This window comes from Miscanthus floridulus, chromosome 5 (genome assembly GCF_019320115.1).
Source record: "Miscanthus floridulus cultivar M001 chromosome 5, ASM1932011v1, whole genome shotgun sequence".
In the NCBI taxonomy this organism is placed as follows: domain Eukaryota; kingdom Viridiplantae; phylum Streptophyta; class Magnoliopsida; order Poales; family Poaceae; genus Miscanthus; species Miscanthus floridulus.
The window spans coordinates 100085908-100157059 of NC_089584.1; the positions used below are offsets into that span (position 1 = coordinate 100085908).

General features: G+C 45.9%; 5 protein-coding genes and 2 pseudogenes across 5 annotated transcripts; 4 read left to right on the forward strand and 3 right to left on the reverse strand.

Annotated features, from left to right (window-relative positions):
- Positions 1 to 10713: 10713 nt before the first annotated feature.
- LOC136455003 (uncharacterized) lies at positions 10714 to 11379 on the reverse strand. Its single transcript, XM_066455210.1, has one exon. The coding sequence runs from the start codon at positions 11353 to 11355 to the stop codon at positions 10714 to 10716; it is 642 nt and encodes a 213-aa protein (XP_066311307.1). The 5' UTR covers positions 11356 to 11379.
- A 3836-nt stretch (positions 11380 to 15215) lies between these two features.
- Positions 15216 to 22652, forward strand: LOC136450323 (ABC transporter B family member 9-like). The gene is made up of 12 exons (XM_066450722.1): positions 15216 to 15594; positions 17476 to 17530; positions 18011 to 18186; positions 18294 to 18515; positions 18609 to 18847; positions 18936 to 19461; positions 19548 to 19821; positions 19925 to 20561; positions 20658 to 20886; positions 21078 to 21344; positions 21430 to 21693; positions 21776 to 22652. The coding sequence occupies exons 1-12, from the start codon at positions 15310 to 15312 to the stop codon at positions 22418 to 22420; spliced, it is 3819 nt and encodes a 1272-aa protein (XP_066306819.1). The 5' UTR covers positions 15216 to 15309; the 3' UTR covers positions 22421 to 22652.
- An 11430-nt stretch (positions 22653 to 34082) lies between these two features.
- Positions 34083 to 37849, forward strand: LOC136455004 (uncharacterized; annotated as a pseudogene).
- Positions 37850 to 38067: 218 nt separating this feature from the next.
- On the forward strand, positions 38068 to 39412 carry LOC136450327 (protein kinase PINOID-like). The gene is made up of 2 exons (XM_066450725.1): positions 38068 to 38791; positions 38887 to 39412. Exons 1-2 carry the CDS (start codon positions 38112 to 38114, stop codon positions 39119 to 39121), a joined length of 915 nt encoding a protein of 304 aa, XP_066306822.1. The 5' UTR covers positions 38068 to 38111; the 3' UTR covers positions 39122 to 39412.
- A 3481-nt stretch (positions 39413 to 42893) lies between these two features.
- LOC136455005 (uncharacterized) lies at positions 42894 to 45661 on the forward strand (annotated as a pseudogene).
- A 4016-nt stretch (positions 45662 to 49677) lies between these two features.
- Positions 49678 to 53898, reverse strand: LOC136450326 (nuclear pore complex protein NUP50B-like). The gene is made up of 2 exons (XM_066450724.1): positions 53533 to 53898; positions 49678 to 51353 (listed from the first exon to the last, which is right to left on the reverse strand). The coding sequence occupies exon 2, from the start codon at positions 51333 to 51335 to the stop codon at positions 49908 to 49910; it is 1428 nt and encodes a 475-aa protein (XP_066306821.1). The 5' UTR covers positions 51336 to 51353; positions 53533 to 53898; the 3' UTR covers positions 49678 to 49907.
- Positions 53588 to 53959, reverse strand: LOC136455006 (uncharacterized). The gene has a single exon (XM_066455211.1). It carries the CDS (start codon positions 53957 to 53959, stop codon positions 53588 to 53590), a length of 372 nt encoding a protein of 123 aa, XP_066311308.1.
- Between the last annotated feature and the right edge of the window lie 17193 nt (positions 53960 to 71152).

Below are 71152 nucleotides of genomic sequence, written 5' to 3' on the forward strand. Positions count from 1 at the left end.
CGAAGAACAGTTAACAAAAGACCTCGCAGAAGAACTCAGATGCCAAGCAGTCAACAATGTTTGCTTATACCAAGCTAAAAATGTCCAGTGGCGAGACAAGAAAGTGAAGCCCCACCAAATTAACACAGGAGATATGGTGCTAGTCAGAAAACAAAACGCAAAGATGGCGGGCAAGCTCCAACCAAAATGGGTAGGCCCATACTTGGCTACTCAAGCAAGCAGACCCGGAGCATATAATCTCCAAGACAGCGAGGGTAACCAACTACCTCACACTTGGAACATAGACGATCTTTGAAAATACTATCCCTAGCGGTGCCTTAGCATGCGCTCGCACAATATAATTTTCCTTTTTTTCATTCAACAATGTAAAAACTCAGCGCTGCACTCTTTTTCCTTGCGAAGGGGCGCAAGATTTTTTAATGAGGCAGACGCTCTACCCTCTAATGTAATATTTATTCCCCAAAACTCCAACCTCCGCCGAAATGGGTGAGTCAAGGCCAACCCACCTTCATCGACGAAAAAGCACAGGTAAAAATTTGTACCAAGCAGGGTCTCCAATCTATCAACCCCCGCTCGGTACAAAACATTCCTCCAAACCTCACAAAAGCAAACCCCACCCAACCTTAAGATAAAGACAGACGTGGAGGTCAAAAAAGTGAGCACCCTCATAAAGCGCCAGGGGCACACAAAAGCAAACCCCACCCGACCTTAAGATAAGGACGGACGTGGAGGTCAAAACAAGTGAGCACCCTCGCAAAGCATCAGGGGCTCACAAAAGCAAACCCTACCCGACCTTAAGATAAGGACGGACATGGAGGTCAAAACAAGTGAGCACCCTCGTAAAACGCCAGGGGCTCACAAAAGCAAACCCCACCCAACCTTAAGATAAGGACGGACATGGAGGTCAAAATAAGTGAGCACCCTCAAAAAGCACTAGGGGCTCACAAAAAGCAAACCCCACCCACCCTTTAGATAAGGACGGATGCGGAGGTAAAAACAATTCAGCACCCTCACAAAAATGCTAAGGGCTCACAACGTAGACCCCCACATCCCCAAGACACAAAGACGGACATAGTGTCACCCATCCTCAAAACAAAAGGACGGAAACGAGGGTCAAAGCGCGTGAACACCCTCATAAAGCAAAACAACCCTAACCGGAGAGCATCCTCGTACCGCCAACTCAAAATCCAACAACACAAAAATAAAAGGGGGCCCACAAGAACACTAAATCATTCGTCAAAATTCAAAAACAAGTCCAATCATCTCAAACGACGCATTCACTCCACACACCAACCTCACCAACAAAACATATATCTCTCATAAACCAGCCACATTCACCACTACATCGAGAAACAAATCGACTAGGATTAAATGCTCCACCCACCCAATCAACATTAAAAACAAACCACCACACCAAAATCCAACAGTCGGTTCACCCTATAAATACCACCCCAATCCACCCAATGGGTCGATCAGCAACCACAACAACATATACAATCCTCAACCTCCCCACACTAAAAAATGTCTCTCAAACCCCCAAACCCTCACAAGAGAAAAGCCCCGCCTAAAAAACCACCAGACCCCTCCCTCGACAATACAAATGACGGTACCACAAGAACAAACGTAACACTAGGGATATCTGGAATAATCTCATCCATGAGCCTAATCAACCTAGTCCCAAAGCCTAGAGCACTCGGGGGATACCGCAAGAAAAAATGTAACATCCCCCTGAGTGTTCCCTCGCCGCCAATCTCGAGCCCCGAAGCGAAGGGATCGTCAACACCTCCTATTGGAAGCTGGTGCATGCCAGCCAACACCTCCGCTCAATTATGCGAGCCTCAAGGATCGCATATATCTTGCAACCCTCGAGCAAAGGTTCAGTGGAAGCAAAGTTGACAAGGACTACGGCGCCGTCCACCAATAATTCAAGAGGAGGGGTTTCAATCCTACCCTCCTACAAGTGGGCAATCAGCCGCACGCCAAAGAAGCTTCGCTAAGAACATGAACATGAAGGCGCTCTAGGAGAAACTTGTGCTTAGAGCGGCGTGGAGCCTCGCGGGGTCCAAGCTCCACAAGAAGGAAACCTATGACCCCCGCGGCCAACCAAAAATAGCAAGCCTCGCCTAAAAGAAAAAGGGGACATCGTTGCGCGTCAAGTTTAAAAAAACAAAAATAGCGAGCCTCGCCTAAAAGAAAAGGGGGCGTCGCTGGGCGTCAGTTTAAAAAAAAACAAAAAACAGCGAGCCTCGCCTAAAAGAAAAGGGGGCGTCGTTGCGCGTCAAGTTTTAGAATACGAAAAACAGCGAACCTCGCTAAAAAGGAGGCGTCGTCGTGAACCAAAGCGACAAGAAAGTCACACCATATCCTGACCCGTTAGTTAAACAACACCAAATAATATTTACAACAACTGGAACCCTCGACGGGGCTCCCAACAGCACGTCAAAATTACAACAACAACCATTACATCGAGAAAAAACAGACTTCAAGTCGACCCCCGGCGCCGAAACTCCCAGACATCGGGAGCATCCTCTTCAAAACACACCTCATATGCCACCTCCCTCGCCATCTCCATAACTGTATTTTCAAGCACACACTCAACCAGTTCATCTGCTACACCCTCCACAAACTCAGCTACATCATCCACAACCACCTGCAAACCCTCAACCCCACCCGACCCCTCAACCTTTACAATTGGCACCCAAAGAATGGGTGCCGTAGGAACTAAAGGCAAATCACCTTCCAAAACCCTCGCGCGGTACATACGCCGATTGTCACGCTCATCAAGCTCCAACGGCTCTGGCTTTGGAACCTTCAACACTCCCTCGGCATCTAGACTCAGGCGCCCTCGCCCAAAAATAAAGTCTATAGCATCCTCATCATCAACATCATCCAACACCCACAAAGTAGACCTTGAACCAAAAAGCAAGCACTCGGACTAACGATTCGTAAGGTCCACGTTCCGCCAAAACCTACTCGTCTCCTGATTTTTCATATCATATAAAGCAAGCTTCACCCACCAAAAATGATCGAACAAAAACGAGGAAAACTTAGACTTAGCACGCGCCCGTGATGCGCTAGAAATAAATGTATCCTGACGATTTAACATTAGGGGCAAAACATCCAACACTTCACGCGTAGGCCCCATAGGAACCTACGCAATGAAGGCAACCGTTAATCACCAACCAAAAATAGACCCCCGTAGGGAGGCACACCAAATGTTTTCCAAAAGGTAATGCCATCCTTACTATGACGCACATGCGCATCAAACCTTCCATGTAGTATCGACATACAAGGCTTCTGTAGCTGGCGCTCCATCAACTCGTGCTTCCTCAGTCCCAAGGCCTGCTTCAACCCCTTCGTGACCAACCCCAACAGCAATCTCGCTGGCGGATGCCTCGCCAATAGTAGATGCCGCGACCCTCGTGCTTGTTGAAGAGGTCCCTACCTTGCCAGTTCTAGCAGTAGAGGTCAGAGCATCCTAGGGCTGCGTCAGCTAACAAAATAAACAAAATCATAAGAAACATAAAAAAGGAGGGAAAGGAAGAAAAAACAACAATAAAGCCCCAACGTACCTCGTGAGTGCTAGCCACTGCCTCGTCAAAGGCCAGAGCCTGACCCTCGCCCTCTATCCAAAACTTTGTCATGAAGCGCGCAACAACATTCTTGCAAAGCCAGTCATTAGCAGCACCCCACACATCGTCTAGACTGGGAAAGTTATTGTTAACCTGCCCAAGCCTCTTCAAATGATCGCATCCAGCGGCCTGAAAAGACCTCACAATGGCGAGGGTAGCCCCATAAGCCCCAAAATCAGCAACATTTTTCAACAGTTGAGAAAATTGTCCAAGCTCCGCCTGAAGCCACGATGAAAACGCAGTAGGATCAGCTTTGGGTAACACCCCGCTTTACTCCATGCCGCCCATAACAAAAATGGTATTGCCAGCAACCTTTGCCTCCTACATATAGGCAAGCAAAGCGGCACATGAGTCTTCCAACTTTTTAGTGTTCTCCTTCGCCAACTCCTCATCCTTTCTCAGATCCTCGTCCTTTCTTTTTAGCTCCACATTAAGATCAACATTACGACTCAAACATGCCTCCACATCTTCAACCAAAGCTTTATTCCTCGCAATCGAGGCCTCAAGTGACCCAACTTGCCTAGACAGCTCCTTGTTTCTAGCCTTCAGGTCAGCCTTCACCTTCTCCAATGACGCAACTCGCTCTTTCAGCTTAGTCTCAACATGACCATGGTGCCAACGCGTAGCTTGAGCAAGCATAATGGCTCTATCCCCAGCCACCTCGACGTCCTCAGTCAAATGATCCACTGACTCATAGGACATCAAAAACTCTACCTCCGGCAAGCAAATCCGGAGATAGGTCCCCGCCAAGAACCGATGCTCTTCTTCAGTCCTAATAAGATGGCAATCACAGAGGTTAGGGCTGGTGAAAAGGTCAATCTTAGGCTCATCAACACCATAGGAGATAGTGAAATGCCTCAAACCACTGTGGCTAGCCTCGCCAAGAGCATGCTTGCCCGTACCAGCTCCATACTCATCCTCGTCGGAAGCAACATCACGTCCCTCACGCATAATATGCACACGGTGACGGTGAGGCATCGTCCTAGATCCGATCGGGCTAGACTCAACTTTCCTCCCCTCATTAGCTCTGCCACCCTGAAACCCGAGCTCCTTAGAACCAATAGTCTGAGGGTTACCCGATTCGTCGTGCCCCTCATCGTCTTCATCATCAGAATCACCACTTGCGCCAGACTCACTGCTGTTGCTAGAGGAACTAGACCCATCAATCTTCACCTTCTTAGAGCCCTCGCTCCCCTCTTTCTCCTCACCATCATCACCATTGTCATCCGAGATCACTTGCAAAATAGGTAGATAGGAAATACTTGGCATTTTACGGCCAGGTAGAGCCCCCCCAACCACGCTCGGCCGTGGCGCCAGCAAAACCATAGCCACCGGCCTCGTTGTCACCACAGACGAGACAGTGGACGAAGCAGCAACCTTCACCGCGGCAACACGATCAACCTTAGATCCCCCAATGCGCCCATGACCACGCCCACCTCACTTAGACGTACTCGTGATATTGTCACCGGCCCCAGCTCGCTTTCTTCTCTTGCCAACCCCAGCATCTTTCAACTCCATAGACGGCCAATCCGGGTAAATCAACCCAAACAAGTCAAAACACCGATTAACACGATGACGATTAGCCAAGGCAATCTTTATCACCTTATTCTTAGCAGTCCCAAGAGCCCCGATGAGTTCCTCCATAGCCTCCACAACCTTCTTATACACGACCTTAACCACAGCAGCTAGGGTGTCACTCTTCCGCAGCACCTTTGACCAAGCCTGCTTGACATCCAAGCCAAGACCCTTCAAACCACGCGTCCGATACTTCTCATCATCCTTTATCACAAACCATGATTGATTAGCCCTCAAAGGCAAAACCTTCATGCAAACAAACTTCTCAACCATGTCGCGCGCACACTAATGACGCAATAAAGGCATCCACAGTGGTGGCACAACCATCAAACATGATACCCTTTGCAGTCACACTGTCAAGACTCAATAGCTTCCCACAAAGGCTAGGCTCGCCTTCCATCTAATATAGAATGAATTTTTAGTCCATGGCGAAGCCCACTTGTTTTTCTGAGCCTAGATAGGAACCTCCACACCATGACAATAGACGAACGTATAAACACCAAACTGCAAATGCATAGGCTTACCATCAATAGTCACCTTCCGAGGCTGAGGATGGACCCGGTGAAATCGGACAAAGCCCTCAAGATCTGGCTCAACACCTTGAGATTTATAGCCCCAAACATAGATAGTGAGCTTCACCAAACTAGAGGGGTTCAACTGATGAAACTTAAGGTTAAACCTTTTCAGCACGCCAACAACAAGAGGGTGTGACGAAAACCTCAAACCGGCCAAGAATTCCTTATAAACAACAACCTCGTCATCATGAGGATCAGGAATAACCTCTCCCTCATACGGCCTCGCAAGATCTCCTGCGAACCAACCAGCCTTCGCAAACTCATCCAAGTCGCTCGAAGTAACCCTCGATAGACCAAACTTGAAGCTCACTACAGCATCCGAAGCAGAATCAGTGACCTCTGAACTATCAATAGGCTTCGCAGTCTTCTTCACACGAGCCATCAATCTACAAAATGCGCCAGCAGACTCTTCAGTATAAAGAAAACTCAAAAGACAACAAGTACAAGCGACCAAGCAAGTACCTCAATAAGAGCGACGAGGCAGATGAAGCTAGCAAAAGCATGAACCCTCGAAAAAAGAACAACCCTCGCAACAATCGAACCTTCGCTCAGCAAGCTCAGCAGCAGCAACCAGCCAGCAAATAGAGGGCACAATAATGAAAAACCCTAACCTACCGCAACTATTTATAGGCACCAAGCACCCACACCTAAGGAAAGAAACTGGCGCACATCTCGGAGATTCATGAACCACTCCTCGAGAAAAACGTGAACAGAAAACACCCAACAATCCCGCGTCCCATCCAACTCCACACTGGGCCCATTCACCCAATTCAATCAAACGCCCAGCTCTGGTCGAGCACGATAGGGATGTCGCTGGACCAGGGCCGCAAGCTAGGTACCCACGCGTGCCTCCCTCCCCAAGTTTTAACGTTGCTCTGACCCATCACGTTGGGCCCGACCCTTGAGGGGATGCTATTGGGGGGAGGTACCCCGGCACTACTCCTCCCCTAACCCTCGACCTGGCACTGGCTCGACTAACCCGCCCTCGTCCAGGGCACCACCGCCGCGACGAGGGTGCCCTCGATCGGTTTTTTTTCATCTGTGTGTTCAGGGGACACGATCGAAGGTCAGTTGCGCTAGAGGAGCGTGGCGAGAAGGTCGTAAGACGGTGACGGCGAACAAACCCTCGCTGGGGGCGCGCGAAGGTCGTCACCTGCTGCGAAAAGGAACCGTCCCGTCAGCAATTGGACCCGGGAGTGGTTGGTTGAGGAAATGAGATTACCGCCGTACCCCTGGCTCTTGTATAGCGTTTACCGGCTAAGGTCTGACCCTAATGTAATTTCACCGCGTCTCCGTGTATGTCCTATAAATGCCTGGAGTGCTCGTGTAAGAAGAGGTCTGAACTTGGCATTTAATCCGCTATTTTTCATCTCCTCGGTATCATGTACCCTCGCCCATCCCTTTACGTCAATCTAGTCACTCACCTGTGGGAAACCCTCGGCCTCTCCCCCCTGTCTTTCAGCGAGGGCGAGAGCCTAGGAGTGACCCCACAGTTAGGTCAACCCTCGTGCCTATTGACGTGTGTCACGTCATGTAAGATTTTTTCTGTTGCAACTCTGCAAATAAATGTAGACCAGACCCGGAAGCAACATGCTAGCGATCGACCCAACGACTTTTGCAGCCTGTTCGCTTGGTCGTAAACGATCGTAAATTTTCAACCAGAATAGTATTTTTCTCTCACACCAAACCAGCCAGCAGTAATAATCCACGATCGCATACGATCGTATCAGAACCAGCCTGATCGTAAAGTGGTCTTAGTCGTGAGTGGTCTTAGTCGTGATCAGTGGAGAAGATCTAACAAGTACTGGTACCAAGTACAGTACCCTACTACGATTTGGACCGGCAACGAACAGAATGGTAAGCGAACTGAAATCACGCCGATCGATCGTCTGATATGCCATAACCCCGCAGCGTGCGGTTTTGACATGGCAAATTAGTAACGAGGTGGAACGCATTATTTCACACCACGCATGCGACCAGATTATTATATTCCATCGACATTTTCATTTGCTGAATTCTACTGCATTAGTTTCCCCCATTCCCTTTTACGAGTAATTGTCTACTGCACCTTCTTGGTGGTTTCTGCTACCGTGCTACGCGCGCAAGTATAGGCCCCCTTTGCTAGAGGCGTGAGCGCGGTAAGAAACAACACGCTTTTTCTATAAAGAAATGCACAAACGAAGGAAAAGCACAGTTAAAATAAATTACTCTGACCTAGCTTATGCGTTTTAGTACAGAAAGATTCATAGGGAGAAACATGGCCTGAAAAAACTACCAAAACCATACCATTTGGCTTCTAGTTTTAACTTATTATTTATTTGAGCCATAAATAACTTATGGAATGCAGGGCTGGGATGCACTTTTTCTCTTCTAGAAGTTGCTTGATATACGAGAAATTAAGCATCTTTAATATTTTTCTCCCTTTTTTCCCCGTCGACTGACATAAAGTCAAACCCGTATAGTCCACAAACAAAGTATACTGTCAAATTTGGCATGGCAACTAATAGCTAGCAATTCAAATTATTGACCTTCGCGGGCAAGCGGGCCTTGTTCTAACTAAGTCTATTCCATATACTGATATACAGCGATCGTCATGTGTGCCCTGTCACCCATGCATGCATGCTGTTGGACTACATGCTTGCTTACTCCTAATTAATTAGCATATAATCTCATTCCCTTTTCTTCTGTTTTTGCGTAACGTGCTCGGTGGTCGCTTTTCCTTGCGTCCCAAGCACCTCGAGCGTCTTGATGCTGTATGATTAATTGTAGTATTGTTTATTTATCAAATTTAAAACTGGCGGACGTAACTGTGAAGTAAATTATAGAAATGATTGCTTATTAACCTCTGTTATTAGTACATAGACAAGTCAAAGACAAGCCCTCCGATCCACGCTAACGTCGCTGCCATACGAATTGTTTCGTAACATATATATGGTCCTAGCTAGGTGTGCAATTTATCACTACTAAAAAATTATTTTTACAGACAACCTTTTGGGCATAAGAATTTCTTTTTTCTATTTTTGTGTAATTTTATATTTTTTTCAATTGTTGAAAAAATATTTTAGGCGTGGTTTCAAAACCACCCTTAAAAATAAATGCTCATTTCCAAAAACTAGTAGTGTATAACAACATTTTTCTTTTTTAAAAGATAGCTAGGTCTAATCCATATGGTATAATCAATAGTGAAACTTGATCCTCTATATACATGTCTAAGACATCATTTTTTTTTCTTGACCGGAGAGATATATGTTGTGCTGGTACCCTGCAAGGACAAAAAAGCTTGCGTATTTTCTTTAGTAAGGCCTTGTTTCGTATGGTTTGGGCCTTTCTAGAAATGGAAAAGCCATAAAAAAACATATTTTGTGGCTTCAGCTTTATTGGTTTTTGCCTCATAACCTGTTCAAGTGGGCACGTTTGGTGTGACTTTTGATTAAGGCGGTGGAAAAAACGTAACATAAAAAAGACATGCTAAAGGCCATTTAATTAGAGCATGTTTGATAGAAGAGCTAATTGCTAGCTAGCTAAAAAGTAGCTAAAATTAGATCTAGTATATCCAAACAGGAGAGCTAATTCGTGGACTTAATTTTTTAGCCAAATTTTCAACTAAGTGTTGACTAACTATGGCTAACCTGGACTAATTTTCTACAGGAGAGCTAATAGAGTCGTCGGCTCACGGACAGCTCACAGCATAGCACGGGGGCGGGCGCCCAGCCCCAAACACAAACGGCCCTCGCTTCGCATCTCTCAAATTTGACCTGATAACGTCGGCGATGACGTCAAGCGCACGATTTTTTAAGTATTAATTAGATGCTACTCCAGTGGGCAACGGCTAGCTCGTGGCTACTCGAGGGCACCAGGAAGGGCCACCGACGTGCGGGCCCGCGGAGTTGCTGCTGCGTGGTGCCCCTTGTTCGGGAACCGCTTTGTGCGCGCTAACTGTGTTTGGCCGTACACACGTGCTTGCTTGTAGCGTAAGTAGGTGCTCCCGTGGGTGGGTCTGCAGGCGGGCCATCCGTGTCTGCCTCGTTGAGCACACCGTGGACGTGAAGGTCAAATTCCGCGGTGCTGTGTCACGTGTGTTACTGGCGCCCGACAGTGTTGTGAGTTGTGGCTTCTTGAAATATACTCTTCCTTTTAAATTTTGTTGTATAATTTGACACTTTTGAGTCAACAAAACTCCATTGCAAAAATAATATTAGGGGCCTAAACTTTTAAGCTTGTAATAATGCAAAGTTGAGCAAAGAGTGAAAAAGTTACTCCTCAGTCCACAAAAGAATGCATTTTTTGTTTTTTTTCGGAAAGTCAAACAATTTGAACCGAAGGCAGTTAAGGAATGTTATTATTTTTTTATGGCAACCAGGGAACCAGTACAAGTTATGATGGCGTCGAGCAAATTCTCTCATAATTCATTGCGTCATTTCATTACTACTAGCAAATATATCCGTACGTTGCAACGGGTATATAATCTTTTATATGGTAACTAGTTAAATGCCCGTACGTTGCAACGAGTACACATAATATCACGATAACATATGTATAAACGCATGTTATACTGTATCTAAAATAGATACTGCAATCGTGATGTTTTACAAGTTGCAATACACGAGCATTCACCTTAATCATAACAAGTTTGTGTTTTACAATACATGTTTTACAATATATTGTACAATTAAGAATCTAATCTCTCAATGTTTCGACCAAGAGAACGTGCTTTGCACGAACACCAAGCTGCAGCTGGTCACCAATCAAAGATAATCCAGAAGATTTTCAAGTCCAAGATGCGGCATCTAACTTCTTGCAGCTGAAGCATGCAAATAGTTAAAGCTGTAGTTAGAAGTATCTTGCACATAAGTTGTTTGTTAATTTTTAAAGTTAAAGTACTACTGATATATCTTAAAAAATATGTATCGACGTGTAATGCATTACCTCTTTCATAGAGTTAGAACCTCTTTATATACAATATTCTTTGTGAATATATCCTTTGTCGATCCCTTCTTCCCCTTCCCTTTCCCTTTTTCCTTGTTCACGTCCTTCTCAGCTGCCGGCACAGCCAAGATCCTAATGTTCAATCTTGTAGTAGCTCTTGATAGCGCCACATACAATTGGCCATACGAGAACACTGGTTTCGGCAAGTATACCCCGACGTTAGGGATAGTCTGCCCCTGTGCCTTGTTAACAGTCATTGCGAAGCTGAGCCGAATAGGAAACTGCTTTCGCTTAAATTGGAAAGGGAACATCTCATCGTTCGATGGGCATAAGGGTATTCGAGGCAGAAAAACCCGCTTTCCAGCGTGCTGTCCTAACACAATTTCTGCGTCTATGGTATTCTTTTGGAACCCCTGTATGATAAGCCTGGTGCCATTACAAAGTCCGTTCATAGGGTCAATGTTCCTAAGCAATATGACCGGACAACCAATCTTCAGCTTCAACACACGTGGAGGTAGCCCATTGGGTGTCAAAGTGTTAAGAAATTCCTCAGGGTAGTAGTTGTGCGGATCATCCACCGCACAGTCAAAGCTATGGTACACCATCTTATCCCCGTGGAAACGACCTATCATCTTCATATTAATCATATCAACCCATTCGTTCCGCGTAGATAATATCGCTCGAGAGGTGATATAATCTTTGCTTGACATATTTGCATTGAGGTTAGGGAATATGCAATCAATTAGAGTATCAAGATCACTATCTTCCCTAATGTGCGGAACACATATATCATGAGGAAGATGGATTTCAACATCAACAGTCGCCTCTTCAGAACCTTCACCGACGCGCAACAAGTATTCTGCAAACCATGGGTCGCTCTTTGCCCTCATGCTGCGCACCAGTTTTAGATGCCGCATGGAATCCCAAAGGTACGACGTCCACAACGAGGCACCAACTACCTGAGCCCTTGACCCTCTCCGAACAACGGGAAGAACCTGTCTGAAATCTCCACCGAACACCACGGTCTTCCCCCCAAACAGCAACTCTAGTCGGTCCATTATATCACGAAGGTTGTTGTCTAGTGCCTCAACACCTTGCCTCTTTATCATTGTCACCTCGTCCCAAATAATAAGGGATGCGGCCCAAAGCAGCTTGGCAGTACCACTCTGTTTCGTGAAAGGTGCAAAAGGCCCCATTATCGATGGTGAGGGGAATCTTGAAGTGCGAGTGGGCGGTTCTGCCACCAGGCATTATTGAGGCCGCAACACCAGATGTAGTTGTTGCCACTATAATCTTTTTCTGACTGTGTATAGTAGCGAGAAGTGCTCTGTACAGATAAGTCTTTCCGGTCCCGCTAGGACCATCCACAAAGAAGAGACCACCGTCCTCGGTATCAATCGAGGACATGATCTCATCGTATACAGCCTGCTGCCCTTGTTAAGGGTGTCTGACAGAGCCACATCATCCTCGTTAACCTCAATGCTAGCCTCCTAAAAAATCTCTCTAGGAATATCATGAGAGGCATAATATGTGTCGTCGATATCAGGAAGTTGATACATCTTTATATCCTTCTGTATTGATTGTAGCAATTTTCGAATATCCATGAGGACCATCTGCTCCACCATGAAGGTGGATTGATTATTACGCCTATAGTCCTCCAACATTGCCTCCTTGTGTTTCTCCCATAGTCCAAACACATCACTGGGCTCACAAAATACTAATATTGTTGCAAAGAGCCTTCGCAGCGCATATGGCATCATCCACCCGGTTGCCTCAGCGAGACTCTCATTTAGAGTGTTGTCCTCTTCGATTAAGCCCCTTCTTTCTACAGCTTCACGGAAGATCGGTAGGATTTTGCCATCCATGGTCCTTAGACACTCAAACGAGGTTGCACCAGCCACATGGTTCAGGAGAACCCTAAGATAGTAACGCTCCCCCTCGGCTGGATTGGCAGACACGATTCTTCCAATCTGTCGTAATGTATCACGACGTACCCTATTTTTCCAAACTTTGCCCTGTGCTTGCCACGTATAGAACTCAGGAAAGTCCCGATACAATATACCTCGAGTTGTTTCATCTGTCCTGTTCTTCTCAAAGTACGCTGTAAGCATTGACTTATCAACACCTAGACGATCAAGCACTCATCGAATCCCCTGGCGCCAATGACACCATGTGCATGTCAGGAAGATGTAGCTGTAAGGACAACACAAAAGGGTACCTATCACTCAAATCAAACTCGTATATCCTCCACAAGGCTTCTGGGGGGTTACCCATCTAGCATCTCTGTACTGCTTGATCTCATCAACGTTTCCTTCACTATCCTCCTTGTCAGCCTCTCTCATGGCCACAGATGTTCGGTCATGACCCTTGTAAATGTACTTAAACAGATACTTGACTGCCTTGATGCTCCCACATGCCTCAACATTGATGTGGCAGTTGAATAGAAGGAGGAGATACGGGTTGTAAGGCATGACCCATCTGTTGTCAAGCTCGTGTCCGCAAACTTTTTCTTTTCGGCCATCTTCACGCCATTTGTAAACTGGATATGAATCCTTGCCTTGTATTGTGATATCGCAGAAAGGTCTAGGGTAATGGTTCTTGCAGGAATCACGACCCTTTGTGCATGGACAATCGCGATTAAGCAGTCCGCAAGGGCCATGCATCATATGTTTGGTAACCATCTTGTACAAGACTGGATACTTCTTCTTGTTCGGGAGCTCAGCTGAGATGAGGCGATCATACTGCTCTAGACACGTGATATTGTACTTCCTATCCATGATTAGCAAAAAATGTGCATGAGGTAGACCCCTCTTCTAAAACTCCACAACATAAACATGTGCTCGCACCTTTCTAAGGATATCCTTTTTTAGTAGTCTATCCTTCAGCTCTTGTAGTTTTGCTCTAAAGACCTGAACAACGAGATCTGGACGATCATGTGGTGTCTGGCTAGGGTAGAGTTCATGCTTGATCTCATCCTAGTTTGGGTTACATGTCATAGTTAGGAAGATGTTCGGTTTACCAAACCTCCGTACCAGAGCCATTGCGTCCATGTACCGACGCCTCATGTCACGGGGGCCTCCAATAAATAATGAAGGCATCACTGTCCTCTTTCCAACACTTCTGCTCTACCTTCACCGGCATGAAGGATGCACATTGTATCATGCATGCTAATGATTTTGCTACTACAGATCAATATGAAACATTTTCGTGATGAGAGGTAGAACACAAGTAGTCTTTGAAGGGTTACCTGACTGATACACATCGATCGATAACCGTCCATAAGCAGTACAAGCCTGAAATGATGCAAGCCTTTTTCTTATTGTCTAAAACTATGAAACATACTATTTGCAGCTAGATCAAACTGATGATAATTGTGTGCTTCACCTAACTGAATGGCAAATGAATCAATCTGCTGATATTTAAAATCAAACAAAGAACTGGATCTTCATCCGCCATTGCTCACCGTGTAGACAGCCAGATGCAGGACTAAGGAGGGGAGCTCGAGCTAGAGGCTGGCGCGGCCCGCGGGCGGGCGGGCGACCTGGCCGCGCCGGAGATCTGGGCATCCGCCGTTCGGCCTGTCCGGAGGCGTCAGGGATGCTGCTGCTGCGTGCAGTCAGCGAACCGTGGAGGCGGGGAGGGCCGAAGGGCAGGTGGCGACCGGCGGCCGCTGGCGGGAAGGCGGAGGCGGGCCGCGGACAGGCGGCGACAACAAGCGTCGGGAAACAGCAATTCGGCACTTCGGCAAGCAGCCCGAGCGGGTGAGCGACTACGGGATTGGAGGAGGAGATCACGTGGAGGATTTTTGACAGGGTAACGTATGAGACCCGAGGGAGACCGAGGCACCACCGCGCGGGCAAGCCAATAAGCGTCGGGGGATGTGAGGATTTTGACCGGGGAACTGCATGCGAGGTCAAGGGAGGGATTGATTATTTCCTTTTCTGCTGGCATGGATGATGGTTGTGAGGTGGCGACGTGAGCGAGCGCAGGAAGGGCAGGCGCAGGTGATTTGCTTTTGCTCCGGTGCTGCGGTGATTGAATGACGAGCGAAGCTCTCGGTGATCGCTCGCACGACACCGGGTCCACTGCAGGCGCGAGCTAGCGAAGGCGCGTCGGGCAAGCGCAGACGCGAGCGAGTTTTCGAATGCGGATCAATAATTCTCTTATGGATTTTTTAGTTGTAGAGAAGAGAAGAGAGTAGAGATAGAGATAGAGAAGAGAAGAAATAGAGAAAGAGGAGAAAAGAAGAGAAGAGATAGAGATAGAGATAGATGGCCTGTTCACTGGTTGGTTTCTGAGCTGATAAGTCCGATTAGTACTGGTTTGTTATGAGAGAAAAATACTGTTGAACTGACTGCCCGGGCTGAAACCAAACAACGAATACGCCGAGAGATAGAGACCCTACCTACTTGCGTAAAAAGTTTCGCAACAGAAGTTGGGCAGCTGCAATGGCTCCTTTCCCGACTACTACCGCCCTGTGCGACCAACGAACCCCATAAATACCGTTGCCAGGCGGAGCCGCGAGAATCAAGCGCCCCCACCCCCAGAGGCAGGCAGGCGTGTACGCAGTACACACACACATCCCCACAAAGTCGCGAGCCATGGACGCAGCGGGAGGTGCGAAAGGGAGCGATGGCGTGGAGAAGAAGGGAGAGGGGAGCGGGAGCGGGAACGGGAACGGCGGAGGCGGCGACGCCGGGAAGAAGGTGCCGTTCACGGGGCTGTTCCGGTACGCCGACGGCACGGACGTGCTGCTCATGCTCCTCGGCACCGTGGGGGCGCTGGCCAACGGCGTCTCGCAGCCCGTCATGACGGTCATCTTCGGCCAGGTCATCAACGCCTTCGGCGACGCCACCACCGACAACGTCCTCCACCGCGTCAACCAGGTGAGCCGGAGATGACTTCTCCATAACATGTACGTATGCCGGCGGCCGGAGACGGCCGTCGTTGGATCGAGGACAAATTCGGTCGCATGGCAGTCTGGTCTGATCGAGATAGAAAGCTCTGTTAAAATCTTGGCGGCGTTTGCGCTTTCGTTGCCCAGGGAGGGACAACGATGGAGGGCGTATCTTGACTTTTGGCGCAATTAGCACTCCCGTTCTGTTCTCTATTCGTCTTCTTTCTGTTTTGCTCCTTTTTATGTTCTTCATTCAATCAACCTTGAGATATATAAAAAAAACACTCCTATTATGCAATGGAATTGGCCCTTAGAAATGAAAATACTTCCTTGATACGTTATCCGTAGAAACTTAGCAGCAACGTCCAGTATCAACGCGACGCCTCTTCCTAGATCAGTTGGTTTACGCTTCTTACGGTGGAACTTGTGCATCCGAGTATAAGTCCTCAACTTGGTACGGCTGCGGATTTATCGGCGCTATATTTTCAGTCGTAGGCGACGTCTCCGTCGACAGCGAGGCGTCAGTAGTGACTTCGTGAATCTCGAGATCTACCGGCTTAGTCCTTTGGAGGTGCTCATAGGAGTAGGGTTTACGTACGTGTGTTCATAAGGTTGAGTGTGAGTGCGTGTTGAGCGGCTACGTTGTACTGTGTAATTCTAAAAAAAAATCCAATTCACTAGTGCCTTATTTTCCCAGTTTCAAAGTTCGAATATTGCGCTATTCCTTCTGTCTTCTTGGAGCGTTTTTGCTTTCATTAGTTCAGTCATGCGGTAGCAATAATTGTATAGTTTCAATATTTTTAAGTGCAAACATCGAAGGGCGAGCCTTGGCAAGGTTTGTATGGCAACTTGATCCTTTTTCTATCGAGGGAATAAAACAGAGTCTTCAGGGTCACAAGTTTACTGTAAAAATTACAAGCCCGGAAATAATGTTTCTTGACCCTGTTCGTTTCGCTAAAATTTACTGATTCGTTGCGAGAGGAAAACACTGTTCATTTGCTGAAAAGTATCGCTGAAGTATGAATGCCTCCTCAACAACTCAACTCAACTTTTAACGACCAACTAGCCAGAATATTTTTTCCGCATTCAGTTTTTTTTCATGCAATTAGGATTTCCCCCCCTTTTCTCACATGGGAGCTGACTTTTATATGAAGATAAACTGCGTAGTCGCTTACAATGTGCTTTTCTGAAAGCGACCTTTCTGAATTAGAAACAGGAATAGATTAGCTAAATGCTCAAACCAGTAACTTGTAATAGGTTATACCAGTAGATTGCATTATTACAACTTGTAATATAATAATAAGAGACCATGTGGAACAATTTTAATATAATGGATAACTAACCACATCCGGTAAAGGCTGGAATCTTTTCTTGATCAAAGATCCAAAACTCAGTCCAAAGAATAAGCGCGTCCAACACATTTCTTTCCCCCTTTCTGAGATGGGACACATAAGGGTCTCTTTGGCACGGCTTATGCCGGCTTCGGCTTCATCTATTTTGCGCAAATCGAGGCACTGTAGCGTGAAGCCGTTTTGTAAGCCGGGGTTAAAATAAACTAGAAGCTGAAAAAAGCCAGTTTTTTTTGCTTCACCGGCTTTGGCTTCACCGGTGAAGCCGTTTTGGATGAGCCGTGCCAAAGGGGGCTTAAATCACACTGTAAGTTTGTCCGTTGCAGTAGTATAACTTTGCTGACAGATTGCTATCCGAATCCTGAACAAAATCATAAAAAAATGAGGTCAAACTTTCATCACTGTTCTCCATGAATTATATGTAACTTGAAGTTTACTTCAACTAGAACTCATTTCCTTGTTAGCGAGACATTATTGCATTTCTCAATTCTCACTTCGTTTCTACCTTGCTTTTTTCACAGGCAGTTCTGAACTTTGTCTACCTAGGCATTGCAACAGCGGTTGTTTCCTTTCTTCGTAAGTACTCTAAGTAGACTCTGTCAACTTTTCAATCTTCACATCCGCTTGCACTTTGCACCTGAAGCTGACATTGCTGCTGCTAATAATTGACCATCGTTAGTATAAAACTAATCTTGCGGTCAATGCTGAGATAAGATAAGCTTAAGAAAAAGAAGCTCGCCTCATATAGCAGCTAGTGCCAATACAAGTGTTTCAACTTTTCAAACTTGCAAGCTGTTGTCATAGAGCAGAGTTCAACTTTGACTTCTGTTTTGTACTTTCAATGAAGGGTACAAAAAGCTTGTGTTCATGATAGTGGTTAGGACAGTCCCAACATGTTTGAACTTCCATGGAAAGTAATACATGAAGAAACGTACCATAAAGACATTGCTTCATTGACAAACTGACCTAGAAAACTTGAAACAAGGGTTCTACATGCATAAGCCACGTAATAACTATATCAGTGTAAATAAGTGAAGCCACTTATTGTTTGTGCAGAGGTGTCATGTTGGACAATGACAGGAGAAAGGCAGGCAACACGCATTCGATCTCTGTACCTCAAATCTGTCTTGAGACAAGAAATAGCATTCTTTGATGTAGAAATGACAACTGGGCAGATAGTTTCAAGGATGTCTGGTGATACCGTGTTAGTTCAGGATGCCATTGGTGAGAAGGTAATAATTCCTTTCTTTGAAAGTGACGAGTGCAGAAGCAAACCTGCTATTGATCATTACCAAATTATATCAAAATGTGCACAATTTGACTTCTACAAACTCTTCAGGTCGGCAAGTTTCAACAGCTTGTGGCAACCTTCATTGGCGGTTTCGTGATAGCATTCGTAAAAGGATGGCTTCTATCTCTTGTCATGTTGGCATGCATACCTCCAGTTGTCATTGCTGGTGGAGTAGTCTCAAAAATGCTTGCTAAAATATCTACCAAGGGGCAAGCATCATACGGTGATGCAGGCAATATTGTTGAACAGACACTTGGGGCTATAAGAACTGTGAGTTCCAAAGCGCTCCTGTCAGATGAATCTCTACATTTTTCAATTTTGCATGCTCTCACTGGTTTTCTTGTGCCTACATCTGCAAAACAGGTTGTCTCCTTCAATGGGGAGAAACAGGCTATTGCATTGTATAATAAACTCATACACAAGTCATACAAGGCTGCTGTTGAAGAAGGAATTACCAATGGTTTTGGCATGGGTTCTGTTTTCTGCATATTTTTCTCAAGCTATGGTTTAGCCATATGGTATGGCGGAAAGTTGATTCTTAGCAAAGGTTACTCAGGAGGAGACGTCATCAATATCTTGTTTGCTATAATGACTGGGGCAATGTGGGTTTCTTTGAATCTGGAGAAATAAAGTCTTATGCTGATCCATGTTGCATGACTGGTGGTGTTAACTTCAATTTTTGCTGTGCAGGTCTTTAGGTAATGCAACACCCTGCATGGCAGCCTTTGCAGAAGGACAATCTGCGGCATACAGATTGTTCACAACGATCAAGAGGAAACCAGAGATTGACCCAGAAGACCCAACTGGTAAGCAACTAGAAGACATCAAGGGTGATGTTGACCTAAATGACGTGTACTTCAGCTACCCAGCGAGACCAGAGAAACTAATATTTGATGGGTTCTCGCTACATGTGTCTAGCGGCACTACAATGGCTATAGTTGGGGAGAGTGGAAGTGGCAAGTCAACCGTGATAAGTCTTGTAGAGAGATTCTATGATCCACAAGCTGGTGAGATTTTGATTGATGGGATTAACATCAAGAGTTTGCAGCTTGATTGGATACGAGGGAAGATTGGTCTTGTTAACCAAGAGCCATTGCTCTTTATGACATCTATCAAAGATAATATAACATATGGAAAAGAAGATGCAACAATTGAAGAGATCAAAAGAGCAGCTGAGCTTGCTAATGCAGCAAATTTCATCGATAAGTTACCCAATGTATGTCATAGATCCAATTATCAACTTATGTACATCCTAATCTTGCTGAGCCGAGTGCTAATATTTCTCTTTTTGTCTGATACTAGGGTTATGACACGATGGTTGGCCAACGTGGTGCTCAGCTATCAGGGGGACAAAAGCAAAGGATCGCTATTGCAAGAGCAATCATCAAAAACCCCAGAATTCTTTTGTTAGACGAGGCTACTAGTGCATTGGATGTGGAGTCGGAGCGGATTGTTCAGGAGGCACTGAATAGGATCATGCTGGATAGGACAACACTTGTGGTTGCACATCGCCTAAGTACTGTGAGAAATGCTGATTGCATATCAGTTGTTCAACAAGGGAAAATAGTTGAACAAGGTCAGGATGTCTTTCCCATTTGGCATATTGAATTTTAATTTGTTACATGCTCAAGATATTTTAACTAACCATATCAATTTCTTGCATCAATGAGTATTCATAGGTCCCCACGATGAACTGATAATGAACCCTGATGGTGCTTATTCTCAACTTATTCGTCTCCAAGAAAGCAAAGAAGAAGAACAGAAATTAGATCATCACATGTCTGATTCAAGGTCTAAAAGTAGAAGCCTCTCACTGAAGCGATCAATAAGCAGAGGTTCAACGGGAAACAGTAGTCGGCATTCTTTGACCCTCCCCTTTAGCATGCCTGGTTCAGTTGAATTGCTTGAAGGCAATGATGCAAATTGGGAGGATGAGAAAGAGCAGGCTCGTGATGGTGAGGCCCCAAAGAAAGCTCCAATGGGACGGCTAGCTAGTCTAAACAAACCTGAGGTGCCTATTCTTTTGTTAGGATCGCTAGCTGCTGGAGTCCATGGAGTGCTTTTCCCAATGTTTGGTCTAATGATCTCCAATGCCATCAAAACATTCTATGAGCCGCCACACCAACTAAAAAAGGATGCAAGCTTTTGGGGTTTGATGTGTGTTGTGCTGGGTATTGTATCAATACTATCAATACCAGTGGAGTATTTCTTATTTGGGGTAGCCGGGGGGAAGCTTATTGAGCGTATCCGTGCCTTGTCATTTCGGAGCATTGTGCACCAAGAAGTTGCTTGGTTTGATGATCCTAAAAATTCCAGGTTGGTTACCATCCCTTTGATCAACGTTTTGTTGTCTTTATTTCTACTTACAGGATTCCATATTTGAGGTACTAACGGTATGCTTATATCTTACAGTGGAGCACTTGGCGCAAGGTTGTCAGTTGATGCTTTGAATGTCCGACGTTTAGTGGGTGATAACTTGGCCTTGGCAGTTCAGGTCACCTCGACACTAATTGCAGGATTTGTCATTGCTTTTGTGGCAGATTGGAAGCTCACATTGATCATCCTTTGTGTGATGCCACTATCGGGTGTTCAAGGTTATGCACAAGTGAAGTTCTTGAAGGGTTTCAGTCAAGATGCCAAGGTAATCTATCAACTAGTGAAACTAAGATTTATGCATATATTTTCAAGCAACCAAGCTCATACTATCTTATAAAATTTATGACATATTATTGACTTATACGAATTACATCAAAAATGATTTAAAGCAGGATTCACTGTAGATATTTGTTTTCTCCCAAATTTGCTAAGCGACAATGGAACGCTATTCTGCAGATACTGTATGAAGACGCAAGTCAAGTGGCCACCGATGCAGTCAGCAGTATCAGGACTGTAGCTTCTTTTTGTGCTGAAAAAAGAGTGACGACAATTTATGAAGATAAATGTGAAGCGTCAAAGAAACAAGGAGTCAGAACAGGAATGGTTGGAGGCCTTGGTTTTGGTTTCTCATTCTTGATGTTGTACCTAACATACGGACTTTGTTTCTACGTTGGAGCACAATTTGTTCGTCATAACAAATCTACTTTTGGAGATGTTTTCAAGGTTAGGAAAATGCATCGCTTCCCTTCAGCATTCCACTTCTTCCTATTGTATATTTGAGTTTGATGCATTAAGTAATGTCTGGCAGGTATTTTTTGCACTGATGTTGGCAACAATTGGAGTATCTCAAACAAGTGCATTGGCTTCTGATTCTACAAAGGCCAAGGATTCAGCCGTCTCCATATTCGCATTATTGGACAGAAAGTCCAAAATCGACTCAAGCAATGATGAAGGTTCGACGCTACATGAGGTCAAGGGCGACATCGATTTCCAACATGTCAGCTTCAAGTATCCAAGCCGCCCAGATATTCAAATATTTAGCGACTTTACCTTGCACATTCCCTCTGGCAAGGTTAGCCTACTATCCCTCTGCAATGTCCTATCTTCCATAGTAATATAATCAACAACTTAATCCGACTTATTGCTTTATACAGACTCTTGCACTTGTGGGAGAGAGTGGCAGTGGCAAGTCAACGGTAATCTCTTTGTTGGAACGATTCTACAACCCCGACTCTGGTACTATCTCATTGGATGGAGTAGAGATCAAAAGCCTAAAAGTCACTTGGTTAAGGGACCAAATGGGTCTGGTGGGCCAAGAGCCTATTCTCTTCAATGACACAATCCGTGCCAACATAGCTTATGGGAAACATGGGGAGGTCACTGAGGAGGAGCTCATCAAGGTCGCAAAGGCAGCCAATGCGCATGAGTTCGTATCAAGCCTTCCCCAGGGGTATGACACCACTGTTGGAGAGAGGGGGGTTCAGCTATCTGGTGGCCAGAAGCAGCGGGTAGCCATAGCAAGGGCCATACTAAAAGATCCTAGGATTCTACTTCTTGACGAGGCAACGAGTGCCTTGGATGCTGAGTCTGAGCGCATAGTGCAGGATGCCTTGGATAATGTGATGGTTGGCAGGACAACGGTTATTGTGGCACACCGCCTCTCGACGATCAAAAGTGCTGATATTATCGCAGTTCTCAAGGATGGCGTGATAGTGGAGAAAGGAAGACATGAGGCACTGATGAATATCAAAGATGGATTCTATGCTTCTCTAGTTGAACTTCGTTCAACCTCATCATAGTACCTAGGTTAAGAATTTGTTCTGATTATTAGGCATTATACATACTTATACATCTTTCTTAGCTCTCCTTATTGTTTCTGTAGTTTGTGGGTAGTATGAAGTCATTGGGATTTGAAGAAGAATTCGAGAAGTTAACATTTCTTTGTAATTATCATTCACTGTAAGCATTTGGTTGAATTTTGAACAGCGGATTGCTGTGTATATATATGCAAAGAAGGCATGATTTTGTATTGTACCAATGTCATTGCTCTGTCAATATCACCATATAGAGTCTCCACATAACTTATGATATCAAAATGATCATCTATTTTTGTCGACATAAAATTTTCGTCTCCGTGCCAAGGACACACGCAGCAAGCCGGAAGGGTCCGCTCGATGAAGCAGATCCGCCTAGCTTTAGCGCAAGGGTGGTCGATCCTGCGCAATCCTCCCGAGACGTGCCAGTCAATTTGACCCTGCAATTGACAAGGAGAGAAAACTTATCATTAATTAAGGGCGGAACATGCCGGTGTTGCCAGACAGTCCCGAATGTGCGGCTCTGAGAGCCGATATGAGAGGAGATCGACTAAATAGTCGATTCCAGCATATTCATAAGAATAAATCGATTAAAGCTCATGGGGTCGTATAAGAAGAATCGGTTATCATTCAGGATAAATATTATTTAAGCAAATATTAATCAATGGCAATAAGATATTAATGATGATCGGTTTATACTGAGTCAATGATTACACATAACTGAACTCCTTTTTGTATAGAGAGACAATTCAACACCACTTAACCATTTAATAAAGATAAATCTAATGAACATGTTAGATCTCATCCATCGCCATGACCAGTGGGGCATGAGGCAGAATCATACAGGCCGTAGTAACAACAATAGACTCGACGACCCTAACTCATTACTAATATCAGTGGAGCATGAGGCAGAATCATGCAGGCCGTAATACAATAATAAGATCATGGGGCTAACATATCTTTCAACGTATCTCTACTTCAATGATCTCATAATGTGAACTGTTCGTGAAAGCGCTCGATATCGGCTAAACAGCCGATTCGAGCATAGCGCACAGTTAAGGTCATGCCTTCTCAGGAACGGATCTACCAACTAACGATCCCCACTCCACGGTGCTAACAGTGGGGTGAGAGGCAGAATCCCGCAGGCCGTGATAACGGGCCATGAAACGGTTCTTGCTAACCAATAGATCTACTCAAGATCGAACATACCTTAAGCGCACGCTATGCACGATTAAGATTGATATAAAACAGCCGATAAAACATAACTCATCGTTTAAGGTGTAGATTAGATCAACTTTTAGATTAGCAAACGATGGGTTAAATAAGATATAAGGCCGATCCAGATCAATCTCAATCGGGCAGAGTGATATTGCTATAATTAGATAAACGATGAAAGCAATAAGCAATATCGGTAACTTAATGAATCTACCAAAGACTGTCATTCTAAGGTAGAGCCGATAACTTGACCTTGATCTAGTTCAAACAGTGGGGTGCGAGGCAGGATCACACAGGCCATACTTGAACTAGGCAAGAGTCGATAACTAGTCTATACCAGAGTCACAGTAGGGGTCGACTAGATCGATGCAGCCATACGAACAGAGGTATAAACCATGATGGTACTTACAGACAAACAGTGGAGGTCGACCGGATCAATGCAGCCGTACTCGCTGAAGAACTCACCGAGATCTACTCTACTCCTACTCCTAAGGGGTGGCCGGAGCCGAAAAAAATAATTGACTTCTATTTGATTGATTGTTGTTTTTATAATAGCCGGGGCTTAATATTTATACCCAGGACCTGTGCACGACTCCTGTCTAAGCACGACTCATCACAATTTTTGACCCTAAAGAAAACATTCCTAATTTAAGATAACTTGGACTCTAATCTTTCCCTTTCTATAGAGTCCGACATGTTTCGACCTGGCACCGAACGTAGCCTTTGTTGCTATCCGCTGGCGCTATCCGAGGAGAGTCGATTCCAATTTCTGCATCCGAATTAGCTGTTTTCGATCTGCACGCAATTTATTCCTTGGTGACATGATCCTGGGAGCTTTCAAGTCCCTGCGACTTTTTCTTCTAAATTTTGGTGTAAACACATGCCCTCTAATTTTGGGATAAAAGTAATTTTATTCCAAAATTATCATGTCGGCATCCCTGATTGATCCACAGTCACGGGTAGAGAACCTTGATCTGGGGTCCACTGTTTGTCGCTGCCTGCGCCCACTCATAAGCCCATGTCTCAAAACTTTTTTACAAGAGCGTCACTGCTTCTCGGGCACTTGGATTCATCTTCCCAGGCCGGATATAAAATGCCCATCTGACTCTGGCGAGAGCAACTCAACAATTCAGCCATGCTTTGTTTTCATCTACTCTCTCGAGTGCCTCTAGTTCCGCCAGACCCTCCTTGGTCTGCCCTCTTGTTATGAAGATCTTGAGCGGCTAGAAGAATTCTTGTGCATAGGGTGATTGCGTTACTTATCCTAGCGCCTCGTTGAGCAAGAAGACCAGTCATTGCGGTTAGAAGAATTTTTGTGATATCACCTGAGTCTTCTCTCCATGCTCACAAAGTTGTTCTAGTGTTTGCGAGGGCTAGAATGTGTGATCACCTTCCCCTTGTTATTCCTCCAAACGCCCACCGGGAAAGCCTCAGGCTTCTTTCCCATAGTTCCTCAATTTATTGAGAAATCTGTTGAGCATATGTTAGGCGGGCGACTTTTCTTCCTCTCGGATATAACTTTATTGATGGGCCGATGCGACTTGGTTCACAATGAGTTTCAGCCTTATGGAAATTCAGATTCCCTTCAATCCAAAGAAGTTCTGGTGAGTTAATCCCTGATCAATGTATCCACCCCACGATATTTTGTAATTTGGGGAAGTAATAAATTCAAGTCCGTTATCTCTTCGTTATCCGTCCCCTGAATTTCTAGAGTGCTGATCTGTTTTTGTTTCCGATTCACATCCTTGGTGAAATCGATCTTTCCGCATCCTAGGGCTATATATACGGGCCATGGTTGTGGATCTAACAACAACCCGCTTTGCCTCAAACCTTCTGCATCATTATACAGTTCCTGCTCTTCCGTAGGTTTGAGATTATGGAAAACAGCAAGATGCCTGCTGTGGAGGGCCTCGATGGATCTGTATCATCGTACCAGCGCATCCATCGTCAAGAGGGTGCATCTCGTGATGCCCTCACTGCCTCGGGGAATAGGGCCGATTTCGTTCGGCCTTTGGGCCCACTTTGTCGACAGCTTGTCGCCAGTTCCTTTGTCGTCAGAGGAGGCAGATTGACGACAACGATCTGCTTGCCTCCATCGATCGGCATGGCTAGAGCCTCGCTGAATGCCTCTCCCTCGCAGAATCGACCCTGGCCATGGTTAGATGTCGATCACCTCCCGGGGTCGATTCAGTGGAGGATAGGTTGGCCAAGGCCGAGGCCAGGATTACGGGTAAGATACATGTCATATCCTCTTCTCTCTTTCAGTTTCATCTTCAAGGCTCTGATCATCTCTCCTTTGAATCTTTTAGATCTATCTGTCCAACCGGAGAGTCTTCGATCAGCTACGGATCATGCGGCGGGATTTGTCAATGCCAGGGGCGCCATTCTGATGGTTCGCTTGCACGACATCCCGAATCGTATCAGGGAGGTCACCCTTCATAGAGTTCGTCATGGAGCCGCCATGGCGTTGGCTGCTGCCAAGCCCGTTCGGGTCATAATCTTCAGCTTCTTCCCCATGGTTTTCTAGACGCAGCGTACCCTGGGGAGCATGAGCGCTTGGTTGAGGATTTTATGAGTGTCGTCAATTCTATAGCTTTCAATACCCTGGCCGATGATATAGTAAGCAAAGTTTTTTCTATCCTGTAGTTTGTAATAGGCGACATTTGGCAAACAACTTCTTCGCCTTGAGTGATTCTCCTTTGCTCCGTGCTTCATACCTCGTTCGTGTTCACTTTGGGCGATATACATTGTGCTGGTCTTTTACCCTCCTAGGTTTATTTTTTTGCACTAGAAGCGATACCCTTCTGGTATCGGCTAGCCAAGAAAATTGGTTGTCAAATATAAATCCAAACGTTATGGTAATATTCCTTCAAATATTCTCCATTCGATTGCTCTTCCGAATCCTTCTTCTCCTCCTAGTGTCTCCAAAATGTACCAAGCGCGTAATGCCTGAGCCGATAAGGTTTCCCCTGATTAGGTGACCATACGGGCTATCTCGCCCTTTGGTCATCATAAGTATGTCTTCGAGAGTATCTCTAGATCAGCCGGAGAAGTCAATAGCCCATGGGAGCTGATGCCATTCGAATAGAAATACCGAGAGCGACCCATGAGGTCCTAGACTTGAGATCCGCATGTCAACGCGTATCTTGTGTAGAACCGATCATATTCTCCGTTGTTTACTCACGCCTCCTCCTTCGGCTAAAGAGCCGATTTGATACAGCCGATTCTAGACTTCTGATCTTAATTTATTTAAGTCTAAAAACATGGCTTTCATTAAGAGAACCCTTCGATCTTCTATCCTCGTTCATCTGGTGCCGTAATCTCTTCGTTATTAGTGAAGTGACGCTTCGCCTCCTACTAATTGTGATTGCCTTTTGTGCGTTCTGAGGCGTCCGTTCCTTCACTTTGTGTCTTCAAATACCAGCCGATGGCTTCTGCCTCGAACACATCTCCGTCTGCAACTGTTCCTTTACTCTTCTTCGCCTACCGAAAACCCTGTAGCAGTTTTTCTTCTCCTCTTCATAGATCCAATCATTCTTTATGGCCGACGAAGACAACCGACGCAAGCGCACGGCGGAGGAAATCCCAGAAGAGAATATGCCGATGAACCAGCGTCTCCGGCGCATGAGGTGAGATCGATATTTCTTGTTTATGATGATGAATAGTTCTGACTCGACTACAGGTTTGTTGTGAATGACAGTCTCCGTCCTCTTCCTAGGGCCGGTGGGCTTTCTGACGCCGCACCTTCTTTGCTGGCCTCGTCGTTGGACTCTTCCGACTCCTACAATGGCGACGACGCTCGGCACTACCTTCATGAGTGGAGGATGGCTCAGAACCATTACTCCGAGGCGACTTGGGAGATCGGCCAACAGAGATTCGCCTCGAGGTTTCCTAGGCCGCTCTTCATGCGGCCGAGGAAGAGGCTAACGCCGCTCGAGCGCGGTTAATTGAATTGGATGCTGCGGTGGTAGGTAAGATGAGCCTCAGGGACGCCCTTATTCTGATCTCAGTTATTTTTATCTTGATAACTCTTCCTCTTCTGTGATCATCAACCCTGACAGCGCAGTTGGAGTCTCTCCAACTGGCAGCGAACGTGGCTGTGAACGTCGTCAATGCCCAGGGTTCCTCTATCGGTGCTCGTCTCCAAGACATCCTGGCCCATGTTTGGGAAATCGCCCTCCACAACGTTTGCCACGGTGCAATCAGTGGCGCTGACCGCGGCGCAGGATCAGACAGGACACGAGCTTCACGCCATGGAGACTAGCTTCTCAGTAGGCGATGGCCCTGAGGAGCACGAGGACCTGCTGGAAGAGTTCATCGTGGTAGCGGAGGCCATAGTGGACATCACATCTGCTCAAGATGTAGTAAACAAAGTCTTTGATTAGTTTGTACTTAGGGTAATTTGATAAACAAAGACCCCTGTTCTTCTATGGATATGCTTCAATGCAATGCCTTCGTGTATGATTGTGAATGTTTCTTGCTCTTTTTGTTTTTTGCTCTATAGGCGATACATGTCGTATCGGCTTTTACTGTCTTTGAAGATTTTTTACTTTTTGAACTAGAGGCGATACCCTCCTGGTATCGACTATTGGAGCCGAGAATGAATCGGCTATTAAATTCAGATGTTAGGATAACATCTCTTCATGCATTTTTCATTCCAAAGATCAAACGAGCGATCAATCCAAGTCAAACATCCTATTAAGTGAAACAGAACTTCTCTTAAGAAATCCATTAACTCTGAATCGAACTTACACTTTAACTCAGCATTCACATACGTCGGCCTAAACCCATTTCCAAGACTCAATGTTTATTTTTCCTTAACTCAATGGCCGATGCGACGCCACGATTATTGATTAAAATAAACTTTCAGAGCCGATTGCTTGAACCGGTTGTTGGCCTTCATTATTAATCCTGATGAAGCCTCCTTCCCATGTTTTGCTAGAAAGGCATTCGAAGTCTCCTAATTCCCAAAACACTGGATCGGTTGTTGCGATGCTCACAGACTCATCAGCGCGAACCACCTCGACATCATCCCCATGCCATTGAATCAAACATTGATGCATGGTTGATGGCACACAACAGTTTGCGTGAATCCAGTCACGATCGAGGAGTAAACTGTATGAGCCTTTTCCATCGATGACAAAGAACGTGGTGAGCAGAGTTTTACTCCTGATTGTCAACTCGACGTTTATTGCCCCCCGGGTCTTAGATGTATTCCCTCTAAAGTCTCTAAGCATCATGTCAGTCTCAAGCAAGTCTCCTAGTCCCTTGCCAAGCTTACGAAAAGTAGTGTAAGGCATAAGATTGATAGAAGCTCCCCCGTCCACTAATATTTTGTTCATCGGCTTTCCATCAACAAAACCTTTCATGTATAAAGCCTTCAAGTGCCGATGTTTGACTGGCTTATCAAATATCGCTTGGTGGGTAACCATCAACTTGGCAACCATCTCTTCATACTCTGATTCATCAAAGTCTGAGTAAACTTCCTGATCTGTCGGAGCTCTGAATTCTAATGGCAATAGAAAAGCCATTTAGATATTAGCCGATGGTTGTTTCTTATCAGCTATTTGCTTGGTACGCCACACTTGAGTTTTATCGGATGGCTGAGCCTGCTCTATCTCCTTATTCCTTAGGCGTTGCACTCTTCACTTCTGGCTTCTTGTTAAACCTCCGGGGCACCATTGGCCTTACTGCCAAACATGTTCCCTCTGGTTGCTTCCTTCTTCATGATCAGCCCAGTCTTGGTCAACAACTCTTTTTCCTAGCCGATCATGAATACTTTTATTTTTTAAGCGTCGATCCATGTTATTATGATGATATGTATCCTGAGCATGGATAGACCGGTGGTTGATTTGAGATTGCCGAAACTCCCAATATTGATTGCTGCATTCTTAACAGTCATGTTTGGTAGGTAATTTCAAACCTTCGTTCCAGCAGTATCTGAAGAAAGGACAATTCCAGTGCGATTCGGCTTGCTTCCTTTCATATCTCTTTTTCTAGTTGATGCTGGTATTCTTGATCCTCTAACCATCGCTGATAATCTTTTTCCTTCTGCCGCTGTCACTTGTTTAACGGGATCTGAGATGTGACTCACGGCTTTGTCGCTCCATCCTTTGACGTTTCCCCCTGTTCATATTGGCTCCTCTGCTGATTACGACGTTTTCTAATCTCTCTGTATTCATCAGCCGATATTTGCATCTTGGGATGAACTGTTCCCGTTTCTCTCGATTTGGCCGATGTTAGGACCTTAGTTTTTCCTTTGAATAGCCCAACATCAACCATATTTTGATCTCCTAGGAAAGGATTATCATCCACCTTCATCTTACGAGGTGTATCAAACTTGAGCCTCCCTTGCTGAATAGCCCTCTGTATATGCTGCCGAAAAATTCTGCATTCATTAGTGGAATGAGAAGTAGCATTATGGAACTTGCAGAACTTCTTATTCTTCAACTATTCAGGGGGTAACATAACATGATTGTCCGGCAATTTGATCTGGCCCTTCTCAAGTAAAAAGTCAAAGAGCTTGTCCGATTTTGTGACATCAAAGTCATAGCTCTCCTCGACTCCTCTTCCCCAAGGATTTGGCACCATTACTATCTTCTTGCCCCAATTCCATTCAGCTGCAGCAATCTTCTCTTCTTCATCTTCATAGCCATCATCTACTGAGTATGGATCGTAAGCTTCGGCTACGGTGGTACTTTTCTGGAATCGGGTATCTCAGCGCATACTCTAGAATTGGCTATTGAGCGCTGCTACTCGTTGAGCCAATTGACCCAAGTTGTTAAATTCTTGTCCTAGCAATTTTTTCTTTCCATATTGGCAACATTCCTTGGACAGCTAAAGCAGCTAGCTGATCATCGGCCAAGTTCAATGAGAAGCACAAGTTCCTAGTTTCTTGGAATCTCTAAAGAAACTCAATGCCCGATTCATTAGTCCTCTGTCTCATGGTTATCAAATCGGTTATCTTCTTTTTCTCTAGTCCTAGTGTAAAAATATGTATGAAACTTCTTTTTTAGGTTAGCCCAATTGGCAATGGAGTTGACTGGTAGTGACGAAAACCAAGTGAAGGTTGGCCCTGATAGGGATAAGGAGAAGAAACGAACTCAATGGGCATCCTCAACTGATGCTTCGCCCAATTGTGTAAGATACCAACTGACATGTTCTATTGTGCTTATACTGTCTTGACCGATAAACTTGGCGAACTCTGGGAGCCTGTAATTTGTAGGAAGAGCGACCAAATCATACCATTCTGGATATGGATGTTTGTACAAAAAGGTCGGCCCCTTTGGCTTCAGACCGAATTGATTCTTCATCATCTCGGTCACCTTCAGCAGCAACTCGTCAGCTTACAGATTTGGGTTTCTCGATACTTGCTGACCCATCTGTGGATTGAAATCCCACGTGCCTTGATATCCTGAATTTGGCATCATATGGAGGGTGTTATAATCCGTGCTATAGTGATAGCCTTGTGGAATCTTAATCTGTTGGGTCCTTTGCTGGCTCGCTGCTTGAAGTCTCTGATTATAGACATAAGGATCTATATCTCTACGGGTCCTTTGAATTGATGGTGCTATTTTTTGAGCCGACGATGGTATGTGGCTTGATGTGCCAAAATTGATCACCTGATTCTGACTTTGCCCCGCCGACTGTTGCATATGCTGTATTGATGGTCTAGGATTATATTGTATCTGATTTGTAGTAGTGCCTAGAGTTTGTTCAGATGAACCTTAAAGTGTCTGGACGTCACCATTACCAGCTGGTGCCGCTTCTTGATGGCTGGTACCGACTTGCTTAGTCTCTTGAGTCAACGGATCTGGAATGTTGTAACAAGCCGATCCAACCTGACCAACTGGAATTCCATGAATCGCCTCTTTCATGGCGTTGTGAAACGTGTCAACGAAAGCTTCATTGCGGCTTGATATGGCATCACGAACAGATTTGTCTATGGCTTCCGTAAAGAAACGATTGTCTTCAGCTTCGACTGTATCTGTCTGCCCATGTAGTAGAACTCTTAGTAGTGAAAATTTCTGAATAATTGTGCTGTCACGTGTTTTGGTGTAGGACAACAAACACTTCTTCTGAAATTCTTCTGTAGCTTTGCCGATGGTATCCTTATCTTCATCAGGTAGGTCTTCATAATGTATCATAAGGATGTTGTCGTTGTTATGAGTCGCCATGACGATTGTGGTGTCCAACCGGGCGTGCTAGAAACGTGTGTCGACATAGAATTTTTGTCTCCGTGCCGAGGACACACGCAGCAAGCCGGAAGGGTCTGCTCAATGAAGCAGATCTGCCTAGCGTTAGCGCAAGGGTGGTCGATCCTGCGCAATTCTCCCGAGACGTGCCAGTCAATTTGACCCTGCAATTGACAAGGAGAGAAAGCTTATCAGTAATTAAGGGCGGAACGTGCCGGTGTTGCCAGACAGTCCCAAATGTGTGACTCTGAGAGCCGATATGAGAGGAGATCGACTAAATAGTTGATTTTAGCATATTCATAAGAATAAATCAATTAAAGCTTATGGGGTCGTATAAGAAGAATCGGTTATCATTTAGGATAAATATTATTTAAGCAAATATTAATCAATGACAATAAGATATCAATGATGATCGGTTTATACTGAGCCAATGATTACACGTAACCGAACTCCTTTTTGTATAGAGAGACAATTCAACACCACTTAATCATTTAATAAAGATAAATCTAATAAACATGTTAGATCTCATCCATCGCCATGACCAGTGGGGCATGAGGTAGAATCATGCGGGCCATAGTAACAACAATAGACTCGACGACCCTAACTCATTACTAATATCAGTGGGGCATGAGGCAGAATCATGCAGGCCGTAATACAATAATAAGATCATGGGGCTAACATATCTTTCAACTTATCTCTACTTCAATGATCTCATAATATGAACTATTCGTGAAAGCGCTCGATATCGGCTAAACAGCCGATTCGGGCACAGCGCACAGTTAAGGTCATGCCTTCTCAGGAACGGATCTACTAACTAACGATTCCTACTCCACGGTGCTAACAGTGGGGTGAGAGGCAGAATCCCACATGCCGTGATAACGGGCCATGAAACGGTTCTCGCTAATCAATAGATCTACTCAAGATCGAACATGCCTTAACCGCACGCTATGCACGATTAAGATTGATATAAAACAGCCGATAAAACATAACTCATCGTTTAAGGTGTAGATTAGATCAACTTTTAGATTAGCAAATGATGGGTTAAATAAGATATAAGGCCGGTCCAGATCAATCTCAATCGGGCAGAGTGATATTGCTATAATTAAATAAACGATGAAAGCGATAAGCAATATCGGTAACTTAATGAATCTACCAAAGACTGACATCCTAAGGTAGAGCCGATAACTTGACCTTGATCTAGTTCAAGCAGTGGGGTGTGAGGCAGCCATACGAACAGAGGTATAAACCATAACGGTACTTACAGACAAGCAGTGGAGGTCGACCGGATCGATGTAGCTGTCTCGCTGAAGAACTCACCGAGATCTACTCTACTCCTACTCCTAAAGGGTGGCCGGAGCCGAAAAAAGTAATTAACTTGTATTTAATTGGTTGTTGTTTTTACAATAGCTGGGGCTTGATATTTATACCCGGGACCTGCACACGACTCCTGTCTAAGCATGACTCATTATAATTTTTGACCTTAAAGAAAACATTCCTAATTTAAGATAACTTAGACTCTAATCTTTTTCTTTCTATAGAGTCCGGCATGTTTCGACCTGGCGCTGAACGTAGCCTTTGTTGCTATCCGCTGGCGCTATCCGAGGAGAGCCGATTCCAATTTCTGCATCCGAATCAGCTGTTTCCGATCTGCACGCAATTTATTCCTCTATGACATGATCCTGGGAGCTTTCGAGTCCCTACAACTTTTTCTTTCAAATTTCGGTGTAAACAATTTTTTTGTTTAGGAATAAACAAAGCTTAATAAAAAAATTATAGCCTAGTGATCTGCCAAATACAGGGGACACCTGTTTGGTCGCTTGGAGCTTAATCCTTATGATCTAGTAGTATAGATCTAAATGAAACCCTAAAAATCATATAGCTATGCCAACAACCGAAGGATTTCCGTGATCATCTACCCTACTAATTCACCACTTTTTTCTTTGCTAAATCCACACAAAAAAATATCCCCTGCTGAGATGCCCCCTATCCATCCACCCACAAAATTATACCCAGAAAAACAACATCTTTAAAACGGACTGTTCAGATTACTTCTAATTTCTTCTCTCTCCTTACTCACCCACGTCCAACGGTCCAGATTGAGTGTGTCAACCTCCTCGTCCTCCAGCACGCGGTGAACCATCCGTGCGACTTCATCCCTACGCTCGCGCTCTAGGTTCGATTCCCACCTCCGCCTTGTTTTTCCCTTTTTTCCGAAAAAACCGAAAACTCAACGCGAGATGGGTCAGGAGACGGCGACAGCGCCTCCACGCGCAGGAGCGCCCGTGCCCAGGGTTTGGGCGAAGGGCACGGCGGCCGCACATCCTGGCGGCCAGTGCGGCAACCAGATCGCCGCCAAGTTCTCGGAGGTGATCTGCGGGGCTGCGCCGCCGACCCCAACCTCTTCCTCCTCCTCGCCGGTTCCCCGTCTCACACTCCGCCTCGGCCTGCCGGGCTCCGAGTCCTCCGATCGCAACTGGGACTGCTGCGAGGACGTCGCGGCCGCGCTCTCCCTCGGCCCGCTGCCGGCTGCCGCATCCGCTGGCGTCTCCGCCAAGCACGCCTTCCCAGACCCCGCCCAGTGCCCCAGCGCTGTCAAGGCTAGCGATGACAAGCAAGCTTCCCCCCGCCGCGCCGCCGGCCGCCAAGTAAGACCCCACTTCAATTCGTCGCAGGCGTTACTGTTTTGGCCTGAAACTGGACGCCCGACGGGCTGACCGATGCTGTTCTGTGGATCTGTGCAGAGCGCAGTTGGTGGGATGGCCCCCCATGTGGAGCTACAGGAAGAACACCCTTGCCGCGAGCACCTCCAAGAGCAAGGTGCCGGTGTAGGAGGCCGCGTCCAGAGGCGGGCCCATGTATGTGAAGGTGAGCATGGATGGCGCGCCCTACCTCAGGAAGCTGGACATCAAGATGTACTCTAGCTACAAGGACCACTCCATGGCGCTTGAGAAGATGTTCAGCTGCTTCATCACTGGTGAGTGGTGTTCGGTTCTATGCTTCTGTTTGATGCATTCCCCTCTTGTAATTACACAAGTACTGCTTCAGTCAAACTAGCACTTAGGCAAACAATTGCAAAACCTGGTCTAATTATACTCCCAGTCCCTCCTCTTCTGCGAACCAGTCGTTCCCATTGCCTGTAGCTTCTCTTTCAAGACATATGATTGCATAGTCCCCATGCTTCTTGTTCACTTCCTGTGAATTGATGTTCTAATCGTTTTTATCTATCAGAGTTAGAAGGAGATGTTTTTGAGGTAGAACTGATGCCATCCAATACTGAATTCTGTATAAACAGCTGAATTATCTGTTGTTAGCACATTGCTGTAACAAGTGCAGAAACCCATGCTGTTGAATTTATTTCAGTGAAAGAGGTAGAACCAATCCTTTGTTATGCAATTTTTTTGTGTCAAGTCCAATGTACCAAGAAATCACACACTTGTCTCTTCCATTCCTTTCATTTTGTTTTATCGAATAAGTAGGAGAGCTGTGTATTATTGCACTAAAATAGAAGTTTAACAAATACAGCACACACAACATCCCCACAATTAGCTTTTGTTCATTTCTTCCAAATTGTCAAAGCAAGATTTTTTTTTGGTTGTTGTAAAGATTTACAAGTTAGTTGTCATAAGAAATATTTTTTGAACTAAGACAAACAACCTTGTTTTCAGGATATAAGAACAGAGCTTCAGGCAGCACAAAAATTTAGTGTTGCTCGGAAACAAGAAAATAGGGGAAGAAACCGCGACACTGATGTGTTGCCATGTAAGCCCATGAATTTGTACAGGGTTGCAGGTGTAGATAGGAAGATCCCATATCGAATCATTAATTTTGTTTAACTTGATTTCTTTTTCGTAGCTCATCGAACTAGAGTACGGTTAGAGTCTTCAACAGGCAATGATTACATCAATGCCAACCATATAGATGTAAAATTGGCATGTTTCCTTGTACTTTGTTTTTTTATGCATATTTCCTTTTTGGTCCGGTAACTCCAATCATTGTCTGACTTGTGCCATATAAACTTTGCAGATTGCTGGCAGAAATCTAACAAAATTCATTTCTACTCAAGGACCGCTAGCCAATACGATTGAGGATTTTTGGCAGAATGGTATATGATAATCACTGTCCTGTGATTGTTATGGTCACCAAATTTGATGGTCTTAAGGTGCTAAGATACAACATAATCTTGTTTTTGTACTTGAAATTTATTAGCTATTTCCTCTTAATTGATAATATAATTTTAAATAGTATCCACATTCAAATAATTGCAGTGTGATGAGTATCTACCATTGAGTAAGGGGCAGGATATTTTTGGAAAGTTTACCATTAAGACTACAAAGGTCAGGAAAGATGGTCAGTTAGTGTTGCGTGGCGTGGAGATTCGACGGGATGAGATGAATATATATAAAGTTGTTTACATGCTTTCTGTTCTAGGTAAAGTGTAAGATAGGCAGGTCCACCATGGAGTCTACTATTCTGTGTTTTACATCATAGTGTATACATTTCAAGATGAAGAATTATTTCTTGTGCCAAAAACATAGAAAGACAGACTTGAGTTCAGCTTTTGGAGGATCTTGTAGCTGTGCATAAGCATTTCCCTTCCGGAGGAAAGACTATGGTTATAATCTGGTTCAATTAGATGTGTAGTTTATATTAGTTCTGGATTACTGTCTGGTCAACCTAGGGTGCTCATGCATACTTATGTGGTAGTGAAGGTTTTGGTTTAATATTTTTGGGCCTTTACCTATCATAGGCAAATCAGCCAGATAGTGGCATTGCAACGTGTCCTCGTAACAGTGTAATTAGTTAGTGAGATCAGTTGCCAATTCTTGCTGAGATAGTATTGCTGAGTGAGATGCCAAATCTTCTTATTGAGACCCTGCAGATTCTTTGGCCAGTAATTTTCAGTTTTTCACCTCATTTTCTTCCATGAGTTCTTTTGTTTCCTCACATTGTCTCTTCTTTTGTTTATCTTTCCCTATAGGTTTATCATCTTCTCGTTCTCCTTTGCATTATAGTATGGAATTCTTGCAATTTTTTGCTGAAGGATTATATCATTGAATTTTCTCCCGTCTGTGGTTCTTTATGTTTTAGTCAGATGAAGTGCGATCTCTTCTCCACATTGAGTATCCTGAGTGGACTGACCATGGGGTACCAAATGGCAGTGCTGATGTAAGAAGGATTCTAAAAAGATTGTATTACATTCCAAGTGAACGGCCAATAGTTGCACATTGCAGGTTTGTTTCAAATCATGAAATCAATATTATGCTTTTTGGAGGTTTTTTTAAATGCCATGCTTTCTGGTGGGACCTTTCCTATATGGCTATAACTTATTCACTATCTCAGTAAAATTGCTTTCTCTTGCAGCGCAGGCATTGGAAGAACAGGTGCTTATATCACCATCCATAATACAATATAGAGAGGATTTTACTTGGAGAACAGGGGGCTGTTGATCTTGTCGAAACTGTCAAAAAATTTAGATCACACCGACCTGGAATGGTCCAAACAGAGGTATGGTTGATCTTTCTTTATTACATGCTCAAAGATATTGCGTAAAAGTTGAACTATGGAAAAAAAAATATTGGTTGTTTTCATGTGCGTCTCCAAGATAAATCCGTTATGTTAGCACGGGCATTATACTATGCTCAAAGATATTGTGTAAAAGTTGAACTATGGAAAAAAAAAACATTGATTGTTTTCATGTGCGTCTCCGAGATAAACCCGTTGCGTTAGCACGGGTATTATACTAGTATAGATAGTGCCCCTCATCCAAAAGACGATCAAATCATTTATTTTATTAATAAATTCTGAGCTACTTAAATTAAACCACCAGATGAGAAGAGGCCAAACATACCGTGGCCCCAACGACGTCACGCTTGGCATTGGAGGACCAGTGACGCCGTGCGAGCTAACACACCAAGCTCTGAGCAGCCGCCAGGCTCGCCACGCGTCGCCCGCGGCGGCGAGCTCCCACCACAGTCGCTGCTCGAGATTCGAAGCAACGAAGTGAAGCGCTGCGCCAGTTGCAGCCGCTCCAAAATCGGACACAGATCGCGTGCAGTGCCTATTTACACTGCAAGATATGCAGTGGTCATATCTGAGCCATTCATCCGACGAGAAGCGGTTGGGATAGGATTGTCCGTACTGGACACCCAGCAACGCACACACGCCTTGCCGCGAGTGCACGAGACACACAGAGAGCGAGCTGCCAGCCGGCCAAGGTCGCCGCGGTGCACGTCGGGAACAAGCCGGGCCCTGGTCCGGGGCTCGCGATGCTGGAGGTGGTGGCGCCGAGGCCAGCGGCCGGGGCGGAGCGGCTGTCGGACGCCGACACGACGGCGTCGTCGACGGCCGCTCCCAACTCGAGCCTCAGCTCGGCCAGCAGCGCCGCCAGCCTGCCGCGGTGCTCCACCCTGTCCCGCCTCTCCTTCGACTGCTCCCCGTCCGCGGCCCTCTCCTTGGCGGCGTCTGCTGCTCCGGCTGCGGCGGCCTCCTCCTCCCCGTCTCCAGCGCCGGCGCGGCCGCACCGGTCCGGGGACGCGGCGTGGGCGGCGATCCGCGCGGCGTCGACGTCGACCGCGGCGCCGCTGGGGCCGCGGGACTTCAGGCTGTTGCGCCGCATCGGCGGCGTCGACATCGGCACCGTGTACCTGTGCCGTCTCCGATCGGAGGCGGACGCGAAGACGGAGGTGGGGCGGCAGCCCTGCGGCTGCCTGTACACGATGAAGGTGGTGGACCGGCGCGTGGTGGCCAAGAAGAAGAAGCTGGAGCACGCTGCGGCGGAGAGGCGGATCCTCCGCGTGCTGGACCACCCGTTCCTGCCCACGCTCTTCGCCGACTTCGACGCCGCGCCCCACTTCTCCTACGTCGTTATGGAGTTCTGCCCCGGCGGCGACCTCCACTCGCTCCGCCACCGCATGCCCAACCGCCGCTTCCCTCTGCCGTCAGCTCGGTGAGTGCTACCTAGTAGTCGTCGCGTGTCTTTGCGGCAGCACTGCACCTTATGACTATGAGTGCTAACGGCAGCGGCGCCGGTGCTCGGTGCAGGTTCTACGCGGCGGAGGTGTTGCTGGCGCTAGAGTACCTGCACATGATGGGCATCGTGTACCGCGACCTTAAGCCAGAGAACGTGCTGATCCGCGCGGACGGCCACATCATGCTTTGCGCCATGGGAGGTTGCACGGGGGCATGGGGAAGGCGCGTGGCGCTGGCCTTCTTCGACGTGCACGCCTTGCTCGGTGTCGGCGCGGACGCCGTGATGCCTCCTGGAGCGATGGGATGAGGACGTTGAAGGACGGCAGCTTCTACAGGCACATGAGGAGCAGCATCGCCTCCACTAGCTGCGAGGAGAGGTCCTAGGCGTTTCATGGCGCGGCAGCTCGCCGGCCTCCCTGCTCTCGCCCACCGCCGGACGGCCCCGCCGCCTCGCTCTTCTGGATATATGGCGCCAAAGCTCTGGAGTTTCCCTCCAAGAACGCCCGGGAAATGAAAAAGTATAATCCCATCCCAACCGCTTCTCGTCGGATGAATGGCTCAGATATGGCCACTGCATATCTTGCAGTGTAAATAGGCACTGCACGCGATCTGTGTCCCTCCAAAATCGCGCGTCCAGTGCAGCTCCTGGGTGCGTCCATGGAGGAAGCCGGCTGGTTGATCGTCCTCGCTTATAAGCCGTATTTTTTTAAGTTAATAAATAGTATTTTTCTTTCATAATAAATCAGTACTTTTAATCATGCAGTCATGCAAACAGGGCATGTCAACGCGATGGCCGGCGGGCACCACCCTGCGGCTCGTTGCGCCAATCTTCCTGTGCGCTAGTCGGCGCGTAGTACAGCTCCGAGCAGCAAGGCTTTGGATTTGGGGAATTGTCTAGCACCAAAGTTTGCCCAGTTGAATAGATGTTTGCTCCCCTCAAAAAAAAAAAAGAATAGATGTTTGCTAGTGTGGGCATGAAAAAAAAAGAAATAGATAAGGAAATAACAAAAAAAAATGTTTGCAAGTGTTGGCCCAGTTGAGCCAAAACATAAAATTAGAACACGTTAGAACAACTTTAGTAGCTTTTTTATATCCTTCTGCATTGATAAGAATAAAGATTTTTATGAAAAAAATATCTCTCCACAGATCTCCAAACATTGTCATCCTCTTATTCCAGATTTCTCGTACCTAAAGATGGAGAACGGGGTTAGCCCTCTAAAGTGCACATAAGATAGAAGTTGTTGGAGGCTAAAAAGATATATATAGAGAGAGATTTTATTAAAATAGTCCTCAAAATGATGGTTTAGACTAATTTAAAAAAAGCTCTTGGAGATGCTCTTGGCATTGAGATGGTGGTTGGACTAATTTTAGGCTTATTGGGCTAAAACAAACACAAGCATAGGGCCAAGGATGGTCAGAGCATGGTAGGTTAAATAACATTTTAATAATAACTTCAGAAAGGAACCAGGATCTTTACTTGGAGTTTGAGGACTCTCCTGCTTTTGAGGTTTAAAATAATTGCACTAACTCAAAAAAAAAAAGGACGACGATAAGCCGCGACGAGTCGCGCAGAAGCAGAGGGCGCGACCCTGTCCGACATCAATGCACGTGTCCGATCCCCCCACTCCTGTCCCCCTCGCTCCTCCTGAATGTGGCTTCTCCGCTTCGGTCCCCACTCCCTCCCCCGATCCTGCAGCATGTGCTGACGCAAGGTGATGCAAGCAAAAAAAAAAAGTTGAATATATTTTTTAAAAAATTGCTATAATTTTGAATGGTATATTCGTTTTCAATTCCGTTTGCACTGGTGTGTCTCACGTGACAAAGCGAATAAAATTAGACCCCATTTGCCTATGTTTCGAAAATTTTTATTTCAATAGCAATTTATGTGTAAAATATGCTAGGAGATTTATAAAGAAGTTGCTACCATGTAATACTAAACTTGCTACTCCAAAAATATACTAAAATTTTTACATGGTATGCACAAGCTCAGGGGGCCAAAAATCAAAAGTTACTACCATGTAAAGCTAAAGTTGGTACATAGTATGCAGCTGGGGGGACAAAAAAAATATCAAAAGGAGTTACTACCATGTAATACTATAGCTGTACAACTTGTGGGGCAAATTATTACAACAAACCTAAAAACATAAGGTGTTGCACAAGCTAGGGGGCAAATTATTGCAACAAACCTAAAAATAAAAGTTGTTTCACAAGCTAGGAGCAAATTCTTTTGTGACAACTTATGTATGCATTGGCGATCCTTTTGTGACAACTTATATATTATCGGTGAGGCAACTAATATACATAATTTAGAAAGGCATTCGAACCTAAAAGGAAATTGAAAGCTGAAATAAAAAATAAAAAAGGCTGAAAACTGAAACTAAAAAAAGAATGAAAATCTCAAAATATGCAACCTATATATCGTAGGTGAAGCAACTAATATGTAGGATTTAGGAAGGTATTCGAACCTAAAATGGTGACTGAAAACTAAAATTTAAAAAAAAATGAAAACAGAAATAAAACACACAGAAAAAAACAAGACGGAAAACTAAAACTGGGAGCAAATTCTTTTATGGCAACTTATGTATTCAATGGCTACCCTTTTGTAGAAACTAATATGCAGGATTTAGGAAGACATTCAAATCTAAAAATGTGACTGAAATCTGAAACTAAAAACAATAAAAAAACTTGACTGATAATGAAACAAAAAAACTAAAAACTAAAAATAAAAAAAACATAAAACTGAAACTAAAAGAAACGATGAAAAACAAAAATGAAATTGAAATTACCTGTGACTAAAAAAGAAATTAACAACCAGAAAACAAAACAAATAATTGAGAAAAAAATAAGTTATTATACAACTAATATGTAGGATTTAGAAGTGCATTCAAACCTAAAAAGGGTGACTGATAACTGAACCAAAAAAATATTTAAAAAAAACAAGACTAAAAACTAAAACTAAAAAAACTAAAAAAAACTTGACTGAAAACTAAAATTGGGAGGCAAATTCTTTTGTGGCAACTTATATGTGCAATAGCTACCATTTTGTAACAACTTATACATTATAGGTGAGACAACTAATATGCAGGATTTGGGAAGACATATAATTAAAAGTCACATCTAATAATGAAAACTAAAATTGACAAATAAGTTGCTACACGCTTAATACATAAGTTGCTACACGTTTACTAGTATGTATAATTTGTTAGAAGGTTAATATATAAGTTGCTACATGCTTAATACATAAATAGCTACGACATATATAACATAAGTTGCTGGTACCTATAAACATATATAACATAAGTTGTCGGTACCTAAGGATGGACAAAAAACAAGAAGCTTGTTAGCTCGCTCGACTCGTGACTGGCTCGGCTCGTTATGATAACGAGCTGAGCCGAGCCAAGCTTTTAGCTCGTTAGCTATAACGAGCCAACTCGAGCCAGCTCGCGAGCCGCTCGCGAGCTAAACGAGCCAAGCTTTCAGAAAAAAGTATCAAAACTTATATTAGTTTTTGTATTACTTCATGTCTTGCACTTTACAATTGACTGGTAACTGGTTTAGACCCTATAAATTGACTGGTAACTGGTCTAGATGTATTTGTTTTGTATTATTATTATTCTCAAACTTTAGATAAATGCAAATATTATATTTTGTGTATTTTTTTTACCTGGCTCGCGAGCTTAGCGAGCCAGCTCGAGCTTTTAACGAGCCGAGCCGAGCTGGCTTTCTGGCTCGTTAGGATAACGAGCCGAGCCGAGCTAGCTCGTTATCTTAACGAGCCAGAACGAGCCGAGCCGGCTCGTTATCCAGCCTTACCGGTACCTATAAATAGGTCCCCGCTCTTCCCGTCGCTGGATCTGCGGCCGCTGCTCCTGGCCGTCCGGGTGCTCTTCCCCAGGCGAAGGCGGTCCCAGCCAAGCCGCCCGTCCGCGCCAGGCGCATCACCCTAGACCAACCCTGCAGAACTAAGGTGATGCTTCAAGGCGCCCATATCTAAGATTGATTTGTAGATTCAATGGGTATAATGTTAACTTAGGATTTTACAGGAGTAGGAAACAGTGACTCTCTTATGTGCTTGTGCTATGGATTGCAATCGGAGTGATGTAGTTACCAAGTATGCATCATTATTTACTCTTTGTTGTATGGTATGTGTGGATCTCGTATGCGTGTAGTGTTCTAACTCTGTAATGGATGTTTTTCAGGCTCAATGCGGAGCCTGAGCTTAGTTTAGTGCCTGTAGATGGTGGTATTCTAGAACAGCCACAGGGACATGTCATTAATTAGGATGAATTACGGATTTAGGAAAGGCAAGATGATGAAGGGGAAGGAAGGTTAGAAATTTTCAATGAGGATGAGCTGTATCGTTTGCTGGGCCTAAGAACCGAGGATGATCATGGCCAGGGTGCTGCTGATGGTACTTCAAATGATGATCAAGCTACCACAAACAATGGTAGTACAGTCCCTGATGTTGACACTAGTGGTGCAACTATCCCTATTGATGATGCAATACCAGAGGAGAGGGTGATGGTGTATGACCCTAACAAACTATGTATGGATATTGGCACTGTGTACCTCCAACATGGTTGAGTTTAGATTAGCGGTGAGGCAGTTTGCCATTAATAAAAAGTTTGCACTACACAATGTGAAAACAGACACATAGAGGTTTATTGGAAAAGTGCATGGCACCAGATTGCCCTTGACATATTAATGGTCGAAAACAACGTCATTCAAAAACTGTTATGGTATACATAATTTTTTTGTTATATGAATATGACTTCTTTTTTTAGTCAAGGCAATGTTCTAATTTCTGTAATAATGCAGGTTACAGCTCTGATTGATCAACATAATTGTTCATCCAGTGCGAGGAGACTTACTACTACACCCACTGCTGCCTGGGTTGCTTCAAGGGGTATCAAGCACCTCAGGAAGGACCCAAATATGGACCCAAAAGAATTGAAGAAGCAGTTGCAAGACGACCACAAATGTGAAATTCACTATGACACCGTTTGGAAGAGAAGACAGATTGCAATGAAAGAGTTGTTTGGTAGCTAGGAGGAAAGCTTCCAAATGCTGTACAATTGGAGGGTAGAGGTTCTGAAGCACTCACCAAACAGTGTCATTGAGATTGACATCAAGATGGTTGATGGCAAGGTACACTTTCATAGGTTCTTTTGTGCTTTAAGTCCTTGTATCGAGGGTTTTCTAGAGCGATGCAGGCCTTACCTTAGTATAGACTTCACTGCGTTGAATGGTAGATGGTGTGGACACTTAGCAGCAGCCACTGCTCTAGATGGACACAATTGGATGTATCCTGTTGCATTTGGCTTCATAGATGGTGAGACAACAGAAAATTGGGAATGGTTTATGGCTCACTTGCATAAGGCCATAGGAGACCTACCTGTTCTTGCTATTTGCACTGATGCATGCAAAGGTCTAGAGAAAGCTGTTAAAAATGTGTTTCCTCATGCTGAACATAGAGAGTGTTTTAGGCATCTTATGCAAAATTTCATTAAGAAGTTTGGGGGTGATGATTTTCTGAAGATGTGTCCGACAGCTCGAGCATATAGAGTTGAAGTATTTCAATATTTTTTCAAATTTGTTAGAGAGGCTAGCGATCAAGTGATGGAATGGCTTGACAATCATCATACATTGTTGTGGATGAGAAGTGCATTTAACCCTGAAATCAAGTGTGATTATATAACCAACAACCTTGCTGAATGTTTTAATAATTGAATCAAGGACTGGAAAGACCTTCCTGTAGTTGAGCTTGCTGATAAAATTAGGGAGATGTTAATGGTATTGTGGAGGAAGAGAAGGTAGATTGGACAAAAGCTTAATGGGAGAATTTTACCTACAGTCATACGTCAGCTAAAAATGAGAACCAGAGGCTTGGGTCACTTGACAGTTATCATCTCTGATAGTGTGGCTGCAGAGATATGGGAAATTAATAGCATCAATAACAGGCATGTAGTGAAGACTTATCTCCGTGAGTGCACATGCCTTAAGTGGCAGCACATTGGTAAGCCCTGTCAGCATGCTTTGGCTTTGATTACAGCCCAACAAACTGTGGATGTGGATCTTGAGGGATTTGTCCATGAATACTATTTAGTGGAAAAATTCAGGAATGCATATAAGAGATTAATAGAGCCACCCCCAGATAAAACTCAGTGGCCACATGTGCCACTTCTATTTACAGTTGAGGCGCCATTGGACAAAAAAAGGTGCTGGGAGGTATAGGAAGCTGCAGATAAAAGAATGTCTTGAGAGAGGAAGTGGTGGAAAAGAAAAAAAGGCTACCAAGGAGGCCGCTAAGGAGGCTAATAAAGCTGCTGAAGAGGAGGCTATGCAAGCTGCTAAGCCTAAAAGGCAATTGGTAAAAGGGAAAAGAATGTGCAAGGGGTGTGAAGAATTGGGTCACGGAGAAACAAGCTATAAGTGCCGCCTAAATGGGACAAAGAAAAGGTACTGATTTCTTTAGTTTTGTAGCTTACATCTACTAAATGGGACAAACAAGCTACATGTGCCGTTCTAACTTGCATGAAAAGGAAGCCTAGGACAAATACAACCAAGTATGGGAAGAATGGTAAAAAAAGCTGCTGAAAAAAATCCTGTACAGCCTGATAATGATGCTGTATAGGCTGAAAATACTGCTATACAGTCTGATAATACTCCTGTACAGCCAGAAAATGGTGCTGAAAATACTCATGTACAGGCTCAAGATGTTGTCGTCCAAGCTGAACTTACTCGTGTACATGCTAAAAATGTTGCCACAGCTAAGGCCAATCTTTTATCAACAAGTCCAGAAAGGTTGACTAGAAGGTACTACGATTCTTTCATGAACCCATTATAATTCTTTCATGAAGAAGCCGTCGTCCATTACAATTCTTTCATGTTGCAGCCGACTAGCTGTACTACTTGGAGAAGGGCCAAGTACATTGCTAAATAATTTATCGCCAAACAAGCAGGCTACAACTTCACCAAAACCAAAGAAGGGAATAGCGAAAAAGTTGATTCAAAGGAAGTTGAAGACGAACTGAGATGTGAATTTGAAAAACTCTATTGTAATGCCTATGTATGAGCTGGCATTTGAAAAACTCTACTGTAATGTATGTGGACATGTATCTCGATCATGAAATTGTAATGCCGACTGTTGTAACCAGGGCCGTCCCAACAATTTCTAGGGTCCTTGGGCAAGCAAGACAATGAAGTTCCGGTAATCTAATATTTAATATCACGAGATTGAACTATATAGTACTACTGGTAATAAGAGTTAACTCACAAAATATAGTTCGTTAAAAAACGACAATACATCAAAGAAGTTTAAAGAACGGTGAAATCACAGTAACATGAAATGACTTAAAATTTAAAACAAATTATGGGCAACCTGCTGCCTGTGGCATGTCCATACAACAATTCGCTGCACTATCGCTTGATGCCTGTATGTATTGGATTGCAAGGTAAAAAAGAAACTGAAGTTTTCAGATTGAATAAATAATAAATACTGATGAACTGAAACCATAATCACTTACCGCAGAGAGTCGGGGACAGGGATGAAGGGACTGCAGCGCAGTTGGGTTAGTGGGCGCCTGCTGGGATCACGGGATTCCAGATTACGGAAATTGGGATTTCAGGATTTGAGAACGCCGGAACAGCCGCCACGGCACAACAACACGCATGCTTTGACGCGGAGTCGCGAATAGGAAAGGGTTGCCGCGCAGAGCCACATACTGAACTGGACGTGACCGTATGGAGCCAAATGCATGTACTACATATACGTATACTCATGGGCCCCTAGTGCCATGGGCCCCCGGGCGTCGCACTGCCTGCCCTCCCCCATGGGACGGGCCTGGTTGTAACGTAAATGGTACCTATATATATTGTGTGAACCTTTATGAAATCTACTATATTTCTGAAATGTTATTAGTCCTTTATGAAATCTACTACAGAAAATGCATACCTGGAACATAAGTGGTCTGATGCATGCAAGTGATTTTTACAGATAGAGATTTTGATGCCTGCAAGTGTTTTTTATGTATCTCTGCAATGATTTGGATGCCTGAATTGTGTAAGTCTAGAGATTTTGATGCCTACAAGTGTGTGAATTTCAGGTTCTAATATAGATGTGACAAGGCATTTTTATTTCGTGAGTCCAAAGATTGAAAAGGATCTCTTGCACACAATCGAACAGACTGGAAAATTAAGAAAAAGAAGCAGTCTTTTACATAGATGTGACAATGGAAGCTCCAGAACTATTGTACAACAAAGCTCAGAGTGTCATGTGCTGTCTGCTCCAATCACTGAATCTGCTCCGCAACTTTCTCACCTGGCTGATACTACTGAGGTACATGATGTCTGTGTCTAGAATAACATAGATATAGCTGCAAGGCCAGAAGCTCTGAGTGCTGCTTCATCTAAGAGGCAAGAGTATCACACATTTTAGAAAGGAATACTTGTCAATGCCAGACAATGGACCTGCAGTTTACCAAGCTGTACAATATCAGAAAATGGACCTGCAGTTTACCAAGCTGTACAATATCAATGCCAGACAATGGACCTGCAGTTTACCAAGCCAGACAACTAAAGTGGGGGGCACTGGCCATTAATTCAACATATATTTCAGTTTCATGTTTACAATCAGTCAATCACTAGTGTTGCCAATTGATCACAGATGAATAGGCAGTTCACAAAATCATCTGTGCATATTGGCATCCAACTAGCAGCAAAAGCTAACTAATCGGTACTGATACAACACAGTTCTAGAACACAATCTTGCTTCACATGCTAATAAGCACTACCACACCTAAAAGAACTATGACAGTCATGACTAAACAGAGCACCATCAACAGCTGGACCACATCGATAAGCTTGTCCATCTTGAGATAGATCCTATCTTCATCAAAAACTCTGCTTTTAAGCTTCATTTCTTCTTGACATTTAGTTTCACCATGACCTTCTAATGGCACTGCAACTAGCACATCTTCTTTAAGCTTCTTTGCGACTACTTTCTTGTACTCTTTCAACTACCTAAAGAATGGACATTTCTTCACTGCCTGTGGAAATGACAATACATAACACAGTTTATTTATCCAAACCTTGACACAGTACCTAGTTCATCCAGTTGTATATGACAATAAACAACAGAGCAATATATACTCATAAATTCATTGTAGTTTACGCATTTGAAGAAAATTATGCCGTTGTTCTTCCAGAATTTACATTCCACTACTTTATCACCACATTCTGGGCATGGAATCAGGGGGACCCCACTAGGGCCAAGTGGATACAGAGAAATGACACCTGTTGGGATGAACGACGAACTAGACGAACCCTCACCCATAGCCTGACGTGACGCAGGGAGGCGCGGCGCGCCTGGTGACGCGCGGTCGGGCGACGGCGGCCTGGCGCGGTCCGCCGTCGCATGGGGAAGAGCACCCGGACGGCCAGGAGCAGCGGCCGTAGATCCAGCGACGGGGAGAGCGGGGACCTGCTCGTGGCGGCGCCGGCAGGCTAGCCTTCGCCTGGGGCAGGGAGCCGTCTTGGGGGCGGATGCCGACGGCGAGGCTCGGCCCGCAGGCGCGGCGCGGGGGTGGGGGGCGGCCTGGGGCAGCGGCGCTCTGCCTTTCACTCGAGCGAGAGAACAACGAGAGGGAGAGAGATGAGAGCGCAGGGCATAGGTCAACGAGCTCAGGGTCAAAATGGTCACTGAAGGCTAAAATTTTGACTGATTTTTTTTAAAGTAGACTTAAAACTCAAAATGATATTATAGCGTGTTGGACTTGTTTCATAAGGGCATTTCAGCGAAGCCCATAAAATTGATGGCATTCGGACGAAGCCCACCCCAGCAAAATTCCGATTTTCTGGTGTCTGCTGGGCTGGCCCGTCGCGGCCTGGTGTCGTGCGGGGGAGTTGGAGCGCGACCAGTCACTTAGCCTCTATCCGTGTATATCATTCAGGGCCCACTCGTCAGTATAACATTCATTCTCTCCTTTTTCTTTCTTCTTTTCCATCTCTATAGAAGAAGATCCATTGGAGTGCCCATTCCACTCATCCATCCTTCCTGGTGCCGCCCGCCTCCACCACGGCACGCCGTCCTCCGCATTGATGTCCGCACCCGACGAGGGCGTCAACCCGGTTGTGTCTCATAGGCTCTGCGTGCTTCTCGCTCTAGGGCTATCCTAGAATATTTTAGACCTTGTGCAAAACTCTATAGTGAGGCATTAACTATCTTTTTAATGTAAACAGTTGCAAAAAAAAAATTCTAACCCAATTTGTAAGATGAGTTGATGCACATCTACAAATACATCTACACAAGGATGAAGAACCAAAAAAAATGGATGAATGGACTTATCAATAGAAATACATAATTATTCATTAGAGGGAAAATGCAAAAATAATAGGCCTTTTTTGCTTAGACGGATCCGATTCCAGGAACTTGGCAAAGTGAATGATGTTGTTTCCTTTCTTCCTGATTGGTGATGGCAAGCATTGCTTCTTGAATCTTGATGGCTTGTTTCGATAAGCTTTAAAAAACAGGCCCTTGTCCAGCAAAGGCCAGAGAGTGAAACTTGCCCGGAGACTAGACGGTGCAGTGAAAAACAATATTCCATGTCAGGGCTTTTAGATGAACTCATATCCATCTTAATCCGCGTGTATTAAGATCAAAATTAGTTGATTTTTCAATCTAATCCAATACATATGGATTGAAATAGATACGAATATATCCAAACAAGCCCTCAGTGGAATATAATAACCAGGACACCCATAATTGCATACATTTCATTCATGACATAATAACTAGATAGCACGTCACGCATAGCTTAACCGATAACCGATAGAACAAACGTAACGGAGCACAAGACGAGCAAATAGATCTAACGAGTCTCATTTCCAGGATTCTAAGATTATTATGACTGTAATAATGAAAGTTCGACAGGCTACCCACTGTTCCAAAAACAGCACCAGGGAACCGTATGCAAACACAACTCAGGACATCATGTCATGACACCAGATTCTTGAACTCCGCAATAACAGAAAGTATCTCTCAGCTCCTTCCTGGACACGTACAAAGGATGAGTAAGCGTGACCCGAGTGCAGCTTCAGACTTCTGCTGCCTTCGGAGAGTTCTCGGGCGTCTTCAGCTGCACGTCCGGTGCCTTGCTTGTCTTGTGAGACTCCACCGCATCCTTGAATTCCTCCCTGGTGACTGTGTCCTTGAACTTCAGAGCAAATGTAGCAAGGCTGCTCGGTGACTCCCCAATGCTGCTCATGCAGGCAAACATCACGCCTTTCTTGTCCATGTCCTTGAGTGACATGTCGTTGTAGAGGCTTGCATTCAGGACCAGCCGGTAGTTGCCTTTTGTCCTCATGACGAGCCGGGCTCTCTCACCACTCTCACCGCCAGATACAGGGACGTTCAGCTTCAGTTCACCTTTTCCTCTTTCTTTCCAGCCCCCATCTAGGTACTCATACAAAGCCGAATCAGCAGTAAATACAGCGTTCTCATTTTCTTCACCAGTTTCAACAGGACCCTCTGCCATAGCAAATTTCTTGGGTGCCTCTGCTGAAGTAGCAAGCACTGTGGCAGAACTCCCGTTGTTGGCAGTACCAAGATTAAAAGAAGGGAACGAAGAACCATCAGCTTTCAGCCCAAACAGGGGGGCAGAACTTGAGCCATCTTTAGAGGCTGAGCCAAACGAGAATGATGTGCTTGAAAATCCAGTTCCGGTCAGACCTGTGAAAGCATTTTGACCACTTGACAGATTCTTAAACGAGAAAAGGGGTGTTGCTGATGATGTATGCCCTTTGTTATCAGCATCTTTCTGCTCTGACTCACCTCCATCTTTCTTCTCAGTATCATCCTTGCTAATTTTATCAGCATCTCTCTGCTCATCAGAGAAGCCATCCTTGGTCTCTGATTCACCTCCATCTTTCTTCTCAGTATCATCCTTGCTAATTTTATCGTTATTTCCAGCTTCATCTGCCCTTTCCTTTTCTTCAGCATCTCCCTCTTTTGTTTTGCCCTCAACTTCAGATGGCATGGAGCTACTTTCTTTGGGTTCTCCAACTACCACTTTGTCTCCACCAGATTCATCCTTTGTGTCTTCTGCCTTGTCACTGGTTTCAACAGGTTGAGGTGGTGCTTCAGTTGTGGCAGCGGAGTCGGTATTTACACCAGAGCCTGCATTCTTGTCTGGCACAGACAAAGTATGTTTCCCACTACCATTGCTTCCCTCGTCAGCTTTGACATCTGAAGGTTGGACCTCTGGGACAGGGGCGCTTGTTTGAGCACTAGAATCAGTGGGGGCAAATCTGATTGCAGAGAAAGGATTAGAAGAAGGAGCTGATGACATCTGCTGGTGCTGAACCTTTACAATTCTCTGGGTTGCCATAACTTCCTCAGTAGCTTTCTTAAAAGTACCCATCTCTTGCTCTGGTCCATCATCATGAGGCTCAGGATTATCCTTGTTGATTTGGGTACCTGCAACCCTCTTCCTAGAGCTTGGGGCTTGTTCCTCATCTGACATCTTCCAAGTTGATAGCACCTGAAATTCAAACAAAAGAACTTAGAAACAGTAAAAAGAAATAGTCCCATGAGCCACCAAAAAACAGTAACAGGTAGGGTGCCACAATTCATCAGAAATGAAAATGTAGAGTTAAATCTAAAGATAAGGTTTATATTAGAGTGATAGCTCAATCTGCTTCCTAGTGACACATAAACAGCCAAAAAGTAGTCCAGGAATTTACATGTTAACATGGTATCTTGGCAATCCATCAAACTATCAACAAAGAAGAAAAAGAAACCTGACAAGACCTTCCTATATACAATCTAGAAACAAAGAAGTGCCAAGGGCAAACAAGCAGCACAATCGTGGTGCAAGTGCAATAGACTCCACCTAAGCCAAAATAGGAATTTTTTTTCAACTTATCTGGCATCAATAAAGGGCGTACCCAGTGCAGAGAGCTCCCGCTCTGTGCGGGGTCTGGGGAAGGGTGTCAGTGGCAAGCCTTACCCTCACCTGTGCAATGCGAGGAGACTGCGACTCGAACCCGGGACCTTCCGGTCACAGGCGGTAAGACTCTACCGCTTGCACTAGGCCTGGCATCAATAACCACACAATTTGTAATCTAAAGAAAGAAATAATATGTTGCTTGACAGTGTATCAGATGTTAAGTTCTGTGCAAAGTGCAAAAAGGAATTGCCAAAAGAAAACTTGAATGGTATCCATAAAACTATCTCACCCAAGACCCAACAATAGCATTAAACCATCTCACCCAAATATTAAAACATGGCAATCGTAGCATGTGTTTTGGACCAAGTAGCATGGAACATATATCTATATTAAGCCAAAATAAACACAGTTTTTTTTTTAAATCTCCATCTGGTGTCAATAACCAAACAAAATTTTATGATGAATCGAGGAAAAATATATTGCTTAACATAATACATCAGACAATAAGTTCCATCTAGCTGCAAAAAGAATATCATGTTGGCAAAACACTGGCAAACCCTAAGTTTCAAATATGATGAAATGATGTGCAAGCTAACCTGACATCTGAAACACTAAATATACATATAAGCCCTGTTTTCAATGGCTTAAACTTATAGAAAGCTAGCTTATGGCTAGCTGCCCACAAAAGCTACTTTTTGGAGCTCTCATGTAAAAAGCAAAGCATTTTGTGTGTGGCTTTATTTTTCCGGCTTCTTCCAATCAAGAAGAGAGGGCAAGCTGCAGGGCTCCTGCTGCTTAGTGGAACTGGCCGGCCGGCGATAGGGAGGCGAAGGCCAAGGGTGTGCGCAGATGTGGGGTGGCACATGCGGTGGTCGAGGGCGACAGCTCCAATCCGCGGGCAGCACGTCGATCCAGCGGCGCTCGTCGGTAGGATGGTGCTCAGTGGGGAGATCATCAGTGAGGAGGTAATCGAAGAGGAGGCACTCACAGTGGGGAGGCAGCTAGCGGGTGGGGCAGCACACATCGACGAATAGGACGCTCAGCGGGAGGAACTCATCACAGTGGAGGCAGGCTACTAGGAGGCACTTGCGGTGGGGAGGCGCTCGAGGACGGCGAGAAAAAGACGAGATAAGCTCCTCACAGGCTGCTTAACGAAGAAAACGGCTCATAGTTGTTTTGCGGGTAAGTTTTGTGTTTGGTTGCTCCACTGTTTTTTTTTTTTCTAGTGAAAAGTTGCTCCAAAAGCAGTTCCAAACAAGACCATACGCATAATGCAACCCAGCCAAAGAATCATGTTTAAAATTCCATTCATGTAAACAATATACTGACATAATTCCCCCTGATTTGACTTCTATTCCACTTGCTATATGTAATGATATAACAACATGAGTAACAATTAGCCCGAAAAAAAATACTTTTAATGACGACAAATATGATGAGGTAAGTGATGGAAGAAAAAAAATCAATTGCTACTCTGTAGATAGTTTGATGGATTCCTTTTCTGTAGATAATTTGATGGATTGTCAAGATAGCATGTTAGCATGTTCATCAAAGAATTTCTCCTAAATTCACATGTACATGATTCAATCTATCATAAACAAATATGTTCTGAACATAAAAAGGTCCACCGATCTTGTTTAAGGACATGGATCAAAATCTACACCGTTTAGAAGTTGCAGGGGCTCAAATTCAGCTAAAAACACTGCAATTTTGGTACCAAATTGCGTTCAGCTAAAATCTACTTGTTGTTTAAGAGAAAAAAAGCTAATACCGCAGCAGGCAACAGGAGAGAGGAGCAGCAGAACTGCAGAAGGCCCTGCGGCGGCCTAGGCAGCTGGCCAGCTGGGCGTGGGCCGTGGGTGCCTGAGCGGGGGGCTGAGGCGGCCAGGCGGGGGCGCGCCGGCGCGGGGCAGCTGGCCGTCGGCGAGGCGCTCCGGCCTCCGGGTGGCGGGGCAGCTGGGCGGCGGAAGGCGGAGCCGGCCGCGGAGGGCGGAGGACCGGGCGAGTCGGCGGAGTCGCGACCCCTGCTCGCGAGGATGGGGACGGCCGGACGGGGGCACGGGGCGACTCGCGGAGGGCGAGTACAGCGGCGCTCGGCTCGGGGACGGGAGTTTTGGGCTGGGCTTTGAAGACCCCGGGGGCTGCAGCTCCGGCCCCCCGTGCGTCCGCCCTTCTCTGTGTTCTACGTTATTCTCCATTCTTTCTTATGCAGAATTGTAATTACCTTCACAAATGTGCCTTCATCAGATTAATTGCAGAACAATGTGTTATTACTAGCCTTACCTTTACTTTTTCTCACAATTTTCTCATTGCTTTGGTTGGAGCCTCTTTGTTTTTTGAAGCTAACAAACAAATTTGGGAACCAGTTCTGCTAATCTGTAGCCTAGTATATAGATGACAATGTGTTGTACTAAATGGATCCATTGAAGACCTTAATAGGGCACTCTGGAATGGTAAGGGTTCTCAAATTATACGTACTTAGTGGTAGAATAATGCCTTGGTAACACAGAAGTCATCGGTTCGAATCCGATAAAGTACTTTTCTACTAATGTTCATGTGTCCTATTTTTTCCCATGCCGCTAATACACCACGAATTAGTTTCAGACATGATTGCTTCTGAGATTGTTCTGCACCTGCATCATCTTACATGTTGCCTAAAGCATGCACAATTGATTTGGAAGACATTAAGAGCAATTTTTTTTTCCATATTTTGTATGCCTTAGCTTCAGATACATGAGTCATGACATGAATGCTTTTGAGATTGTTCAGCATCTGCATGATCTTATATGTTGCCTAAATCGTGCACAATTGATTCAGAAGAGAGTAAGACATTTTTTCCACATGGCTTTCTTGATGTCATGTGCCAACACAAAATGAATATGCCAAGCAAGAAATTTCTTGAAGCCTAACTATTTTGGTCAGATCTGGTTGCCACGGAACACCTCAATATATTTGATTGGAGTGTTAACAAATGGTGTGATTATTGAATTATTGGTCTTACAACACATACTCTAGAGTTAGTCATTTTGGTTCTGCTCTGTACTGATTCTTATGTAAGTGAACTTTCAGTTACCTGCCTATGGTGTGATCCGATATGTAGGGCTAAAATGGAGTTGTTCATATCCAAACCTACCCATGTTGTAATCGGAATTAGACTGACTTATGCCTTGCATTTGCTGTCCCATTGCACAGTAACCAAAAGCCCCTTATTATTTCCCGAGCTCTGCATTTACATGAATGTTCTGAATATTATGCTTGGGTGTAGGGCCGAGATGGTGGACTAGAGGGAGATGAATAGTCATTTCTAAAATTAACTGTGCCGGCTAACCAAAACAAATATGGAATTAAAATTATCGACCTAGTCAAGACTACATCCCTCTATCTATGTTCTCAAGCACCTTAAAAAATCATAAACTAGTCACTAAGATGCCGAGCTAGCTAGGAGCTCACCTAATAAATTATAGGAGCAAGGTCACACAAACATATGCCACTAATAAGCAAAAGCACAAAGCCACCTAAGCTCACTAGCAATGTTCAATAACAAAGCTGCACAAGCCAAATTATAGAGCACAAATTACTTAGCTATATAAACTAAGCAATGTGACTAACAAGGTTATTCAAACCGAATTAATCACACAAGATAGCTACTTCTATGCTATACAAGTAAGAAGGTAACTAGCAAACTACATAAAGTAAGAAGGTAACTAGCAAGCTACACAAGCTAACTAATTACAAGAGCAACTACACAAACACAATGTATATGAAAGTAATTATAAGCTTGTGTAAGGGGATTGTAAACCAACGAGAAGATAAGGATGACACGATGATTTTTATCCCGAGATTCACGTGCTTGCCAACACCCTAGTCCCCGTTGTGTCGACCGTTCACTTAGTATTTCGGCGGCTAATTGGCACCGCACCAAGCCCACACGTTGGGCGCCGTAAGAACCCCATGAACCAAGTGAGGGTAACTCAATGACACGCTCAACTAGAGTTGTTCTTCGCGGCTCCCGCGGGGTGAGCACAATACTATCGGTGTTTCGAGTTGCCACCGACTAGTAAATTTCTAATATTGCGCATCTGTCTCGGATGATGTGCTAAGAGGACACGATGTTTATACTGGTTCGGGTAGAATGTCCCTACGTCCAGTTCGTTGTTGTTACTCGTGTTACTAGCACTAAAAGTTTGTAGTAGGGGTTACAAACGGTCGAGAGAGGGACAGTTCCCAAGTCTCTGGTGAGAGGAGCGAACGGGTGCCGAGAGCTTGGTCGCTTCCCGGCTGTATGCTTATGTGTTCTGATCGGTTCGGGGTTCGATGGGTTCTAGTCCGATTCGATGCGATGTGTTGCGATGCCCCTTATGGGACGCCCTGCTTTCCCTTTTATAGGCCAAGGGAAAGCACGGGTTACAGTGGAGGAAAAAGAGGAGAATGAGAAGGAGAAGAAGTCCTCCAGGATCGCTAGGTCCTTCTTTTCCTTCATGTGGGTCCCGTCGACCCTGTAGATGTCAATAGGGACAGCTTCACGTCGTGGCCCTGTCCGTCACTGGCGCCATGCACAGGCGTCGTCTCCCGGTCGTGGCGCTCCACTCTGTCCTGGTGGACATCGTGGTGAACTGACACTCCTATCAGTCCTCGTACGAGGGTTAGGCAGAACAGCACCGGTATGTCCGATTGTAAGGTCGAGATGGTAGACTAGAGGGGGGTGAATAGTCCTTTTCTAAAATTAATCATGTCGGCTAACCGAAACAAGTGCAGAATTAAAACTATCGGTCTAGCCAAGACTACACCCCACTATTTATGTTCTCTAGCACCTTCCAAAGATACTAATTAAGCAACAAAGGTGCTAGGCTAGCTAGTGCTCACCTAACCAATTCTAGAAGCAAGGTCACACAAACATATGCCACTAGTACTTTAAGCAACAGGGAGCTCCTACACATGCTAGTAGCAAAAGCACAAAGCCAACTAAGCTCACTAGCAATGCTCAATAATAAGGCAACCAATGTCAAATTAGAGAGCGCAAATACTTAGCTACATAAACTAAGCAATGTGACTAACAAGGTTACACAAACCAAATTAGTCACGCAAGGGAGCTATTTCTATGCTACACAAGCAAGAAGGTAACTAGTGAGCTACACAAGCTAACTAATTGCAAGAGCAACTACACAAGCACAATGTATATAGAAGTATTCACAAGCTTGTGTAAAGGGATTCCAAACCAACGGGAAGAACAAGGTTGACACAGTGGTTTTTCTTCCGAGGTTCACGTGCTTGCCAACACGCTAGTCCCCGTTGTGTCGACCGCTCACTTGGTGGTTCGGTGGCTAATTGGCATCACTCACCAAGCCCACACGTTGGGCACCGTAAGAACCTACCCCGAAAGTGAGGGTAGCTCAATGACATGCTCAACTAGAGTTGCTCTTCATGGCTCCCACGGGGCGAGCACAATGCCCCTCACAAAGCTCTTCTCCGAAGCACCGCACAAGCTTCTTGCGGGCTTTGACGGAGACCACCACCAAGCCGTCTAGGAGGTGGCAACCTCCAAGAGTAACAAGCACCACCGGCTTGCAACTCGATCACCTAGTGCCACTCGATGCAACCTCATGATGCAATCGCACTAGAATCGCTCTCTCACACAATCGGATGATCACTATCAAGCATATGTGAGATGGAGGGCTCCCAAGCACTCTCAAGCATGGATACAAAGTCCCCCGAGGTGCTCAGCCCTAGCCATGGCCGAGACCCCCTTCTATTTATAGCCTCGCGGGCTAAACTAGTCATTACCCCTTCACTGGACGTTTTTCGGGTCGACCGGACGCGCCGGTCATATCGACCGGACGCTGGACCTCAGCGTTCGATCAATGGATGCTTGCCACGTGTCGCCTCCATTCAACCTCAATTGCTTGATCTCAACGGTCAAGTGATGACCGGACGTAGCTGCTCAAAGTGACCGGACGCAGGACCCCAGCGTCCGATAGTTTCTAGTAAGGTTCTAGTCGCAACCGGATGCATCCGGTCGGTCACGATCAGACGCAGCATCAGCGTTCGGTCCTTCTCGAACTTCTCTGCGTCGCCTACATCACCGTACGTTAGCCTGACCGGAAGCACCCTGCCGGCGTCCAGTCACTTTTAGCGCTAGCGTCCGGTCGAAGATCGACGCCTGCGCGCTCGCTGCTGCCACTGACTGGACACAGGACCCCAGCGTCTGGTCACCATGTGACCAGCGTCCGATCCACTCTGTGAGACCCTATCTTTTCTGTATAGGACACCGGTGGCACCGTCAGACTATCCGCACTCTACGGGCGGACACTCCGTCGGTGGAGTTCCGAACCCCTCTCGCCTTTGTTATATCACCGAGTTGATCCACATCAACTCCAACTTCTTCTCCTTTGCAAATGTGCCAACACCACCAAGTGTACACCACTATGTGTATGTGTGTTAGCATTTTCACAATCATTTTCCAAAGGATTAGCCACTCAACTTGCCACGCCACTCAATCCTAGCGATGATGCAAAGTTAGATCACTCGAGTGGCACTAGATGACCAATATGCAAACAAGTTTGTCCCTCTTGATAGTATGGCCATCTATCCTAAACCCAGTCATAAACTTCTCTACACACTTATGACCGGTGAAATAAAATGCCCTAGGTTATACCTTTGCCTTGCGCATTCTATTCCATCTCCTCCAATGTTGATGCAACACATGCACCAACACAATCAATAATGATATGATCCACTTCATATCATCACGTGATCATATTGGTCATTGATCTTGACTTCACTTGCTTTTCACCGTTGCCTTTGTCCATCAGCGCCAAGTCTTGCTTAAGCTTCACCGCCACGCGGTCCATCGCTCTAAAGCCTCCAACTTGCCCTTCACGCTTGCAACCAGTCCATCAAGCCAAGTCTTGTCTTGATCTTCTCCACCTTGATCACATGACTCAATGTCATGTCTCATTTGCAATGAGCTCCTTCATCATCACATGTGTGAGCTTTGCAACATCTCCAAGCCATTTTCACCTTCATGGCATATGTTGCTCACACATATGAACCTATGGACTAATCACCTATGTATCTCACATAAACACAATTAGTCCACCTAGGTTGTCACTCAATTACCAAAACCACACAAGGACCTTTCACCAACGCTGTTCCTAATGTGAATCCTCAGGTATGGCCCGTCACGGCCACGGGTTATATCGGGGCATGCCGGTCACCTCCTTGGTGTCAGAGCTTTGACCCAGGCCCATTCGCTTGAACCTAGAGTGGTTGGCGGTGGTTTGGGTCTCCGTCAGGCAAAACGGATCCCTCGACCTTAGGGTTGATCGAGGTGGAGCCCCCCTAGAGGCCAGGCGAGGCAGAGCCCACCCCTAGAGGCCGAGCAAGGCAGATCTAGCCCTCAAAGGTCAGACGAGGCAAAGCTAGTCCTCGGAGGTCGGGCGAGGTGGAGCCCGCGGCCTCAGTGTCAGGTGAGGCAGAGCCCGCGGCCTCGGTGTTGGGCGAGGCAGAGCGCAAACCCAAGGTTTGGGCGAGGTAGAGCCCGCTCCTAGAGGCCAGGCGAGGTAGAGCCAGCCCTCACAGGTCAGGCGAGGCGAAGCCCGCGGCCTCGGTGTCAGGCAAGGAGGAGCCCATCCTCAAAGGTCGGGTGAGGCGGAGCGCAAACCCAAGGGGTGGGTGAGGCAGAGCCCACCCCTAGAGGTCAGGCAAGGCGAAGCCTATCCTTAGAGGTTGGGCGAGGCGGAGCCAGCCCCCAGAGGTTGGGTGTCGGTGCAGAATGTGACCAACTAGTGAATATTTGTAGTTTTGCTGTACGTTGTGATCGGAGGTGGCCTAGCACTCAATGACACATGATTTATACTGGTTTGGGCAACATGCCCTACATCTAGTTGGGGTTGGTTGGTGACTTTATTCCTGAGCCCAGGTGCTCGAAGTCTACAGTGGGGTTACAAACAAGAGAGAAAGATGGGGTGTACAAGAGGTCCGATCGGCTCCGACCGAAAGGGCCAAGAGAGATAGAAACTTTGCTATGAGCTAAGTGTTCAAGCAGATGCCTGAGGTCTGAACCTTGCAATTCTGTGGTAGTGAGCTATCGATCTAAGGAACTCTAATCTACTGGAATCAGTCCGTCTGTTTGTTGGAGGAAGCGCACCCCCTTTTATAGATGAAGGGAACGGCTTTACAAAGTGAGAGGGAAAGGGTGCATATGCTACCGAGCCTTGTTGTCCATGCATACCAAGCCTTGTTGCCCACATTGGTGGGTACCAGATAATGGTGGGCGCCTAAAACACTGTTGATGTCACTGTAGAATTCAGACGCACTCGGGAGGTCATGTTGCCTTTTTTCGAGATGGCGGATGTCGGTACCTGTAAATACTGTTCCATGCCTAGAGGCATGTGAGGAGTCTTGCTATGTTCACCTGGTATGGTAAATCCTGGTGCCCATACTGCTATCGATGTCAGAGACACGCGGGGGGTTTTACCGTATGGGAGTTTTAGCGGTCCCTACAAAACTGTGGAGGGAGATGTCAGTGCCTATAATACTGTTTGTGTCAAGGTGGCTACAGAGTACTATTTCATGCAGGGTATGGTCCCTGGTACAGTGGTTTTGACTTGTGAGCCTTGCCTTGCCTTTCTCTGCACATCTTCTAGTTCCTACCGAACAGGGCATCCCCGGTTGGATGGCTCCAGTCGGCTCTGAGTGCGCCGATCGAAGAAGAGCGGTGAGCAGGGTTCCTACGAGCCCCGGTCGGAGGGACGCGGGGTTAGAGTCAGAAGTAGGGCTCAGGCAGGCCTTTCGATCAGAGGTCATCCAGAGACGGCTGTAGCCCGAATCGAGCGCTCCGGTCGGATAGGTGGGCTGAAGTAGCCAACGAGCGGGCGTTGCTCTTCTTGGGCCTAGCCTTCCATTTGGTTGCTGGACGGCCCCTTTGCCCTGTTGTTTTTTAGACTCTTGGGCCAAGCCTTGGCGCAGAAGCCGGTCCCCGAGGGACCCTAGGTTTATGAACCCGACAGGAGCCCCCGAGCCCCCGGGCGATTCGGGTAGAATCATCCAGGGGATTTTTGTCTTATCGATGGGTGAGTCCTTGTGTGAACAGTTTTTTGTATTAATGAACACATGCTCACCTTGATAGCTTGAGTGACAGGGTTTTGGAAGGCTTCAGTCAAAAATGTCTGACCGAAACCTTGACTGTAACACCCTAGGTGTTAGCCTTGCATAAATTGACTTGCAATGCATGAGCATGAGCATTAAGCATTCATATTTGAGCTTTTACAATTGAAACATGTGATTGAAACATATGCAACATTGCTTGTTATTTTATGTTTCGTTGTAATTATGCATGTGATCATGAGGGAATACATATAGATGGTTGATGTTAGTCACTAAAACATATTAGCTACACTTAGCATGACAAAGGGACATGGTTCATGAAGATCATTTTGTATGATCAAGTACCTAAGTGATGCTATGCATGTTGACCTGGACAGCTCTATGTGTAACCAATGCATGAAATGATTGTGTGACCTTACAAATAGCTTAAACATGTTTAGAAGATCATTATGAACAACTTTGGTATTCATGGTTAGGGCTAAATTGGTCACTAAGTCCTAGTTCATGTGTAAGCCATCTTTTGAATGTAAGGTGTTTGACCAAGTTTGAACCATATGATAGAGACCTTGCATGGAGATGGTCACTAAAGCAAAGTTGTAGTATTTGATAAGAGGAACAACTTTTATTTTTGGGTCATAGACTAGTTTAGCTCCTAACATGCTTGAAATTGGCTCACAAAAATTAGCTTTCCACTATTTTAAACACTTCAAATTTTTCTAAGTCTTCTTGCACTGACAGTCTGACAGGCTCCACATTGAGATGATTTTACTCACTAACCATTTATAATTAGGCCTTGATCCTTAAATAAGAATTCTAGCTAGTACGTAGGGCTACAAGTTTGGTTTAGATCGTTGGCGCTAATTCCTCATGGTTTAGGAGATCGAGCGCTGTCAATTCACGCTGTCAGGCCGAATCACTCGCCTCGGATGATGACCAACAGTGGCCGACCATCGCCAGCGCATGAATGCCACGTGGAGCCGGTGGAGGCCACACGTCATCGGCGTCCTACCTAGCGCGGCCGTGTCGGGCCAGAGCACACTGTATCGTGCCCCACACTCACTGCTCCATCCCCGCGCTCACATTTTTAATTCTCTGCCTCCTCCTTCGCCATTCACAGCAGCGCAGCCTCACCGCTGAGCATAGCCTTGCCTCCGCCATCACCTCATGTGCGCTCCACCACACCGCCACTGTCTCCATCTCGCCCATAGCTGCGCCACGTCCACCTCCACCGCATCGACATATTGGCTGCGTCAATAGAGCCTCGGTGAGGGCGTATTTGCTTTTTCCCCTCTCGCCGAAAATCTCAGCCGCCATGGCCGCCTCCATGGCGAACTCACCACCGCTCGGCTTGCATGCGCTTTTCTTTCGGTTATTGGCATTAGGTCTTGGTTAGGATGGGTGTTAGCTCATGTTATAGTGTTACTACCGTTAGTGGTCTCGCCGACGCGGAACACGGCGACCCACGCCGCCGCGTTCTCACCTCCACGCCACTGCGCCGTGGCCAGAGCTCGTCGGAGCTTCTCGTCAGTCTTATGTAGTTGAAATAGCGTCACTAGGTCACCGTGATGCTATTGCGTGCCTCGCCTAGCTTCGTCATGGCTGGTGATGGCCGGTGCACCGCAGAGCAGTGCCGCCATGGCTGGCGACGAGCACGCTCCGCCATACCTGCACTACCACCACCTAGGTCACCCAGCATGGTTTGCTCTATAGATCACGTAGGTCCACTTGCCTCCGCCAGAGGACTCACCGGCGATGAGCTATGGCCGAACTGTGTCGATGCAGCGTCGTGCCCTGTTTTTGTTTCATTGACGTGTGGGGTCGACAGACAGCAGGTCCCACCTGTCAGCGACTGTAGTGCAGTAGGCTAGTTCATTTGTTTCTATTTTTGTGTGCAACTTTGAAAATTTATAAGTTGAGCTATAGAGATCCAAAATTTGTGAACCAAATTTTGTAGTGTTCCTTAGGAAGTGTAGTATTTATGAAAAATATGATATTAGCATTTGTAGTAGAGTTTCTAGAAGATTTAAAATGAAACTTGAAATATGTTTTTTAAATGTATGTAAACTTGTTTAATTTATATCTAGAGTTCCTGTGTCTAAAAATTATGAAATTTATGTGGTGAGCTGTTCTTGACAAGTATAAGCTCTAGTAAAAATTGGAGGGTCAGTGCATGAACAGATTTTTAGTTATAGATTTTCTTTTTATAATTAGGTGATCCTTGTGTGAATTTTTATAAATTATGTATGAATCTAATACTCATGAAATTTATTGGAGGTTGTCCTAGTACCATATGGATACAAACAAAAATATAAAATCTGTTGCTTAACACTTTTCACTAGGGTTTTCTATTTATGCTATTTTAAGCCTTTATGCCTTGTCATTTTTGGATAGGATGTTTTACTTGGTAAAATGGTATGAAACTTTTATAGTAGTCTATTGGTAGCACTAGGAAGTCATTGTAAATTTTTGAGAATTTATGATGCACCTTTAGTATATGTTTATTATTTACCCTAATTATTTAATTAAATTAATAAAGGCATTTAAATAATTAGATTGTGATTAAGCATAATGTTTTCTATGGTTCTTATGATGCATAGTAACTGTTGATGTCAATGGTAAGGCTTAGAAGCCATTGATGGTGTGCAAATAACTAATTATCGCTTTATCATTCAAATACAAGACTGCATGTATAGTTTTGATTGTGTGGATGGTTTCATATGGATAATGGTCTCTACTGTAAAACTTCTTAATAACAAAGTTGTATATAACTTACTAGTATACCTTGTATTAAATTTTCACAGTCATAGGACTTAGAGTTTTCGAGTTCTAGCTATTACAAGTTTGTTGTCCGAAAGGTTTACTTCCTGGACAGATTTGATTGAATGAATTGTTTGCCCTATATAACTCTTGAATCACAGTAAGAGTATTAAAGGAAAGTTGTATATAATTTTATAAGCTTTCCAGAAAGTCCAAGATCACCACATTTGGATAAGTAGAACTTTAGTTATGAGTAAAACAAGTAGCTGTTGTTTTGTGGTATAGTAAATGCATTGTTGAAGTAGTTGATTAAATAATCAAGAATAGATATGCACATACTCAGTAAAATGTGATGCACTTGTTATCACTTTAACACCATGTTGTTAAGAATGCTTACAAGAATCCATTCATCGTGTATCACCATACTACACTTGTCAACATGTATGCATTCGCAATATCTTATGCCATATTCATGCATCTAGGATCGACAGAGGAGATAACGTTGTTGGAGTTCAACGAAGGAGAGGAAGGGGACCAGTAGGAGATTCCTCAAGCCGCAGCTCCCAAAGGTGAGGAGCAGACCCCAAAAGAGCTTTCGGAGTGCCCTGGCCACCTCCCCACTTCCTTTCTGAAAGGCAAGCCCCGGAGCATTCTAAGTCTCCTAGTATTTTATAAAATATTACTCAAGTCCTTATGATTGATGCATTAGGTTATAAGAGTTGATAGGAACCACTTGATGCATATGAATTCTTCATCCAGAAATACTACCTTTAACCCTATATAGGTCTAGGATCGAATATATGCTTAGCCATGCTTAGACCGGTAGAAGTCGGGTGATTTCCTATCACCTGCGAGATCTAGGTGGATACCAAAGCACGGTTGACTATATTTGCTATCGTAGAAAAGAACCATGGGGTAAAAGTAAATCAAGGCCTGGCGGAGTCTATGGTAGGTTGACTCATGTGATTTCGTCTGTGCCAATTAAGGACCGTACCGTTGTTGGCACTTCTAACAAGATTGAACGCATGCCTATCACTTAGCTGGCCGGATAACTCATTCCAACCGCGAAGCCGAGTAGCTCAACTCAGGCTAGGCCCCACTCTATAAGAGTGTGCACTCTAGATGGTAGTAAGGATGTGCGGAGAGCCAGACTAAGCCCAAGGGTAGGCTAGGCCTGAACGTCCTGGCATTTAGTTGTCCATGATTGTGCGGTGCTGGGCGAACCCGTGAAATGTGTACTTGAGTTGTACCAAAGGTGACCTAAGGTGACTGTTGATTTGGTCTGCCTGGGTTTGTGTTAGGAATAAATTCCTAGCTAGTTGAAATCGATTCGAATCGCCGTCTCTCCCGGATAGTGAGAAACTTGGCTAGCCCCAACATCGTAGTAACTGTACTATGGAATATGATGGTTCGAATAAACATGGAATTACAATACCTGCTATGGTTACTATTGTATGCTCTTAAAATGATATACCACATGTTTGGCACAAGATAGTTGCTAATTTAGAGATGGATAGACATAAATAACTTGATAATGGAATTATAATTTTACAATTAAGTTAATCTCTTTTATGCAAAATGTTGTCAAGCTATCTCCACTTATACAGCCTTGCATGATCCTTGGAGTCATTTTATTTCTGGTTTATGACGGGTAAGTCTAGCTGAGTACCTTCTCGTACTCAGGGTTTTATTTCCCATTGTTGCAGATGGCACTATTTATCATGGTTATTGCAAGAGTTGCTTCTATCCCGTTGTGGATGAGGAGTAAGCCTTGGGCAAGCTTCTTTATTAATCCCTCTACATGCTTTTGTAGATTGTGATCGTATGTTGGCACTGTATCAAACTATGTTGGCAAATGCTACTTTCAAACTTAATTTGCTTCCGCTTTTATCTATCAAACTTGGTTTGTAATAACTTAGTTTCATACTCTGATGATGGAAATGTATCTGTGAACTTTATGTAATATGTGACATGTATGTTGAATCATGTACGATCTTGGTTGTTGTAAATCGTTTATCGAGACCCGTCATGGTACTCGACGGACTACCGGGTTTATATGGGTTCAAGTATGACAGTGCGATCACTTGCGGGCCGCCATTGTACTTGTACTCTTATAAATTGGTCGGTTCTGCGATAGTGACGACCTGAGTGATGGGGTTTAGAGAGCTTTAGTCGAAAATGTCCGACTGGGACCCGTGCTCGTCGTTTTGTGACGAAGTCGGCATGGCCTACATGGGGTGCCTCCTCACTTCCTTACTTGTCACTCGGTGTCTATCCTGAGTGGTCTGATCGACTCAGGGGGTCGGATGGTTTCTTCCGGTGGAAGACTTCACTTTGGGTTCTTCTAGGACTGGCCTGAGGAAGTGGGGTGCTGCCCGCGTGTGGTGGCGCTTTGGTTCCTATGCTCGTCATGTGGTAGTGGTTGATCATGCGGTAGTGGTGGGCCATGGCCAGGCCACGTCCCTTTTGATCAGGAGTCGTTTCATCGAGTAGAGCACGTCTTATCGGTTAGGGCACGTCTTATCTACATTAAATGAAAAAGAGAGAAAATCTCGCCCCGTCGTTCTGGCTTCCCCGATCAGCGCGTCCTTCTATAACCACTGCTCCCTTTTCCTTAAGTAGGAGAGGGGAGAGGGTTTTTGTTCTGTTCTTTCGCCTGTTCTTCATCTGCCGCCGCCTTCTCTCTTCCTTTTTGCCATGAGCGTTCCTGAGAGCCACAGAGGTTTCTAGGAAGGGGAGAGAGTGAGGGAGAAGAGAGGAACTCACCGAAATGTTAGACTAGAGGTCATCCACCATGAGGGCGTTGATGCTAGAGGCTTTTGTCACGAAGGGGTTTCTGTCGCTATAGGAGGTGGCGCACTGGAGGGTCCCTAGGAAGGAGGAGTTCCCACAACCTCGTCCCAACGAGGTGGTTTCTTTCCTTACCTTCCACGAGCATAGATTAGGATACCCCATGCACTGGTTTCTATGCGGGCTCCTCAATGAGTGGGGTCTAGAGCTGCAGCACCTCAATCCGACAGGGGTGTTGCACATTACTAGTTTTGTCACTGTCTACGAGGCTTTCCTCGGGATGGAGCCGCACGCGGATCTCTTCTGGCTTTTCTTCTCTAGGATACCTATGACGATGGGGAATTCGACCAAGACTGCACCAGTGGGAGGGTTCGCCCTGTAGAAGAAGCCAAGCATGGGAGGTGTGTATCCCGCGTACTCCCCATGTGACTCCAACCGGGAATGGTATGGGGAGTGGTTTTACATCCAGAATCCAGCGGAGGCGCCGTTTCTGGCGTTTACCGGTGGGAGGCCGATGAAGCAGAAAAGTTGGTCGTGGGGTTGTGCCCGCTCAGAGAGGCACAAGGTGGAGGTCATCGAGGAGGAGCTACGAAAGCTTGTATGGCTCAGCCTTGACAAGGTGCGGGTGTTCCACACCCTCTTCCGCCACCAGATTGCGCCGTTGGTGGAACGGTCGCGGCTGATGTGGATGTATGGCGGCTGGTTAGACCTAGATTGTGCATCACCGGAGGACCTATCAGACAACGAGGTTTGGAGTCGCCTTGGTTGGGTGCTGCAGCTAAGGCCTAGGGATATGGTTGTGGGGAAACCCATACCGTTTAACACCTCGGTCGTGTCCAACCTGGTATGATCCTTTATTTTGGTGTTTCTTCCTCTACTTTTCCTGTTCCTTGATCCCGTGCCATCCGTTCCATAGGGGCTCGAAAGGTACAAGTCCTGGCCACACCTTCCCAATGGACTAGGGGGCAGGGCCCAGTAGGCCACCTAGAAGGAGGTGGTAGATGCCCGGAAGAAGAAGAGAACCAGGGAGGTTCAGCGGAAGGAATAGAAGAAGAAGGAGGTCGCTCGGCGCATGAGGGCTAGGGAACATAGGAGTGATGTCAAGTCAGAACTCATGTCGGATGATCCTATGGATTTGGATGACATGGTCTTCTCCGATGAGGAGGAGAGTCAGGGGGTTGCTGTGATCTCGGTGGAGGGTCGCAACCCTATGATGACGTCCGCTGGTGAGGAGCAGGAGGCCGCGCGGCGTGCGGAGGTTCCAACATCGAGGAAGCGCATAGTAAGCGTGGACGTCGTCGATGAATGGGCGGTGAAGCAGACGCGGTCATCGTGCCCCTCAGTGGCATCACCGGTTTCATCGTCTCCTGTGGCAGATGCGGCTGAGCGAGCCGGGCGATCCGAGGAGCGGACTGGCCCTTGCATGCCGATGGGACCAGTGCTAATGCCTGGCTCATAGCCGGAGGAGGCCCTGCCTGCCGTGGGTGCGGTCGAGCAGTCCGGGCGGTCTGAGGAGCAGACTAGTGCCCGGACGATGCGCGACTTGCAGTCGGAGGATGCGCCGCCCATTGCTCTGGTCGGGGAGTCCTGAGCTAGAGGTCATAGTGACCCGCAGGCTGGGCAAGAGCCGGTCGGGATGACTCTGCCCCCATGTGAAGTGAGGGGGCGCGGGTCGTAGTCTAGAAGTGGCCCTCGTCCCATAGGCCCGTTGTCGTCGGGGCCTGCCTTCAGGGTCGTGTCACTCACCTCCCGGTATGTTTCCCTTTATTGATCTTTGATCTTTTGCCGGTCGAGTCTTTTTGGAGTGTGACTCACCTATACTTTTCATCAGCGGCTGAGGGATGCTGGGGTTGAGCATCGCTCTGACCCCCGTGTAGGAGACTTGGAGGCCTACCCTGCAGCATTCCCTTTCGGGGGTGGTGCCCTTCGGGGCGGCTGCTGATAAGGTGATAGTGGCGGCATCGGTGTTGGCAGCAATCTCGGTGCTGATGGTGGGGGTTGTGTCTGAGGTAACCCTTGCGGCCCCTCCTCCGCCGGTCACGGTGGAGGAGACAAGGGAGGGTGAGCTCCCTATCTCGTCGGGTGGAGGACCGCACAACTTATCCTTGCCATCGGAGCCGAACGCACTGGAGGGAAGGGCGGCTGGGACGAAGTTGGGATGCCTAGTGGCATTCCACGCAGATGAGGTGGTGGAGATCCTGTCCGACGATGAGGCGGACATCACGGTGGAGCCACCAATGTCGTCGTGGGAGCTGGTAGTGTCGCTGCGGGAGTTGGCGGTGTCATCGTGGGAGCTAGCGGTGTCACCGTGGGAGCTAGTGGTGTCACCGTGGGAGCTGGCAGCATCGCCGTGGGAGCTGGCAGTGGTCCAGTTGCAGGCTGGGCCCTCCAGTGGTTTGTCGAAGGGTGACCTAGAGTGGCCCTGCCCTAAGGACCCATCAGAGGCACGGTTCATCCTCAGGGATTCCCGGGAGCGTCAGCTCTGGGACATTTTTGGGGGGCAAGGGCATGCCGTGGTGTCCGAGCTCACCAAGCTGTCTGTGAAGCTCGAAAGCGCTCGGAAGCAGGCTCAGTTTGCTTAGTAGTTGGTTGAGGGCGACCTACAGCTCGCCGCGGAGGCGAGTTTCTGGTACTCGTCCTCGCCCTTTGAATCTTTCGTTGGTTGTCTTTAGCATGCTTGTTTTTCATAGGATATAAGGAAGATGTCATCCCACAAGTCTTACTTTCTCTAGGCAGAACATGCCTGGATGGCTGAGCTCAAGTGCTAGTTAGATTCTGCTCGCCGCGAGTCCTAGGACCGGGCGGCCAAGGCGGCCACAGCGCGGGTGGAGGGGCAGCGTGCAGCGGAGCGGGCGACTACCGCCGAATAAGGGCTCGAGGTGACGAAAGATCACCAGGCGAAGACTAAGGTGGGGTTGTGAACATCCTTGGCGAACACCGAGGCAGTGCTTCAAGAGGCCTTGGCGGCCCTTGAGCCAGAGCAGAGTGCTCTGGCATCGGAGCGGGCCACCCTAGAGTCAGCAAGGAAGGCCCTGGAGGCATAGCAGAGGGCCCGGTCGGAGGTGGACCAGGAGGTGCTTGTGCACCGAGGCCGGGTGATGGGGACGGAGGAGGTGAACACCCATCTGTGCGTGCAGGTGACTCAACAGGCAGAGGAATTCTCCGCCCTTGAGAACTCTCACGCTGGTACATCCCCTTTCTTTTTTCGTTGCATTGGTTTCTTTCTTCAGCCTATTCTTGAGCTTGTCGCTCCTTGTTCAGAGCTAGATGGGAAGGTGAATACGCTGGAGCAGGACCTAGAGATGACCAAGGCGACCCTCAGCCGGAATGCGGAGGAGCTAGCCAAGTCCCATGAAGAGCGATGTGCTCTTGAGGGGGGCCTTGACCAGATCCACAATGTTGCCCAGCTCGTCATCTCGGAAGTCTTTGGGTCAGTGCCAAGCACTAGCGCGCCTGCTGTCCAGCTGGCGGAGGTCCCAGACGTGATCAAGGACCTTGTCAGGAGCGGGCTATTTTATGGGGCGTCGGGGGTGCTGACCTCGGTGGCGACATACCACCCAAATCTGGACTTTGCCACTATCTACGATGGGTATGCTGAAGGCCTAAGCATGGAGGACATCCAGTCAATCGGGGAGAGCTTGCTGCCACACACGCGGCTGGTGGCGGAGCAAGTCTTCGCTGAGTGGGTGATGGATGTTCACCGTGAAGACATGGCCTGAAGCATGCGTGGGGAGGATGCGTCCGAGCCTACAGATAGCATGGAGCCTGATTCAGGGGGGAACGTTGCCTTGGCCCTGATCGAGCCGAACGTCGTGCTATCGAGGAGTGAGTAGCCTGCGCCTTCGTTGGTCGCGCCGTCAGCAGATGTCGCCGGGCTGGTTTCGTAGCTTGTAGAATATAAGTAGTTAGTAAACATAGAAAGTTTAAATTCGTGGGGGAGCCCCTATGTAAAACATTCATGTATGTTTTAATGACTGCAATCGGTTTTTGTTTTTGTGATGGAGTTGCTCCGTTCGGGGAAGCTTGTTCCCTTTCGTTCCTTAGTTTTCCCTTAGCATAATTTTGTTTTTTATTTCTTTCTTTCTCGTACTTGCTCATTCGTTCCATAGGCTGCAACTTTGCGAGCTCAGGGCGTGGCCCACGAGGCTCGGCCGGTCGTAACCGTAGGAAAAGGCGGGGTGCGGTCAGTCGAAATGTTTCAAAGGAAAGCTACGTAAGGTAAATCAAAGGGACGAACTGCCCTTTTGTTCGGGTAGGAAGGAGTTTCTCCATATGAAAGTAAAAGAGTACTTAAAGTAAAAACAAAACAGAGGGGTAGCAGAGCCCCCTAGTGGAGCCCCCGAGCGCCCCGAGCCAAAAAGTGTTTGGGTCGGGGTGCTCTTATAAGAGCGTTCGTTAAGTAAACAAAGGTAAGATTGAAACTTAGGAAAAGAAGAAAGGACATAGCTATTCCAAGGTGCTCGGAGAGAACATCATCGTTGTTGTCCTTCAGTTGGTAGGCGTTCGGTCGGATCACTTCATCCTTCAGTCATCTAGATCCTTGCCCGCCGCGCCCCCTTCTTTGGTTGCTGCTTCCTCACCTTTTTCTTCCTTTGGCCTACCAGCTTACCTCAGTAGGCACTTGAGGAGCTGGCAGTCATGGTTGGTGCATGGGCTCTCCATGAGATCATGGAAGTGGCCTAGAGTGTCTTGCTAGGGCTGCGTGCCCGCGTGATCGGCCACGGCGACCGACGCGAAGT

Excerpts from the sequence above, each read along its gene's own strand:
- LOC136455003 (XM_066455210.1), bottom strand. The coding sequence starts at position 11,355 with ATGATTAATATGAAGATGATAGGTCGTTTCCACGGGGATAAGATGGTG.
- LOC136450323 (XM_066450722.1), top strand. The coding sequence starts at position 15,310 with ATGGACGCAGCGGGAGGTGCGAAAGGGAGCGATGGCGTGGAGAAGAAG. Across the intron at positions 17,531-18,010 it reads AGCGGTTGTTTCCTTTCTTC|AGGTGTCATGTTGGACAATG; the intron begins GTAAGTACTCTA and ends TTGTTTGTGCAG. Across the intron at positions 19,822-19,924 it reads AGGGAAAATAGTTGAACAAG|GTCCCCACGATGAACTGATA; the intron begins GTCAGGATGTCT and ends GAGTATTCATAG.
- LOC136450327 (XM_066450725.1), top strand. The coding sequence starts at position 38,112 with ATGCTGGAGGTGGTGGCGCCGAGGCCAGCGGCCGGGGCGGAGCGGCTG. Across the intron at positions 38,792-38,886 it reads TTCCCTCTGCCGTCAGCTCG|GTTCTACGCGGCGGAGGTGT; the intron begins GTGAGTGCTACC and ends TGCTCGGTGCAG.
- LOC136450326 (XM_066450724.1), bottom strand. The coding sequence starts at position 51,335 with ATGTCAGATGAGGAACAAGCCCCAAGCTCTAGGAAGAGGGTTGCAGGT.
- LOC136455006 (XM_066455211.1), bottom strand. The coding sequence starts at position 53,959 with ATGGAGAATAACGTAGAACACAGAGAAGGGCGGACGCACGGGGGGCCG.